At 39.1% G+C, this 72,089-nt stretch overlaps 1 long non-coding RNA gene across 1 annotated transcript; it reads right to left on the bottom strand.

Moving 5' to 3' along the window:
• Window positions 1-16,789: 16,789 nt before the first annotated feature.
• Window positions 16,790-52,355, bottom strand: LOC107316316. The gene is made up of 3 exons (XR_001556284.2): window positions 52,307-52,355; window positions 51,490-51,550; window positions 16,790-18,040 (listed from the first exon to the last, which is right to left on the bottom strand). It is a non-coding gene; the product is annotated as an uncharacterized LOC107316316 (long non-coding RNA).
• Between the last annotated feature and the right edge of the window lie 19,734 nt (window positions 52,356-72,089).

Genomic DNA, 72,089 nt, shown 5'->3' with positions numbered 1-72,089 from the left:
TGGTGGACACCCAGTGCAGCCAGTACTGGATCCAGGCCAATGAGAGCTGTTGAACCCAGGAAGTGCTATGCAGCGGCCAGCTCCCCTGCTCCCCTCCCACTTGCGCCTGGCTCTGGGAACACAACCCAGACCCACCCGAATGGGCTGTGCTCAGGAAAGCGTGCAGCCTGCTCCTGGGCTTCCGCTGACTCTGAAAACCACTTAGCCCTGTTTGTGTTGCCTTGCACCTGCCAGAGCCAGACTGATTGGTGAGCCAGTACAGAAATAAACTGGCTGCATCCTCAGTACTGCTCTCACAAGAGAGATCAGGTGCCTACGGCAAAGAGAGTGCTGTCTAACTAGAATGGTTCATTATACAACATGTCTACCTGTAAAGCAATAGTGAGCCTGCATCTCTGAAAGAAAACACCCAGGTTACATTGACTGATCACAGCCATAACAGTGAGCATCACTCATTTGTTTGAAGTGAGGGTGCCCCAGTACATAATGCAGCTCTCTTCTAGTTCCATTAATATTTGTGAAAAGCAAAGAAAGACACACTGATCTGTCCAAATTAACATCAGCAGTGTTTCCCTGTCTGTGTAGATCAAACACTTCTAAATGACAGTTAACAGTTGACCAACAAAAGGAAATTGATTTTTCTGACATTTATTTGCCTACATCCAATAATGTCATTCCTCGAAACAAGTTCATCAGCGTGCTGAAAACAGACTCTGGCTGTAGCTATTTGAAAGCCTGAATGGCTGAAATGCAGCCTTAAAAAACTAGGGATAAGTTAGATATGTAAATAATCTGCACGAAGGAGAAAGAGACAGGAATAGTCTCTTTCTAGCCCAGCACAGAAGCAAAGAGGCAGTGAATTCAATTAGAATTTTATAATCAAGGGTTATGGCAAGAAATGTCTTGTACAGTTGTTAGCTCAGTTACCTTCCCACATCTTCATTAACACAGTGGATTCTAATTTGCAGCAGCTATAATCTGAGACAATTTTACACATTTAAATAGAGTTAACTCCAAAAAATAAAGTAACTATTGAGACATTTGAACAAAATACTGCACAAGTGCAATTGTTACACAGGTAAAACACCACACCTGAGTAGCATGTATTGGGTAGTCTGAACTCACCTACCACATAAAACAACTGAATTCTAGTACTGTTATCAACCAACCCACCTCTCTAATCAGAATGATTTCCTTTAGGGCAACCAAAATAGAAACGGAATTACACAATTTAAATGTTTAACAATGTCGGTTGTATTCAGGAATCTTTTTCTATTGTATAAAGGAAATCGGGATAGGAAGCATACTGAAAGCCATGGTCCAGGTCCACCTTCAAAAGCCTGCTTGGAGTTATTGGCAGCAGTGCAGATCGAATCAGCTTGTTAGGAAGTCCAATTTGAGAGCTTTCAGTCACCCCAAAGAGAACAAATAAATGGTGCTTCTTATGCATGCTGTTTAATTTCAAGACTAAAATTCTTCAGACATAGCTGTAAGCCAAACTGTCTACATAGCCAGCCGGGGCAACCTCCATCTTGATTTTCCCAGGTCGCTGTTGCTACATCATCCAGTGATTTCTTGTCACAAAAATTAACAAAGCAAATAACTGTAACAACAGATCAAGTGGGTTTCTTTTCACGCAAGCAATCTCCAACTATCTGCAACACTTGACTGTTTAAATAGAAAATTCTAAGCACTCAGTAGAAAAAAAACCCAAATTCTCAGGCTCTACTGCCTCCAAAGATGACAGGTGCTCAAGAAAGCTTATGTTGAACTGAGTATAGAAATAACCATTACACATTATAAGAACTAGGGCTTTTTTTTTTTTTTTTTTTGTTTAAAGGGGAACACATAAATCTGAATTGGCCAGAAAAAAGGAAATATAGTTCCAATGCAAGAATTCCCAGGCTCTTTCTCTGCAAGGCTCATGCTTACAGGCCTGATTTTAGTACACGGAATATCTTTCAGTGTTGTTTCCCTCTGCCATTCTCCTCTGATTCTTAGTAAGCTTATTTTTCCATCTCTTTGGAGAGCTGTCTCAAGTAGCTCTCTCACAGTAGACTGTGAACTTGCTGTGTATGATACAGGTACAAGAGCTAAGCTAACTGTCAATGCTTTTTTTTGTCACAGCTTTTGACTAAATATAGTCCTCAGAAAGCAAATGTTTAACTAACAGGCCAGAAAACACAATATTTCATCTTAAAAGTGTTAGTTATGTGTTTTATACTTGTAGGAAAAAAAAGACCAAATACCATGTAAATGGCTAACTGAATTCACATGAAAGAGTAATTCCACTGATATGGTGCATAGTCATACAGGTAGAAACACAAGGAAGCGATGAATAATTGATCTGTCACTAAGTTTCTTTACTATATAGGCTCTGGTAAACTGAATTACCAACAACTTTAACAGAATCCTGCTCAAAATAAGACATTTTTGACCTTTTGTCAGAAAAGGATGAGAATGGTCAGTAACTCGCAGGATCATACTCTTCTTGCTCCCCCTGCTCTTTCCCTTTAGGAAAACCAGAAACTTAATACTGAAAATGAATCAGAACTTGCAAAAATACATGTGAATTTAAGTAATTACAGGCAGTTTGTTACCCTTGAATGAGGTCTTTGAGTCATCAATTCAGAACACACTAGTGTCTGCAAAATTGTGGACATCAATTTGCATTGCTGTGAATTGATTTATTCCATACTAGTTTGGCTATATTGATTACTCCAATTCCTTCCTAACTGGCTTAACTTCTGATGTCATTTTCAGGTTATGTGCTTACCATACTCTTCTCATCTGATTAAACTGGGGCTATGAATCAATTCTCTCTGCCATGCAACTGAATTTTCAGAGATGTTTTCACTTAGCCTGATATAAGGTTATTTAGCTTATCCCCCTACAAACTGTTTCAGTGACTGCTTACTCATTCCACAGGGCTGCAAACAGGAGTGATATTTTAATTTTACTAATTTTAATATCAAGTCTTGTGGGTAAATCTCATTCAGCATCACAAACGCCTTACATTTCCCAGCATAGAATCTCTCCCTCTTTTAGGCATGCTTCTCAGCTGCATTTTGGAGTGAAGTCCCAGTGAGCTGAGAGCAGTTTCCCCATCCTTGGGCCATTTGTGCAATATGCCCCTCTGGCAGCAGATGGCCAGTCGAGCCCACACAGGTCTGATACGAGGCCACAGCTTAACGAAAGGAAGTTGGAGGGCATAGGGAGGGGGTCAGGAGTTCCCACAGCCCCTAGCTCGCTGCAGAGAGCAAGGATTTCTTATGCTGAGATGTGTTCAGCAGCAATTGGGCAGCAATGAAATTAAAGTCTACAAAATGGAAATATGACAACTAAGAAAGATATGGGTAGTCTTGCTATAAGTTTACAAACAGGGAGATACCAGAGTACAGATGAAGACAAGAATCTGCTCATTTTGGTATATCCTCAACTTATAATTTTTCTGCTTAGCATTTCACAAGGAGAGGACATTTTAGAGGGGAACATTAAAGCAAAACAACAACAACAAAAGACCCGTTCCCCAAGAAGCAAGCTCTACTTGGGATCAATACATGTCTTCAGAGGATCAACGTACCAGTGTGAGTTGCTCTCAGTTCAAGAACTTCAAGACCAGCTCTCCTTTTACCCACAGTCTCAAACATAGGGCTTAAATATTTATTTTTTATGACATTTGAAACACAAAACTTTCCTGTAAGTTTTATAGGTATTCAGTAAAGATGAGGATGGCTGTGCAAAGATGCAAAGAAGAAAATCCTGTTGTTCTTATGTGAAATTTCCATAATCAGGAGACTTTCATGTCAAAGTGATTAGTTACTATATAAATGATACTTTTCCTTTACTTGAGAAAGAGAAGTTAAACAGAAGCTAAAGGTTAGAAAGTAATTTATGCAAATGCATACATTGCTGTTCTTGTCTGTGAATAACTCAATGAATTCTTCCCAACACCTACCTCATTTTGCCATTTCCAAAGCTTGTTTGAGATCATGTTTTCTCTGACTACATCACAACACATTCCAAACGTATGTTTTTTTATATGCTGCTCCCTAAATAGCACTGCTCCTATACAATTAAGCTGTGCATGTTTTAACAAAGCCTTCAGAACTCACAGAAGAATCTGAACAGTCTCTTGTCTTCATTTAACGAAGCCTTCTATTTGACTTCTCCTTTACAATGCCCTTCTGCCTTGCTGTTACTCTAGGGTTTTATGGAGTTCTCTGTGTAGTCATTAAAGAAATGAGCGCTCCACAAATTGTCTTAAGTGAGGTAGGCTACAAAGTCAGAAATAAGAAGGTGAAAGGGTGTTACAAGGTGTTCTTAGCTAGCACATGGTTATACTAAAATCAAAAATCTTGGGCTTTTAGATCTCTAAAACCCTTCTATTCTGGTTGTAGAGATTCTGGATTTTATCATCTTACTAAATGTTGTCACTAACAGCTTATGATCCTATCAACTACTCTCCTTGAACTGATCTAGATTGTGGTGGAATGTTACATAAATGCTGAAAGGCCAGTGAATGCAGCTTCTCAGCTTTAAATACATCACCTACATGAGAACAAAACTACCTCAAATTTATTGACACCAAATCTTAGAAATAATTACTACACAGTATCACAGCTTGATGTTTCTTTATAGGTACGCAGTGCTATATTACTCTCAACAATGCAAGGAAACATATTAATGAACCTGCAATGCAGATATTGTTGAAATTTAATCTAATTCAGTACTACTAAAACAAAGCATTTTCACAAACTACTTCATGCTAATTATGGAGACAGTTGGAATTACGCAAAACAAGAGTTATTAGATAGAAACTGAGAACTGGAGAAAAGAATTGTGCTGTGACAGAACAGAGCTGATGTGGTTTTCACTGCTTTTTTTTTTTTTCCTTTTTTTTTTTTTTAAATTGGGAAAAACTCTCCCACTCCTAAAGCCTCCGACTTCAATGCATTTGTTAGCACAAATTCATACCTGTAGAACTTGCAAAAGACTCTTAAGTCTTTTCACCTGAAACTGCAGTGTCACAGTTTAAAGCTGACAACAGAGCCAGCCCATCTAACCCTAACTGTAGGCTGCAACTTCAGCCTAGGGCCAACCCTGTGGGTTAAGGACCATACTTAAAAGACAACTCTTGCAACTAGCTACCCTTTTCTTTATTTAGCTTTCTGAGCTGGATTCCCATCATATGTCTTAGATACCTCATTCTCAGACCTCTAAACTTAACCCTAGCCCCGAAGCAATTCCCAGGCCAGGAGGGCTCAGCCACGTGCCCTCACATCACTTTGCCCTTTCCCTTAAATCACGCTTGATACATGACTAAGCTCCAGCTTTCTCTTTCTTGGAACTGTCACAGATACTGAGCTATTTTTATGATGGTCTAACTACATCAGTAGACAATGGAAGGGCCAATGATGTTATCTACATGAACTTCAGTGAGTTGTTTGATACAGTTCCCTATAACATCCTTCTTACCAAGTTATAAAGATGACGATTTGATGGGTGGGCTGTTCAAAGGACAAGAAAATGGTTGTGAGACCATATCCAAAGAGTAGTAGCTCAATGTTGGTACAGAGATGGGTGACCAGTGGTGTCCCTCAGAAGCCAAAACTGGAATCAAAGCTCTTGAATATCCTCATCAGTGATATAAATATTAGGAATGAGTGCACCCTCAGGAAGTCTGTGGATGACAGCAAGCTGTGTGGAACAGCTGACACTCGCAGGGGAAGGGGTGCTGTTCAGTAAGGCTTAGACAGGCTGAACAGTGATCCCAAGAGAACCCCATAAGGTTCAACAAATCCAAGTGCAGGGTCTTGTGTCTGAGTCAAGGCAACCTCCACTGTCAGTACAAGCGGCAGGACAAAAGAACAGAGCACAGTCCTGCCAGAAAAAGATTTGGGAATACTGGTGGAAGGTAAGCTGGACATTAAGGGTGATGAGACACAGGAACAGGTTATGCTGCCCAGGGACATTGTGTATACCCTGTCCCTGGAGACATTCTAGGTTACCTGGATGGGGCTCTGAGCACTCTGATCTAGTTGTAGGCATCCCTGTTCACTGCAGGGGAGCTGGACCATACTAACTTTTAGAGATCTTTCAAATCAAACGATTCTATGGTATTTTCACATGTAAGTATTCTGGAAGAAAATCAAGCACAATCGCTGGCTGTACTGTGTTCCTTCTCCCCATATCAATTAACAAAGCTTTTTTTTATCACATTAACCAGTTCTACCCTGAGACCGTTCACAAATACACAGATTAACATTAACTGTGAGTCTGGGGCCACTCAAACCATCCTGAAAACCCCTGCCATCATGGCAAGTGACAGCAATAACCAGATACAGTCAAAGCCCTTCAGGGTAAATGACTGGGAGTTTGGATTTTAGACAACACTATAATGTGAACCTGCTATATATTTCAGAGATGCAGATAAAGAACAGCTGTTTGCTCACCTCAGCTGATGGCCACGTTACTGTTGAGCTGTCATGCGAAAAGCTAGAGGAAGGCTGACCATGAAGCTACTTGAATGCAGCTGCAAGAATATATATTCTACATAACAAAGCAGTGAGAAAGACGATGACCTCCACAAAACAGGTTATCATAGAGCATTAAATCCTCAATATGATTCTGTTCACTCATCATGGGATGCTACTTCAGATGCAGAGCTCTACAATCCAGAGAAAAAATAAGTACGTCTTAAGTCTACTATTTGCTTAAATTATGTCTACATGCTACATGAAAAATAAGCAGAGCTGGAACAAAGGTGTCATATCACTATGTATTTATGATTTGCAACAACCTCTTAATGAGTTGACAGTGTTTTCTCTTGTACCTGCCAGACCTGTGCTGTGCTATAGAGCATGTGAATGTGTTTTTACCATCAGATAGATAATCTTCAAGAGCTTCTTTTGCTTGGTTTGACTAAGGTAATGTTTTGTACATCTCTGTTGGGAATGCTAAGCTAGCAGCTGAACAGAGAGCTAAGAGATCTAGACTTTGGCTTCCTTCCTTTTAATTATTGCCTGACACATAAGGGATTCTGTTATATCTTTCACAGCACAAGGGTCATATAAATAGTCTTCAGTAAAGAAAAAGACATAGAAAGTTTAAGGCTTACAACTTCGTCTAGTTCCATTTTAGCTTAGTCTCAGAGCCAAAAGAAGCAGTGAAACCTGAAATTCTATATTATGTCTCTCAGAAAGTATAGTTTTGATCTTATTCAAATCCTCCATCTTCCACGTCAGAAAGATGTTGTTGAGACTAGCTTTTTCATCAAGGTGAAAATGAAATGTTCTAGCTACTTCCCAAACAGAAATCAAAAGAAATAAGGCAGTGTTTTCCTTGATTTCCCCCCCCCAGAAAGCCATACTGACAAAATCTGATCCATGCAAAGAAATGAATTACAAGTTTTAAAATTCACCTAAAGTGTAAGTATCTGGATTTAAGGATCAACTATCATAGTGTTTGAACATAACCACCATTTATTCTTGTTAGTGATTATATTCATTTGATCAGTCTTACAACGTAGATGCACTACAGACTTTTCTAAGTCACTTGACTCAACTTAGCATGACATTCTACTTAAAAGATCAGCGTTGTGCCTTATCAGCAGATCATGTTTTAAATTTAAACAGGACTACTGGACAGATCTTAAAAGTTCCTATTCATGTAAATAAAGGGATTTCTTAAGCCATGAACTAAAAGAAAATAACCTAAGTCTCATGGTTAAAGACATGCAGAATAGTTTTGATGCTTTGTACTTCAAATAAAAAAAAAACCAAAACACCTGGAATGACATGCTAAGATATTTGGTTCTAGTTCTCATTAAAAACAACCAAATAGATCTTAATGCATGACACTTTTTGCATAAAACATCTGAAAGATTTAGTTGTAGTGTGCATTCTTTTCCTTATTTTTCAAGTCAATGAGAGCTACCATATCCTAGGAACAAGAGCCATGATAAGAATGGAAGTTAACTGGTCTAGCTCTTCAGTAAAACCTTCATATGCTCTGTCCTTGAAATGAATCTATTTTAACAAAAAGCCAGATCTGACTCTGTTTTCCCAAGCTCACCAATAAAACAAACAGAAAGGTTAGGACAACTTCCAGTTTGGTTTCATTATTACTTTAGACTGTGGGAGACTATAAGCACAGGCACAGCTATACAAGCTGTTCCCATCTGCACTGCTGACGAATGGGGATAACAAGCCTAAACATTCACAAATCAGTGAATCCCCCAGACTGATTCCGGAAGGATGGGGTTACGAGACAGATGTCTTTAGACAATGGATGCACAGCTTCCAGCAAGATTTTGAAACACCACCATAGTGGTACTGTACCAATCAAATGGAGGTCTTAAAGCCTTCCCTCATTAGTTTTAAAGGCTGAAGAAATGAACCTTAGTGTAGTCATGCTTGGGATTCTTGTTTTCTAACTGGCTTTGATTAAAACAGGTTCCAAGTGGAATACTGAGATAAAGAGAGGAGAGAGATGGAGTAGCAGCTTGGGTTTTACCCACAGAGTTGTGTAAGGTTTTGGGAACCTCATCTTCAACTGAGCTTCAGTAAGCGGGAGGGGAACCTTCAGCATCTTCTCTGTGGGACTCTAAAGCACCAGGACCTTTTTGGGATGATTTTAATGAGGATTTAACTAAAGCCCTCTTCATTTATTCCATGAACTGCTTTCAAGCAAGTAGTTTGCAGTTTAGAAAGGCAACTTTAAGCTTCTAGCACTTGACTGAGGCACTTACAAAACAGATTTAAGAAAACTGCACACAAGGGGAAACAACTTGCTTCCTTCAACTACAACTAAGTGCAAATTTCCTTTCTCATAAGCAGGAAGGTAACAGGGGAATGCTATTCCCACAGAAATGGCCGTGTTGGTTAAGGACATGGAAATTCAGTGTTCAGGAAAACCTGAACATAGGGAAGGAACTGAGGAACAGCTTGGTCTTGCCAGCAGCTGGAAGTGAGGAACTGGCCTTGAATTGGAGCCCCTATCTGCTGCATGCATCCTCTCCAAAGGAACAAAGAATGGCCTTACAGACATTCAGATGAGGTGAAATAGGGATGAGCACACAAATCGCACTGCAATTTGTGCCACTAGAATAGCAAAGTTAGAAATCTGAAGAAGTCAACTGGTTACCTGCTGAAATTGGCTTGGCAATCACATCAGCCAGATCCTTTAGGAACACAAGATGCATGTCATCCATCCTCATAAACTTGCACACATTCAGTCTCACAAGGCAGCCTCACACTTGCTCCATTCTTACCGTGATAGGGATTTTGCTCCCCCAGCTCTTGCCAACAGGTTCAGGAACCCAAGAGGTGTAGGGAAGCTTAACTGCTAGTGATGGCTGAGGCAAAGAACTCACTGAGCACCCTCATCCTTCTCCATTTTTACTGAAGCCTGTTCTCCCTTTTCAGTTATCAGAGGAAGTGCACTTTCCTTTGCCTGTCTCTTCTACTCAGTTTATCTGTATAAGCCCTTCTCATTCTTTCTCACATCCCTTGCCAAGTTAAGATGAGGAAAACCAAGACACAGATGAAACTTTCCTTCATTTCCCCTCAGTTTGATCAAAAGGCCACATCTTATGCAGAAGAACAAAAGTGCCACTTACAGGCTCAGGATCCTCCACCAGGTAAACCATTCTCATCATCATCAGGACTGTAAAGGGATTAACTTAGTTGCTTAGAAACTCGAGGATGTGAAAACTTTTTTGTGCCACTCAATAACAAAACATGCTGAGTTAAACAAACCACATGAACCATGATAGCCTTGCAGGAAGAAAACCTACTGCATCCATTTGGTCCTGAATGTTACGTGCTGCATGCAGAACTAGGAACTATCATTTCTATTATGGAAAACAAGTGGCTAGTTCTTTGCCAGCAATAGAGAAATAATTCATTATTCTCTTGGGAACTCTTGTAAAAATTTTTGTCATCAGATGCAAGCTGTATTACAAAACTGTTGTTTCTATATCATTACCTGTCATTTTCATTTTAGACCGGAGAATTGGGCATGTGGGAGAAAGATTGCTTCGGCAATTTTTGCTTCATGAGCAAAATATGATAAACACAGAATATTTAAGTATTTACCCTTTTGTAAACAGAAATAAAACCTAATATAAGTATGTTAAAAAGGGCTAAGGAGTCCTAAGCAGCGAGATCTTCATCTATCAAAGACTTAAGAAGTGTAATTATCTAACTGGTTAACTGGTTGAGTGGGGGTAAGGGAGTACCGTGGAAGTAAGAGGCCATGCATTGTGTTGCTGCACATTTGGTATGTATCCTGACACCACTGGGTTTAATACACTACTGGCTAGGGGTTATTAACAATTTACTTGCATAGTGTTTTTGGTTGAGTTTATAGTTTTAATATGCAGTTTAAAAGCTATTTGCTCATACTTCATGTTCTTGGCGTGCTAAGTTAGGAAAGCTCACTGACTGCAATACTTCTGAAACTAAGTGGAATCCTTAGAATTTACATCTTGAAGAATTGTTCCATTTTTTCCCTTAGTTCATAAATAGGTTCATACTACAACCCTAAGTAACCATGGCTTCACTCTAATTAGCCTTCTGCACCCTGAATCCTAAAAAAAAGCCAAAAACTACAGGGATTAAGCAACATCGGAATCTTAGCACTCAAATCTAAGCACTTCTAGGACACTGTTGAACAGAAATCATCACCACCTCAACAAAGAGGCTTACAGCAGCTCTATGCCCAGAGGACTAGTCCTTTTAAAGGCAGCTTAATGGGGATGGGGAGATCAGAAAAAAATAACTATCATGCACAGAAAAAGAGTCTATATTACTCAGCTTTGAGACAGAACATTTTGTACAGGTCTGACTAGGAAAGTCTGATCTAAGCCTCATTCATCACAAAGAGCAGAATTATGTACTTAATTTTACACTGATCCAGCAGAAATTCAAGTAATTGCCTGTATGATGCAAAGGACTGTGGAGAGTCAGGCCTGTCTTCCCTCCAGATGAAATGCAAAATACTAAGTCACCACGCTAAACAACCTCAATACCTGAATAATATCTTGATCTTTGGTCAAATACTTTCCTCCTCAAAGAAAACTGAACACAAAGATGTTCAAATTCCTGCTGCATTAAGAAAACAAATGGATGCGCCACTATCTGGTACGCATCATTACCTGCTCACCTGGTAAGCAAGGCACAAACTGAGCCTAATAGCCCTCCTTTGTCTTCTAAAACAGTCCAGAGTCTTTAACACATTACTTACTGCCCAGAAACCCAACAGACACTTTACTCCTTAACACCTACTGTGCAGCAAAATCATTCACTTTAGAAGAATTAACAGATGGGCAAGGATTTCAAAACAAGTTCTGGGAAAAATCCTGTCTAGGAGAAGGGTGACTCTGAATGTGTAAGGATGGTAATGTGCATGCAGAAAAGTCACTGCACTATTTAAGCTATCTACTATGGTTGTGAGAGTAGCCACTGCTTTGTTCCATTTGATTTCTCCACAAAGTTGAGATCAATGACATTTGGAAGACTATTTCCAAGCAACAACCAAACAAAGGTTTGCACACAGTAGCAAAATTCATCGTAAAAAGAAAGTTCTGTTTACCAAGGAAGATGTCCTATAAGCCAACTTTTTAGCTAACAAATTCATAAGGGAAAAAGAAGAATAAAAAAAAAGATCCCTCCACTGTTACTTAAAAAGCAAGAAAAGTAAGGGTAGTTTGGGGAGCACTTAAATTCATGTTCCTGACTTTCACCATCAGTTTTGCATCCTAATAGCCCAGCATAATACAACAAAAAGTACAGGCACAGAGTTTAAAGATGTAGAGAGCCAAACTATTATACTACAGTCCTGTTATTTACAGGGCTCAGCCCAAATTCCTCAACAAACTGGACACTCATTTTCATTACAAGCACACATCTATGACAAATCTATGACAATTCCTTACCCCTTCTAGTCTTTTTTTTTTACTACATAGATGTTGTTAACAGATTTATCACTATAGTTCCTAAGCATGTGTGATTAATTTGGTAACCAGCAGTACAGGATAATCAAGAAATTCTCTTCATTTCAAATCTGATTATCCAGCAGCCCTCATTTTTTTTTTTCCTCAAGTGTTATCTGCAAAGAAACTTAATAGTAGGAATGAATACAGTCTTGAATTCATCACCCTCACCAACCAGATGGCCTAATTACTGGCACTGAAAGAGCCAAGAAGGAAGAGTCCTTGTACCAGATTCAAAAGACTACCATACAACTTTTTCTTTTAAGCGTGTGTAACCCAAAATATGAAAAGCTGTGTGGAAGAAAATAAATAGATCACTTAAAACTTGTTCTACTGCTTTCTAAGCTTCAACCTATTAAATGAAATTATTTTCCTAAATTACTTACTTTCTATTCCCTTTCTAAAAGCAAGATGCCCACAGATTTTCTCCATTGCAAATTCTGAGCAGGTGACTAATGAAAAGAGGTAGTGTGAAAATCACTGCAGTGCCACTGCCCATCCATGACTCACAGTGGTATGCAGATGTTTATGAACTTCACATACATCAATACCCACAAAGCCTGCAGGTACTCTTCATATTTTATACATCTGAAGAGTCATTATTTTCCCCCAAATTAAATGACAAATGAGGATTTCTGACATCCTTGTTAACAGTCCTACACAGTCCCATCAGACCAGCACATCCATCACTGAGTGACTGAACATTCCATGTTAAGGCCAACACAGCTGCACAATCTTCCACGAGCAGTAGCAAAAAAACATAGCTTACATGGAAGTGCAACAGTAAAAATATTCAAAATTAGTAACTTCATTATTGATCTAAAGGCCTTAATGTCAATGATATTTAAGCTTCCATTCTAGGGCTTGTTAAAGCATAACAGAACCTAATTTAACTCAGTTCAAGTAGGTACTGCTGTCTGAATTTCAGTGACTAACACAGACTAGAACAGGGCAGGCTTCTCTGTCTCTTGTTGATCATTTTGACCTTTCTGACATAGCAGATTTCACCAGGCGTTAGATGGGAAAGGTGGGCTGCTTCTCAACAGGTGCTACAATGCAATTGCTCTCACAATTCCAACTGCCACTTTTAAGTGTAAAGCAAAAACCATTTGTGTTGCTGTTTCTGCATCCCCATTTCTGGATAATATCCTATACGTGTGAGGAAATTGAACTTACACATCAAGTTTTTTGACAGTCTCCCAAAGACAGCAGCAGAGAGGAACACAGACCAAATTGCATTGCAACTGGGAGCTACTAAGATTTCCTGTAAAGCTCGCTGAACATCAAATGCAACAGCTCCCATTAGCTCCAGTGGATTTAGCAGCAGCCCTGAATGAGCACAGGCTCCTTTAGCAACAGCCATTGGTCATGGCATTGTTTGGTTCCCTGGTCAGTGACTGTGTTTCTTTTCGAATACAGCGCAGGGCAGGAGCATTTGCACAGAAATCAAAGGTATTACCTTTGAAATAGAAGCATCCAAAGGAATCGATCATTACAGAATATAACTCAAGAGCATATCTGTTACGCTTCTGAGGTCATCTGCATTTGGATTTATCTCCTAAAGTTCAGCTGAATCTCCCCACGTTAACAAAGATGCTCACAATTTTCACCTTAAGAAACAGTCTGTGGTACAAACCTTTCACTGTGGGGCTTATCCTATTCAGAGAGAGCAGATACTGTTTAAATCTTGCAAAGTTATTAAGTTCATCTGAGCGTTTCAGAGATCTACACAATTATATTCAGAGCAGTTAAATGCTTCCCCTGGAGGGTCCCCGGGGAAGAGGGCTAAAAGCACCACTGATATTCAGCAGCTTTCTGCTCCTCAAATTCAACAGTGCTTTACTCACATTCGCTATTGATTTAACTACTGAGGACAACGAGGGGGGCTGCAAACTGCTGGGCTCAGAGCACAGCAACCAGCAAGCACAGAGGTCAGCCAGAGGCTGCTTATTGGTTGTGTGTCCCAGGACCAAATTAACATCTTCACTAAAGAGATGGGTCCAGGGGCAGGGCACACCCCTGGCAAGTTCAAGGATACACAGATGGGAGTAGCACTCAGGAGGACCCCGTGTTGCTTATGTGTGGGGCTTCCAGGTACTACTATGGTTGCACAACTCTCATTTTCAGCTTAGAAGTTCAGTTGCAAAGAGAAGTGGAAAAAAACCACAGCTCTAAAAATCACAAAGTGCAGTTCTGAAAACAATGTCATAAGGGTGTTTCAGCATTTTTAAGCAGGTCTCAGTATTTTGGATGTCTGACTTGAACACCACTGCTTAACTATAAAACACAAGGAAATCATGCTTCTCTAGAGCCAACTCTGTCATTCCTGTCTGAAAGTATTTAATTAACTACTAACATGGTTTGGGAGAGTAGGTCACATAAGTTAATAATTTTATTTTCAACAAAAAGTGAGATATACAGAGTTCTGATATGCCTAGTATAAAAATAAAAGCTTTCTGAGTAATTAACGTGTGACTTAGTAACCCACCTGCTGGATTAGTACAAGATTCCCTTCAACCTCATGCTCTCAGTTTACAGACTATGAAGAAAGTGGACATGCTTACTGTTAGCTGGCATCACAGATTAAACCCAAGAATGCCTAACCCCCTGTCTCCTCCCCCCAAATCAATGGGGATGCACTGCTAACACTGGAGTTATGGCTGCAGCGTGACACAGCTCCCTAAAGGAAATCCCTCTTTGCTGCTCAAGGTTACTGCAGAACCAAGATCCACACAAATGGAATAGATCCAAAAGGCAGCGGAAAATATACTCAATTTGTTCTTCCATTAAAGAGAAAGAAATAATCATTTTGCCAGATCTTCCTTATAATCAAGCCTAAATGCACTTCCACTCAACTTAGAGAGCTATAAATTATTTATGGTTTGAGCCTATGGTTCACAGTGCAGCGAAAACAGTGCGAAAAATTAGCTGGTTAAAACAAGTTTAAAGAAAGTTAAATATCCTTTGCAGTGCCTAGTAAATTAGAGCAGAAATGAAGTAACTTTGCCATGAAGAAAGGTCTGGGCAAGAACTGAACTACGTCTCCTCACAGCCCAACATGATGACTGCAGAGCCAGGGCACAGAGCAGGACACACCTGGCAGTAAACCAAATCTGGCACCCTAGTGAGCCCGTGGTGTTACAAACCAAAGACAAATATTTTGCCTATAAAACTTGAGGGGAAAAAAGGTACTTCACACTATTATTTCAGCTTGTCCAGAGACATACAGAGAAATACTTTTGAAAAAGTTGACCTCATCCTGCCACCCAAAACTAATATTAAGTAGAACATAAAATAATATGTAATTTGGGCAGAAATTTTACCTCGTTAGATGCTAAACAGACAAAGATTTTCTTACATTAAAAACAAGCTTGATAAGAGGAAAAGCTGGACTTGAGTAATGTCAAGCAGCCTTTTAGCACAGATCTGCTTTGCAAAGAGTGCTCTGAAGTATAACTGTTCTGCAAGACACAAGCATGCAATTCAGAAAGCAATTGTATGCCTAGTCATGGAAAAACCTTGGATGACCTTAAACCACAGCAACTCTTATTTCTAAAATGCTACAACAAGTTCTTTCCTATTTGACAGCTGGTTGACTCAGGTGAGTGTGGGAACATGTCCCAAAATAATCAAGACAGTGGGCTTCTTCCATACCGGGGGAGCAGGGAACGCTTTTCTTATTAGAACAGCTCATGGCATTTTGGTTTGCTCCTTGCAGTTTTTAACCATACCTGCTTGCAGTGGGAGAGGCTCTGGTGTCTGAACCTTACCAGCACTACAACTGAATGTCTTCAAAAGTCGAATTAAAGAAAGTTTATGACAGAGATGCTCATTCTCTTACCCTAGAATTCAAGTCACTTATAAAGGCATGCTTTGCTTTCAAAGCTCCAGCAACTTAAAAATACGATGATCAGCATTTCATAAAGCCCCTTAAAAGAAGCCCACCAAACACCTCTGCCTGTCAGCATCCCAGCAGCTACTGGGCCGACCTCGCTCCAATATTCACCAAGCATCAAACAAACTCAGCACTTGCGCCTGTAGAGAAAGCCTCTGAAAGAGCTTCCTCTTATCAGAGAATCCTTGCGGGAATTCCAGGGTCTAAAGCACATCAGGAACTCACTGACTTAAACCAGTGGTTATACTATTCCCTCCTTGATTTTAGCACAAATCTCAGAATTGAGTCTTTCCCTGCCCTCTACTATATCCCAGTGGATGAGGTCTGTCAGACTGAAGGGTATCCACAGTCAGAAAGGATATACAAAGGATCAGGACTCAGGAGCCAAGTGCTGCTCATGAAGGAAATACAGCTCCAAATTCACAGCTAGAACTAAGGAAAAGTCTTAGTGTCAAAGATTTCTGCTGGTGCCCCTGCGGGAAATAAGCCAAACTAATGAGGAAAAATATTGAAAGATGCTATATTCTTCCAGCTCTCCCACACATACAGTTTTCTCTATTTCAGCCTATTAGTCTTCATTCTGTGTCTCCTGCAGCAGCCTTTGTCAGCACATGTATAATTAATGTTAATAGTCTCATCAACTTCAGAGCATAGTGCAAGACTCATTGAGCAAATGTTGGTTGGGCTTGTTCTGCCCCATGATGAAGCCTTTTCTCTCACATAACAGATCTCATGGAAGAAAAGCTGTGCTCTACTTCTCCAATGCTCCTTAAGATGTGCAAAGAGAATAACTAAGTGCTATGCGTAGAATATCACGGTAAATAAATGAGGCCCGACTGTGTATTAAATGTGAACAGCCAGTGAATATCAAGCGCAATGCTGACTGTAGGCAATGATTGCTTTTACTTTAATTCAATCTACTTAAATCCATGCGTGAGATTATTTCCATTGTGGTAACAACACACGGCGTTGTAACATCATGGCTTTATTACACTGGCATGTGATTAGTTCATAAATTTTAAATGGCAAAAAGCAGTGGGACTGTTAGTTCACCAAGTATCTCTGCACACTCCTCAAGCAACCTCATCCACTGAAAACAGCAGCGTGTAACAGACAAGAGAGGAGAATGTTTTAAACCCATTGTGGAGGGCTTCTGCTGCTAAAAGCAATACAAGCCATTGCAAATGCCCTCAGATAGTTTTCTGCTTGTTACCTGCTCTTCGGGCTGTAATGGACGAGATATGCTGGATGTTCCCATTGGTTTGTAACACTGTTATGAAATGCACCGATTCTGACGCATGTAAAATAACCCTCCTCCCCAAATAATTGCCTAAACACACCTGTTAAGAATCAGTACATTAATACTTGACCAAGAGAAAGCAAAAACCTAATTGTCAAAGTCACTTGAACTTGAAAATGGAAGTCATTTTACTTAAAAACACAACTTTCAAACCATACGCAGCAAGTATACTACCCGCCTATTCATGAAATATAGCTTACATTACACTACAGTCTCTATCCCTTGCACTGAACACATAGCGACATGTAGCCATGTAATATCTCTAGGTACTATAGACTCATCAAAAATGTCAGAAACACTGCTTCTTAAAGAACAATTCATCCTACTGGTGATGCTATTCACATATAGTTGCATTCTTCTGTGTTGACTAGAATTAGAAAAATACTGTAGTGGATTTAACACCCACCTTAGCTCAGACAAAAATGGGAAAGCAATCTAACCAGATGGTTGTGATTGCAGACAAGAGTAAATTCAGCAGAACTGGGAAAAAAGCAGGTGAGCTTTTTTTTCTGGCATTGCACTGTATCATGTCAGGGAGCAGGACACAAACATCAGAGCAGGCATATGCTTCTATCTGCTCCTGACCTTCTGACTTAGGCTCTTTTCACTCTGAAGGTTTATACATGGCAGGAGGAAGGATGAGGCAGACAGGCAGCTGCTGGGCAGGAGCACCATCTGAAAGCATTTCAGTCTCACCACTGGGGGCTCAGACTGACGTTTGGATTGACAGTGTCCCCTAAACAGCAATCCTAACTCCCAGTTCTGCAGTGCACTGCGATTCAATCATGAGCAGTCTGCTGTTCAACTTTAGTACTTGGCTGCTTTGAATTCAGGCTTCTTCCTTCCACTGCAACTCATAAAGCAAAACAGCCCATCACACAACCTTTCTGTGACTGACTTGTCCAGTATGCTTTTGTGGAGTAAACTGGAACTGGCTTGAACAAAAAAGCAAATAAAGGAGGCAGACAAAGAAATACATTGAAACTCACTTCACCTGCTTAGTTTGTAATTAATGAGAAAAAACATCAGCATTAAGGATAAATTACCATTGTAGTCCACAACAGTGAGTATTTACTGTGGATACTTAGAAGAATTTCTTGGAGCGAGTTCACTAATAAATTTTAATAAAGACAAATGTGGTATTTGGGGTTACACAATTAAAAGCAAACATAACATTTAGCAAACTGAAAACCCTTAAGTTTGATGTATAAAAACACTTAGTTGTTTTAGCAGTCATTTGCAATTATTCACCCACGTCTAGATTTACATTCTGTTTGATCCCAATTTTAAGCAGTGCATAACACAAAAAGGTAAATATGAAAACCAGCAAACAATTGGTGAGTTATAAACAAATACTCCTTTATAAATAAACCCAAGCCTTATCCAGATGTCCAGAAATAAAACACTGTCATCTCCTTAAATGGAAGGCAATGCAGAGGTACTTCAAAGTACTCGGTCAGCTGGTTTGATGGGGAATGGGCAAAGAAATAACATAGCTTTCATTTATTAAAGTAGAATAACTGTAAAAGATGATGACCATATCATCAGCTGTTTGTATCTGTTGATTATATAAACACACACACAAATATTTATGTACACATATATACATGTCAGTCTGCCATTTCCTGTTACTACTTCCTACTGTTTGAGAATGGCACACTGCAACCTGGTTAAGTGCTCTGGCAGTCACACTCTGCCTGCAAGCCTCCACAGAAGAGAGCTGAACGTTTCCCAACCACCAGGTAGCAATACACTCACTTCAATACTCATGCCAACACGCACGTCCTAATGACCAAATTTATCTAGATAAACAAGATGCCATAGCAGAACAAACAGAGGAATACTAATTGGGTATATAGGCACATCTCCACCATGAGAAATCTAAGACCTGCTTAACTCAGTACACTTGAACAAATGCTGATCTAAGTTGTGGTTCACATATATTCTTGTAACAGGTTGAACAGAAAGAAAGGACAGTGACAGAACAGACATCAGCAGTTGGGCAGGTTCATAAGAGATGGATAGAAAGAACAGAAAATATAAAGTATTTAACAAGATAATATTGTACCACTACAAACCCACAGAGACACAAACCTCATCTGCAACTTGTTAGAATATGTAAAGGATTGGGCAGCAGACTACAAACCACTGGCATAAACATTGCATCTTTCCCCCCAAAATTAATGTGCTGGTTAGAATGTGCTGCCTCATTTCCATAAGCCCTCCTATACCTGCTCCAGCATGGCAGATACATTCATTTCAAGGAAGAAACTCTTAATTCAGCAATGCTCTAATCTTCAAACCTTTGTGATTATTTTGCATAGAAGGAAAGTGGTTCCAAGTCAGACATCCAGTGGTAGAAGCACAAAACCTGAAAACATAGCTTTGTTTCCTCACCAAAATAAATCAAGGAGTATCAGTGTTTATTAAGAATTCCTCCATAATGTAACACAAATAAAAAGCTTGAAACCCCATATAATAATGCTTCTGTTGTGGATTAAATGCTGTGATTTTTTTTGTGAACTACATATTGCATCTGTGCGGATGATGCTAAGCCTTGCATGTTCTTTTGTGCAAAGCGCATCGCTTTCAGCCTCCCAGATTAATGACACTTATAAATAAATAAGAATCTTCAACTTACTGTTAACAGAAGACCAGCTGGCATCCTACTGCGGAGCTGGAGGTGCTGCATGCACTGACAGAGATTGGTGATAGGTTGCTGACTCATCTTTCATTGACTTTATGGCTGTTTTCAGCATGAGGAGCTCGCAAGCTAGGATGCAGCTATCTGTCCGAGCGTTATCTCGCCCTCATAACAGAAATCAGTAATTAAAGTTTAATATGCAGCATTGAGACTATCTCCATCCCTCAAGGGGCCACTAGAAGGAAATTAGCAAAGAATGATGCAAGTTTGCAAGAAGGATTTGATAGCCAATTCTAATTTCATCAGCTTTGATTAGGAAATTGAAAAGGCACCTCTGGGGATACTGGCCATGTGTTTCCTGCAAGTTTCTCATTTAATTAAACGAGGCACATGGCAGATTTTTAATTCACCCAACATAAACCCTCACAATTGCCATGGATTTGTCCTGCAGAAGCTCCCTGCTCTGTTTTGATAACCCCTACTTCCTAGCACAGAACAGTCACACAAAGCTGAGAGGAAGAAGAACAGACAGACAATTGAAATTATATGCTGATTAGATGCCAAGAGAAGATTGCTCCTTATGTTGTGACATCCCAGCTACTGATTACAGTGAAGGCCTTTGAGCTGAAACAAGAATAAGCTTGTAGCACCTTTGTTTTCTTAATACAAGAGCAAGTTTCCTGAAACATTATTCAAAATGTTTGAAGTGTTGAGAAAGGTTATGGGCTTACAAAAAGCTCCTATGTTTCAAGAATACTTTACCAGCTCCTTTGGGCATCATTATGCTCAGAGACACCCCATTTCTTACATACCTTATTTATGCCATGTACCACTACCAAGCTATCTTGATAGAAACCAAGCAATAGCAGAACATGACTTACGTATCCAGCTAAGATCACTTAGCACTTTTTCCAGTACTATCAGTTCAGCATGTAGCAACTAAACAAAGTATTTTCAGCTCTTAAGGGCAGGACAGATATCCAGAGATTTAATTACAGGAGATTTTCTGATCTAGTGAGAGCAAGAACACTAAGGCTGGTTTAGACGTATGTTCTGCACTTGCATATCTTCTAGCTGAGACTTTCACTGACAACTTTTTGCTGCATGTGGCTTTTAAGTGGCAATTTCAGTAGCAAAACATCCCTACAAGAAACCTAAAGCCAACCTTTCACAATGACATGAAAGGGATGCAGCATGAAGTTATTAGTTTGAATCTTTTTCACAGACACGGCTTTTCCGCAAGCAGGTTCCCATGGCACATTTCTAGACTAACATTCCCCGCTTCTCTGTATTTCAGAATAGGATGAAACCCACTTATTTTCCACTGCATTCTTTTCAAGCATGAAACAATACACACGGTAGAGAAGAAAAAGTTCTAGAAAAAATAAGTGCAAGACAGACTGAAGACAGGACCTGCTGTGCTGCAATTCTTTGGTATGTAAAGGCAGCAGTTTTACACCAAGGAAAACTAACCTCACATTCCCAAGTAGCTCGAGTAGGGAAGTTGTAGGTGTCAGCTGCTAATGTAAGCAAATCAATGTCATTTTGATTAGCGCTATGTGAATTTGAGAAAAATGCCAGGTTAGCAAATTCACATCCCTTGAAGGCAATCCCCACGTGTACAAGTTTATGTAAGCTTAATTGAAGTCCAAGTGCAACTTACTTCATAAACAATTAAAGTACCTTTCATATGGAGCAAATTTAATGATTATAGTCACTAGGGTAAAACTTTCAGAAATCAATTAAAGACGCAGGGACTTATGTCATTCTTTCTTTATAGTTATGGAAAACAAACAACAGCCTAGAGAAATAGCTTCATTTCTATTTGACACATACAACTACTAATGAATGTAGCCGTTCTCATTCTAATGGGGTCACTAATTTTCATTTCAAAGACAAAAGGCTCATGTCAATATTACTAAGATTGAATGTCCCACAGAAGTTGTGGTGGAACAAGAGATGTCTTTACACTCTGCTTTGCTTTTCTTTGCTCTAGTAAGCATTCTATCATCTCAAATACACTCTGGCTGTAGCACAGTTGGATTTGGAGGAAGGGGAAGGGAATGATTAATTTCAGGCTTTTGGGATTTTCTTAGCTGAAGAAAGAGGAAAAAAAACACTAAAAATTGGGTTTAAAAACTTCCACCAACAAAAACATTTCCAAGTTTGAGTAAATTGCTACGAGAAGTTACTTTCATCTGAAAACATGACTCCTTTTTTAACGAGGAAAGTACTGCCTTCCAGAAGCAAAGGACAAGGAAGACATCATGCTGATCTAATTCAATTTACTCAAGCATAGGTATTAACCTGTATATCATCAAATCAGCAACTCTCAATTGCTTACAGTGCTTGCTAAAAGAAGATCCCTTTCTACCCCATACCTGGATTCAATACAGTCCAGAGGCCATGAGGACCACTAGGCTGCCTCACAGAAGACATTTTCTCCTGTTTGGTATGCAGTTGACGTGATTCAAATCCAAGAGCGCTACAGCTCCTGGGCCAAAACAGTCATTTGTTTAAGTAGCGGAAAAACTCAGGAGTGTTTCGGGTTTTTTTTGTGCCTGAGATATGTTGGCTGACATCCTAAATTGTCAAATGTTTAATCAATCTTGATTTCACTTCTCACCTTCAAAGAAATAAATTGCAATTATCAGAATCCAATACCACTTATTTCCTCAATTACCTATCCCATACATCCCTGGCATTATAAGGCATTCCTTTAAGTGCACAAGTTTGTTTCCAGTGGCTGCTGGCATGTTGAGCTAGTGGATGCAAAAATCACTTTGTGTTGAGAAGAAACAGGCAGTGCAAAACCAGTTAATTTGACACAGCCACAAAGGTACAGGATAGAATGTACTGACTTTAAGGTTCCCAGCTATACTGATAATTTGGGGTATGACCCTTAAGAACAGAAAAACCAATTCACTGCACTAAAATTATCAGAAACCCCAACATCAATGGCAAATAAGGAGCCTTGGTAACTGGGCTAATTGTTCACAGCTACCATGAAAAAAGATCATCCCAACACTACCAGCTCACACGGGTGTACTAGAGCTATACAGAGTCATTCTGAGGATACAAGTTGGAGACAATAACGGAAAGGACTAAAACCAAACAGAATACACCATAAAGTGCACTGGGTTTTTGTTGAGCAAGGAGCAGTGCAATTGCTAAGATCACTATCAGAAACAAAATCCAAGTTCATCTCTTCATTATTTTCAATATCTGTATTTTAATTGCCTCAGCTAAGTAAAGTGCAGAGCAATATTTACCAGTAACCATATAAAAAGTGAGTTAGGTAGTACGCAAAGTAGTTATTTGATCTATTCTCTTCCGCCACAGCAGGATAAAGTATAATGTTATCTCCCCTGACTCAGCTAAGTGCCCAGTAAAAAAGAAATACTTCCTGTAGGATAATGCATTCAGTGTACTTTGAGCATTGTAACATCTTTAACAACCTTTACAAATTTAGGGAAAGATTTAATTCACTCAGTGCATGGGGCTACAACAAATGACTGCTCTTTATATACACACCTTTCACGTAACTGAAAGTTTATGCGTATTTCTTTTTATGTCTTTCTGGGAAAAAACAAGCTTGGATTATCATAATTCCGCACAAGTGATGAACTGAATGCTCGCATTTGCTGCTTTTCCTTCAGCTGGGAAGAAGGCAAATTTGCTTTGTTTGCATTGTGCATCTCCATGTATTTTTTCTTTCTTGAGAGACCACTGTTACACTACTAATTTACTGGGATCCTATATGCCACTTTTTGGACATAGGAAATCAACCAACCAACCCAACAACACAATGCAAGAAAACTGACATTTGTTCATCTCATTAGTATCATTCTGAAATCTAATTCCACCCTCTCAAAAACGTGTAGCTTCTCTGAATCTGTTACGATCAACAAGAACACTATAAAAACAAATGCTGATTGTTTTTTTTTAAACATAGGTCACTCCAAATGTACTGCCTCCTACCTATTTCCATGGAAACTATAACAGACATGAAGAGCACAAAAACAGTGGTTGATAGATCAAGTTATCATTTACAAAACACTCTTTTTCAGGACACTCATCACGACTAGCTCAGCATTTTTGCCTGCAACAAACAAACTGCAAGCTGCACTGCTCAAAATCTGTACTAGAGGAGGATGTCACCAATGATGAAATGCACTACTCACCATCTCACTGTGCTCACTTGCATTGTTTTGTCTCAGTAAACACTGAACAAACATCAATGACTATCAGTGGATGCCATAATATCTGCATGGAGGAATTCAATGACACAGCTTTGCTTCAATTTGATTCAGCTCCCTCTAGGAGATATCCTTCTTGGACATCACCTCACCCTCAAGACAGTACAAACCACACTCTCACCGCCCTCCCTTAAACAACCACTCCCTTCCTGCATCAGGTGGGTGCTTCACTACACCCATCCTTCCCACCTCAGCCCTTTGCCTAAACAGCCACATGCTTAAGACACTGTTGTCCACTGACCCCAAATTCACTAATTTCCCTGCTCACCATCAAAACACCTAGCATTTCTGCAGTTGTTAATGTGAATTGATTTCTGCTATGTGCTTGTTTTACATAAATAATTTTTAGAACACGAACCTATAGAATGGCTCATCTCTGTTCTACCAACTCTGCTAATCATTACTCAGATTAATCTGCACTGTGAGCTTTCAAGCTGTTGTAATCATCTCATTCTTCACATTTGGATAAGGGCACCACTGATGGCATTAAAAGGTCAGTAGAGCTTGTAATAGGACGTCTTTCCCATGACTTTTTTTTTTTTTCTTCTAGTGAGACTTATACTGTCACTTAACAGTATTATAAGCGTCTAGGGGGTAGTTTTGTTATTACCTTCAAGGACAGCATAAAGGCAAGAAAAAAAAAACCCACAACCTCCAAATCTATATCCATAAGAGAGCATTAAGGGTACAGCCATATTATTTACACAGCAACGGTATCATTACCCAAACCTATTTCTACTCAAACATTAAAAGAAGCTAGAAAGTATTTTTGCAAAACTGTTTTGCAATGAGCAATGACTATCTGCAGTGTTCAAGATCCAGTTGATAGCAACTGATGATTTAAGAAACAAATTGTTACTTCGCACTAATTTAATCAAAATAAAGAGGGCCTGAACAACTATCACTCGCTGAACAAATAAGTTTAATACATAATTAGTAAAAGGGCTCATGAAAAGAACCATCATTATTTGTTCTGAAATGTTGTTCAAGTTAAGCAAGAGTTTGGACATGAAGTCACCTGAAAACACAAAAGAAACAATGAAAGAAACATAGCTTTATAGGGACTATCAGGCTTTTAAACAATGCCTCTCTTCCTTTTAAGAATGACTGCTCAGAATCTTCTGCTACACCTCATTTCTGCTATAAGCTTCTCATGTCTGACTGCCTTCGTATTGAACTTGAATTCTTGCTTACAGTGTTTCCATGCACACATCAGATGCTCATTAGAAAAAAATACAAACAAACATAAAACGTGGTCCTTCTACAACAAAGCAGAGCCTTCTACAAGCCACATCACAGAAGAGAACATGACCCAATGCCTCTGACCAGCTCTAATACAGCAGCATTAGTCTGTAGGGCCTAATTGCATCCCCCTGCAGTGATACGCGAGCTTTCTGGAAAGCAACTGCCACTGTTGCTACAGGAGACAGGTTAACTTCTGCACAGAAGAGAAAGGAGAAATCACTGCTTAATAAAATGAAATGGTTGTTTGCAGAGTGCAGAAAAGCTTTTTCAGTACAAGCCATGCAATAAAGCCTCATGAGCCTCCTGCTGCTGGGTGCCATTTCGTGGGGATTGCAACATCTGAGGCATTGGGAGGATCTGGCACAGAAGCTGGCAGTGATTGACCATGCTGTGGGTGTTGGGGCTGATGTCACACGTCAGCAAAAGAGTATTCACCAGCTGGAGGTCCACAAATGCCAATTTTAATTATAAACTTTATTTTCAAATGGAGTTCACAGTTTATACAGGATGCATTTGATGCCATCAGACCATCTGAGCACTGCACTGAACAAACTGGTGGCATGTCACGTTCTCAGAGATGTAAGCATTACATGACACTGTTTATTTGTTCAGAAGAGCAGTAATCTCCAGTGCCATCAGTGTATCAAGGATTGCAGTAAACACTGTTCAGATGTACTAACTAAATGCATGATTTCTTCCGTACCTGCCGCCGCTGCAGTGTTCTCCACTTGCCTTAACAATCACCACTGCTTCTATATTCTCACTTAATACAAATTTATACTTAAAATTCTTCAAGCTCATGTGTGTTCACCTAAACGTTGATTTGCATGTTTATTTTACATTTGCCACAAATGGGTTTTGGCTCAGTTTTGTCTACCTTGTCCCCATTGCACTGTCACCAAGACTCGGCAGTCAGAAACAATACACATGAAGTAAAAATTGGCCAGTCAGTTCATGATCCTGCCTGCACTTCCTGGCTTTCATTTGATATGAGCATATCTCATTCTACTACCACTCTAGACAATAACCCTGTGCTGCTTCTGTTTCATTACCGTCCCTCATCTTGTAGTGCAGGGAACTTTTTTCTGAACTACAAAAAGGTCTTAGGGCACATTCCTTCACAACTTACTTAGAGTTTCATTGTCTCTATATAGTTAGTTATACAAAAATGCATAAGTACCTGATTGAAGTGTTAACAGAAACTACACAAATTCCTCCTTGTTATTATAAACTAACATGAAGTCGCATGCAAATCAGCCTATAGGAAGAGAATCCTAGACACAAACCACTGAATAATACTTTAAGCCACTAGAGTCTGCTGTAAAAAAATAATTAGCGAGATGTTAAAAACGAGTGGTACTTTGGAACCATCTCTCCACCAGTTGGCTAGTAAAGTGGTGTTTCTCACCTACAGGTAGTCCTCACGTATTAATTAACTGCTTCTTAAAACGTTCATTTAAATGGATGGAAAAAATTCCAGCAGAGCTGAAGACTAGCCCCGTACAGAATAAAGCTTCTGAGTGACAGACTTAGAACGCGTAATCTGCTTTAAAAATGTAGGGATATACAAATGAAAGGACAGAGACATATCAGATACGTGCTGTCAAAAATCTCTTCTAGAACTCGCTTCACTTAATTCCTTTATAACACACTGACAGGGATGATGTATCATTTAGTACTTTAAAAGATTCTTCAGTAAGCCAGAAAAGTGATGAACAGTTCTTTTGACCCTGGCATCCAGAATAATTATGATTATCTGCACTATTTAGCCTGAAAGGAATCGGACACCGTTCATGGTCTGTTAGCTCAGCTATGATGTTTGATAATCTATATGCACAAGTCATTGAAGGTCACTCAACCCTAGAGTACTTCAAAAGCACTTAGTTAGCCTTTACTGAATAGTAAAGAGCGAGTGCCCCGTTACTATTGCTATGACACCACTGAAAGACTGGAACTGCTGAAGGATGAAAACAATTTCATTATATGTCTGCTGTGGAGAAAGATTTGAATAAACCCAGTTGTTCAGTTGGACTGTAAATATGCAACACCTGCCAGGATGCTGGAGAAATGAAGATAAAGCAGAAGCAACAGTAAGGCAAAGAAAAGAGAGCCAATTCAATGCAACTGCTGAGTAATGTTTTCCCCCTCTTCTCACACAACTAAACAATTGCATCAACTTCTTTAGCTACAACTTGGCCTTGGTTGCTTAACAAGGGCAACATTAGTGGGTCTGCAGAAACGTTTCTGAGAAATAAAACAAAACGCTCACTTAAGGAGCATTTTTTTTTTTTTTTTTTTTTTTGAGAAAAAAACTTCCAGAAAACTCGTACAGACATTTTAGAACTATATGAGTTGTTGAAGTGTTACACACTAAGTGGAGAACCAAAGCACTGGCTCATTTTGTAATACGAACTAAGTTTCAAGACTATGAAGGATCATCTCAGTAGACCTACTTAACAGTCATCTGGAAATATGACAGGACTTAAAGGGAAAGTGGCCACAACAAGGGAGAGCAAAGGCATGCAAGAAGGAAGGCTTTGCAATGAGACAGAGCTGCTCAATTGATCCATACTTGCTGAAAAGGGCAATTCAAGTTCTGGCTCCTTAGGAGAGCAGATCCTCTCATCTTATAGAAATGCTTCTTTCCACTGTTAAATATGTACAGAAAGGAGCACCCTTGTGGCTGCTCACAATCTATGGTGTCAAGAACCATTTTTGCACAGCAGATTCACAAAAACGCAATTCAGAACCAAAATTCGATCACTGCACTTATTTTCTTTGCTGCTGGGATGACAGAGACTTCTAACTAAATCAGAAATCAATAATCTCAGCTTGATACAAATTAACACTAGAGAGCAAACACCCAACCCTCAGCAATGACTGGAGGCTTCCCTGTGTCACAAGTGTGCTTAAGGGGACAAAAAACGTCCATACCATCTCTTCACAAGCACATTTTAATCTTCTAAGACTGTCAACAGACAATTTCTCTATTGTATAGGACGCTTTCACCTGCAGAAAGTGAAAAAATACCAATGTGGAAAATAAGCAGACTGCTTTTGTGAGACATACCAGATTCCTTAGGTATTATTCTTTCTATAGCTGCAGTTCCATATTCAGGAATCATTCTCACGCCACTGCCAACTTTGAACTTTGTCCATCCTTTTAGTCTGCCCAATGCAATGCTGAGTCGAGAGCAAGCCTCTTGGTATACCCTTCATTGCAATTAAGCTCTTTGCTTAGCTGGTTTTAACTACTGAAACCATAGCAGTTGACAAACGAACTGCCAGATAGCTCTTCAGCAGCCCTTGGGTTTGCACAGTAAAAACTTCAGCACAACCATATTATGAACATGTTGAGCACCACTGACAACTCTCAGAAGGCATTTTTTACTTCATTCTGAAACTTAAAAATAAAGTGGTAGGTGCTCCTAGCCTCCTGTAATAACATTACTATAATCTGCCTGTGAATAAATCTTGAGCTGATTAATTTTTTTCCACATTCATTGGCATAATCCTATCTAGGTACTTAACACTTCCTGTGAAATTATTTATTCCTTAAAAACAACCAGTATAGAGATGGAGTATTTAAATCGGACATCAAAAAAATCAATACACAATTATTTTTTATACATCTGTGTTACACTCCAGTCCTCCTCTGGCTTTCTCTATTCATCTTGAATTCATTTTCTTTATGTGATGGGTATAACGCTATTATAGGATTCTGTATCTGAAATATTTTTAAAAAGGAAGTACTGAGTATTTTAATGTATTCTGAGGAAATCAATATCCAGGTAACAGATCAAAGTTGTACACTCTTTTTTTTAGAGCAAAATAAAATAGCGTTTTCCTTAGTCTAGCACAAATAAGTCAACAGAGAGGTAAAGAAAAGTTTGAGGAGCTGTCAGACAACAACGTGGTTGTTTCTTTTCATGGTGTAATTGAAATAATACCTATTTTCTGTTCTATCAAGTGTCTGGGTGATCACCAAGACTAATACTAACAACCCATTAAGACCATAGCACCTGTCCCACAATGGCAACATTCACTATGCCTGTGCACTTAGTAATGGAAGTCTCTTCCACATTGCTGAAGTTCAGAGCCAAATCCTGAAAAAATCCAGCCTACCTTTATATTTATGGTAGTTACCCAGCTTATTAACTTCCTCCATTAAATTATTTCACACCTAGAAGTACTAAAGTACACAGAAGTACTCTTACTGTACCAAATACCTGTTTAATGATAGCAAACCTAACATATACATCCCTTTTCTCTCACATACTGCATAAAGGGACCAGAAAAGATGAGACTCCCAGAAAACAGTGTGTCAGAAAAGAGCAGGCTGTAGTCTTGCTGAAATATAGAACTTTATACAATATATAGTAAATATAGAATATTTACTGTATATATAGAAATATATACAGTCACCAAAAGAGTAAGGTATCAGTGAATCCCAGAACACACTACCATATTGTGTGGGAGCAACAGCACTTAATTTCATGCAAAATTACAACTCCTTAATTACAATACCACCTTTACTCCCTCCCTCCCCCCCCCCAGCATACTTGCTTTTCCTTCAGTGTAGCAGTAACTGCACTGGCAACTCGCAATTGTAAAGCAGGCACCAGTTTAACAATGCAGCGTCCTCGTCCTCACAAGCACATCCTGATGCGACAGGGGCACGAGGTTGCTTTGCTTAACACCAGAATACAGACAAAGTAAGTGACAGAATAGGAGCGTATTTTGGGCTGTTCCCAAAGGCAGCAGTGACACAGACATGTGCAACCAAAACATGTGCTCTTAATGCCTTCGGTACTGGTAAGAACAGGTAGATTCATTGAGGCACTTACAATGCTTTCGGAATCACTTTGTCTCAGGCCTTAAACACATTTCTAAACTTATGCACATTCCTTATGGGAACACCTATCTGCATTCACTCAACTTTACACTTGAACAACGCAAGTCCAGCAAATAATAAGACTATGGATCTGTCATACTAGCTATGGTACACTTCTAATGTCTTCTAATGCCTGCAAACCTAGGAACTTGCAAGTTGCCTCCCTTAAAAACAGAGAATGAAAATAATAATAAGAAATTATACCAAATTTGCCCAATGGAGATTATTCACTTCCTCACTTATTAATAATGAGAGACATCTGGCACATTCAACACATCTGCTTTCTGCTTGCTTTTGATATAAAATACCTTTAACTCATTTCCAGACCCATGAAGTTCCTATTTTCATGCTCTGATGCAACAGCTGCTTCCAGGAAAATAAACACTGTTTGTTTCATTACATGAAAATACCAAGACACACTTCTCAGACTACAAGAATTCCTTCATAATAATGAAGCAATGCTCTCAATCTGCTTTAAGTGTAGTTTTAGTTATTGGCGATATACAGGTACTCTCAGCAATGCCTTTAAATTAATCAGCCTGTAGTGGACAATTGCTGTAATTGACGTAAGATCAACCAACTAGCCTGACTGAACTGTAATCCTTCCCAGACAGGGAGAGTCAAGGAGCTCCCTGAGATGACACGTCAGTGATAACTTAACCCCCATCATTTTAACTGAGGTCACTATTGTATCCTGTAAGCATTATTTTTCTCATACACGCATGAGTCACACATTAGAGACCCTAGAAGCAACCTAAGTGCCAAAAAGCCTCCAGGCAGGAAGACTTATTGCATGAACAGCTAGGTCCCAAGACCCACAGTGCAAAGACTCTTTCCAATCCAGTTGTGCTAAGGGAAAACAATGTCATCACAAAATCCTAGACCAGATTGTGTTGCAAGGGACCTTAAGGACCACCCACCTCCAATCCCTGCCATGGACAGGTTGCCACCCAGCAAATCAGGACTCCCAGGGCCCCACTCAGCCTGGCCTTGAGCACCTGGAGGGAGGGGGACCTAAAGCTTTCTCTGGGCAGCTGTGCAACTGCTGCATCACCCTCTGAATAAATAATTTCAACCCAACCTCTAACCTATATCTCCTCTCTTAGAGTTTAAAGCCATTCACAGGTCAGATAAGCTGCCAGAAGTTTGCATTTACTTTTTATCAAAGCAAAAGGCAGCAAACCCTTAAAACACGCACAGCTTCTGCCCCTTCCTAACTGCTCCCTGACTTATGAAATTTAGGCACTTCTCCACACCGACAGCTGACAAGGTGGACAAGCAGTGCAGCAAAGGAAGCAGGCACATATGCTTGTTCCATGGCAGCCTGTCATCCCTCCTGCTTGCCCTGGGGACAGCAGCACAGACCTGTAATTTCTTTAGACCCTGACAGTTGCAGGAGGTCTGTGCATCCCCTGTTTCCTCTGGCAGAAGTAATAAGACACTTAAAAACAGACAAAAGCTTTGGGGGGGAGGGGAGAAAGTGTTCCATACACTTCTAAGTTGATTAATCAATACTTAATTATTTAGAAGCTCTAAATGGCCATCTTTCACTGGCACTCTTACAAAACGTGTTATTGCCTGTCAATAGAGGCTAGCAAATCACATAGAAAGCATGTAGCAGGGCACTGCTGCGTAGAAGGACTTGACTCCGTTTGCTGCACTTCACCATTCCATTTCATCAAAGGTGTTTGTGCCACACTTAATGAGATAAGGGACAGCACAGGCCTCAGACAGTGCTGTCTGATAACTATAGCAATCTGGGAATAAATACTGCTTTGCAGAAGCCATTTTTTTAAAGCCTTAATAAAGTAATTGTAGGCCTTAGTAGAAATTGGTTAATTGGATCATCCTCATTTTGTTCGGGGAGTAAAAATGTGTATTCCTATGATTAATTCATTAGAGTGCCTTTTTAAAGACATTAATCTGATAGTTCTGAATCAAGACAGTGCAGGGCTCAGAGGTTTTTGTGCTGTCTGCAGAAGCGATGGCTTAAAGCCTACCACAAACTGTTTGCCATGCAGGAGGAATCTCATATATATGCCTGGGAATGCAACAGGAATTGCACGGATTCTGCCTGAGAGCACCACACACACATTGCTTGCTGGAGCTACAGGCAAGTGTAGCAGTTGCTGGTAAGCAGCACTACTCCCAAAGTGATGGAAGCATCTGGGACACCTCCAAAAATGGCTAGTTCCTCCAACTCATTCTCAAACACCCAAGTGGTGTGTGAGCTTTCTCTCCTTACCTGCTTTCTCTTAAGGGTTCAGAGATGGGGGCACAGACCTAGTGCTCTGTTTCTCTCACCAAAAACTCCTTAGAGCTTTCAGGAACACGGCATGAAATACATAGTTGTCATTCGTGTATTGTTGGTAAATACAGCTGAAGAGTCCACAAATGAGAAATTAGCTGCCTACTAACTGTGTGAATGCTTACAGATAAAGGGTACATACCATTTGCACATGTGAGAGTGAGCATGAAACAACACGCACTGAGAGAAAGCAAATCCTACTACCCACCCTGAGGAGGATTTTGCTACTTCTCCCATAAAACAGTCTCTGAATAATTATGTTGTCTCATATCTTCTGAGATCTTTAGATAAAAATAACTCAATTATTATATCAGTTACAACATACTGCTTCTCAGAGACTCAACCTGGATTTTATTTTTACTGCACAAGGTACCGTATGAACATGTGGCCAAAAACCATCTTATCCTTAAGGAAATAACAAATGCAGATATAAGAATTTAGCAACTTAATGAATTCTTTCATCATAGCTATTCAAATTCTGATTCTCTCATGTATTCCAATTAAGGCCAAAGTCTTTAACCCCATAAAAAAGAGAGAAAGTAGGGTTAACTGATTCATTAACCCTTGGGCCAAATTATAAGGGACAGATACCAAGCTACGTTTCTATATAGCTCACAGAGTTGAAAAATGAAGTGTTCTGAAGGTATTTTCTTCTACAGACTTCTGTTGTCCAAGTAAACTTTCCACTGCTCAGTTTATCTGCTTATGAGAATAACCTATAATAATTAAATACATACACATGCTTGAATGATAAATTTTAGTACTAAGTGCATTGGGACTTACCATGACCTTATCAAGTAGGGTTAGCTAGTCATTAATTCAGATAACGTGATTTATTATCATAATCTTTTGCTTCTACTATTGTTGGGCATACCATTTACCCTAATTTGCATATGCAGATCAAGATACAATCACTTCATTAATTTTAATGCTTTGCCTTAATCCCAACAAGATTAACAGTTTGTCCTGAATTTCTATGCAACATATTCACAACTGCCCATTATTGCATTACCCTAATATTAGGGTGGCTGAAATCTAATGAACAAAATGCATTAATTAGGACACATTAGTCATGAGAAAGGGAGCCAGTAAGAAAGTGTGTATCTATACGCAGACACTTACATGGGAGGGAACTAGATTTCCTATATCTAATGCACCTGTTTGTCACACAGACATAGTGGGGACCACCTGTGACCACTACTAACATCAGTGCAGCAGGGACCCTGCACAGCAAGGTCACATAGCACTGTTATTCTGGCTGGGTAGGGCTGGCAGACAGTGCTGCCACCCCCACATGTCCATGGTGAGGCTATTTGTGATACAGCAGCATGAAGTGCTCCAGAAGAAAGCCTTTGTACAGTACTAACTTGTTTCTAGCTAAGTAGAATAAGTAGGAAGCAAGTCAGAGGAGAAAAGCTGCTAACAACAGCTTAGTATGTTCCACATCACAAGTATTTAACTAAACATTATCTATTTGAATGCAAGGCAAATCATTTCATTCACAAAAAGACAAAATGTGCAGCAAACAGACACTGCAACTGCTGCCAGTGACACTCATATTATCTCTATTTGCTAGATTGTTAGAACCACTATAGAGAAGTTGCATAGGATATATAAAATATATAAATACCTGAACAACTACATAATAGATACACAAAACTCACTGCACCATTGTACTGCAGAGGAACTTTGACCTTGAAAATTAGAAGAAGAGAACAAATACTCCAATATTTTCAAAAAGTTACCTGTATTATTTTACTCCAAACAACAAAAAGTTTGTGGCTCCATTTTTGGTTTCAGATACTGGCAAAGGTTAAGAACAAGCAGCTGAAACAGTGTCTGTCTGTGTTTGTATTGGTGCAACTTGAGTTTGGGATTTTCCCCATTTGAGTGGACTCAAAGTATATCAGACATCACAGAATTACAGAATTGTAGGGGTTGGAAGGGACCTCTAGAGATCAAGTCCAACCCCCCTGCCAAAGCAGGTTCTAACAGCATTAAGGAGACTTCCATCAAACGAGTAAACTTCATGTCCCTACTTCTCAGAAACCTAACCAGAGATGCTTTAAGGTAATACATTTAGGTGACCGTGTTTTGTTGGTCTAAAGCTAGACTTATTTTCCCATAGGAAAAGTCTGAGTAATTACAATATTGCTGACCTTTTGCTGTTATTAGCCAGCTGTGATAATCCCAAGGACTTCACAACTTCAGTCAGACCTTCCCTGAGTTCAGAGAACTCCTCCTCATCCTCCTGCTTCTTCCTAAACCATTTCTTAAATTCACCTACTCTATCGAGGCTTCATCACATTCTTCAGCTGAGCGAAGTGAGGGTTTGCAGATTCCTCTGACAAGGAGACAAGGACAACTGTCTCCCACTTGTATCTGAAAACCTGTTATGTTTCATCTTTACATCTCTTATCTGCGTACTTGCTCATCATTCTGCATTAACCCAGAAACTATGAAATCAGCTGTCATGGCTCTTTCACTTTCTTTTTTTTTTTTCTTTTCCAGTGCTGTCTACTCATACCATGCTCACATTCAAGGCATTAAGAAGTGTTGGTGCTTGAAATGAATGGGTCCAACTCCAGGAAGCTGTGCTGTAATAATAGCTGTTCTCTGCACTGCATTCCCCATTACTTTGGAGCCTGATATACCAGCCCTGCCTTATCACAGTTTAGGAGCACTGAACCAGAACAGCTCTGGCACAAGCTAACTAGCCCTGGATGATGAGTAACTACAAATAAACTTCAATTAAAGTTTCAGATGCCAACTCCTCTGTAAATCCTCACCTGGTATTCGCACACCAAGAGCAAAGCACAATAAGTATCTTGCTCAATATATACACCCTCCTTGCTAGCCATCCAGATGATATGGCTGCACCATGGCATCATTCCTACAACCACAGGAAGCAATTAGCATGTGTGTGGCAGGTAAACAGTTGTAGCTGCATCTGTACAACGTGAATACAGTCACTGAGAACTACATTCATCAGTCCCTACGGATTTAAAAGATTGTTCCATATATGAACAATTCTGAAAAGGGAAAACATGTTGACAACACACTGCAGAAGATTGTAACAATTATTTTATTACAATAGCAGCATCTTCAAATGGATGATGTGCAAATAACACATGAATTTCATATCCAATTTGTAGAGCTAAACTACTTGGAGGCCAGTTTGAAAGACACCCTCCTGGGCAGCCTGATCTAATGGTTGGCAACCCTGCCCATAGCAGGGGAGGTGGAACTAGCTGATCTTTGAGATGTGCTTCAACCTAAGTCATAGTTGGATGAATCTATGATTTAGATTTTAAAGCTGGAAATTTCTCTAAAAAGTCTCCCTTAAACCAGGAACAAAAGTTCAATCTCCCTTTTGATCTGCACCAATTCTCTAATTCAAATCAGTTCCCTTCAGTTCTGAAGCATATCTGAGCAAGTACACAGAACATACAAAAAATATATTAGCTTGTCTGCAAGCTTCAACAAGAAATTTACTATGATTTCAAAACACTGAAGGGATTGCCTCTCGAAAGCTGAAAAGAGCAGCAAAAGTGACAGCTTGCAGGGCTCTAGAATGATGGTATGGGAAGTGGACACAGGATCAAGTCACTGTAGCCAGCAATGCTCCCTTGCCCTCACATTCAGTCAACATTGCAGGCTGTCAGGATGCTGCCAATCCCACTTCCCCCAGCAGGGCAGGAGAATTGGGCAGCCAGAGGAGCTGGCCTCAAGCACCTCTTACACCCACGCTCATTCACAGTTTTGGCTCAAGTACATCTGTGGATGGAAATCTCAGGCAAAGAAAGTTAACTGACTCCCACTCACCCTGTAAAAAAATAAGAGGCTCCAACTAGTTTCTTCCACACATACAGGCCAAACTGAAATCCATGAGACTTAGAATAGCAGAACAAAGAAAAAAGCAAGCAGACAGAACTAGACTCTGTACGGGACTCTGAAATGAAGAAAGACCTACAATAGCAAGAAAACTGAGCTATTGCTGTTTAAGGAAAGGAAAATAAACCAACATCCCAAATCATCACCAGCAGTACTCACGAAAATAGGGTGGAAAGACAGCCTACATAGTGATTTCTTCACCAGCTGAACTCAGGTACATAGGTGGAAGATAACTAACTCGACTTGTTCCTACTACTTCCCTTGCTAAATCAAAGCTTAAAACTTGATTAATAACCTAGTTCAGTTCCCCCTCCAGCCCCCTGCCATATCCTATGTGTTCTGTATTAGCAGGAATTAAATTCCAGTCACCAACTGCTACTGTAACTTTACATTAAAAGTAGCTGCAGATGCATAGGAAGACAATAAATACAGTTCTCTAAGTTCTGTATTGTTAGGGCCACACATTTGACAGCAGTAATTAAGACCTCATTTGGGATGAAATCACATTATTTTAATGCTACCATCTTCCCCTCTCTGCAACATGAAGATTTGCACAACTATTTCACTAGCTGCTAATGATAGCTGTTCTTTAGATAAAAAATAATGTACTTACATAACGTATCTAATCTGTACTGGAAAACACTGAGTAAATCATTATCTGATATACAGGACCATTATCACTGTGTGCCATAACAATCAGACTTAATGAGCCTTTCCTCTTGCCTCCTCTCTTGACTGGCACCAGCAATGTTCTTTTGTTTACTGAGTTGCTCTGCACTGATTGCGAGCTGAAATTACAATGCGTTCTCTCCCATACAACACACCATTTGCATCATTTGATGAGAAGCAGAGAAAGGGCATTTCTGTTTGCAAGGCACAAGTGAGCATGTTGGACAGCCCCAGTTTTGGTGCTTCCTCCACAGTGTCCTGGACAGCATCATTATAGGTTTTGGTGTCCTGCCTATTCCAGGATGTTCCAGAGGCTCTAAGTTAAGTACGAGATGCAAAAGCAGTCAGATAGGCTCTGGAGCAAGCCATCAGAGAGGGAAAAAGGGTAACAACACACAAAGCAGATCTCCCTTGAAAAAAAAGCCTGGAGAAAAAGTGCCTTTTTTTAATTGACTAGTTCTGAACTAACAACTGAACTTGATTAAAAGCAAATCATCAAACTGAAAATACTCATACTACTGCTGAAAAGCAAAACCCAGATATCATCAGCAGATTATGTGCCTAGACATGTCCATCTATTTCCCAGCACATCTTCCTGTCAGGAAGACTAAGGGCTGTTCAGAAATTAAAACAAACACAACAACAAACCAACAAACCAACCACTGCAGTTTTGCTCTAAATACCAGGAAATTAATTGTTGTGAATTAATATGCAACATCACATGTCTTGCTGGTCCTGCACACTGGTACTCAGACTCACTGAAGACATAAGTTAAGCACAATTAGTAGGGTGGCTGAATTCCAGAAATACCATATTTCTAGACTCAACTAGAAATAAAGAACTCCGTAAAATAGCTAACTTAGCTATTTTATCCAACATGCTCAGAAATAAGTACACCTTCCATAGAAATTCTATAAGAATTGCATAATTGCAGAAAGCCAATTGTATACATGTCTAGGTCAACCATTTCCAGACCATAGTCACGTGGGGTCTCGCACCCTAAGAGCTCTACATACAAGCAAGTCAGTATCTCAAACACTAATTGAAATATTTTCATTACTATCAATTCAGAGCTTTAAAACACTGCCAGCTGGACATGACTGAGGTCTCACAGGGTCCCTTTAGATGTCTGAGAACTGCATTTCAAGTGAAATACAAAAACCGAAGAAGCTTCACGTTTCACATGAAAAATAGCTTAGCAGTAACCATAAGGTAAATTTCAAGAGATACACAAAGATAAGATACACAATAGAAATCAACTTGAAATACAAAGAAACACAGCATCAGTTATCACCTTAATTTCAAATACCAAGAATGTCTTAATTACAATTACTCCCTAAAAGATATTATGTTAATATTACTAATAATTAATCTAGATTAGCTTCTAGTGCTATGACAGGCCTTAGATTTTATGTAAATAAAAGCAATAAGCCATTTGCACAGAAAAATATCTCTACTTAAACATAAAAACACCTCACAACACACCTGCCACATTGCCAACATCATATCAAAAGTAAAGTGCAGGAAGAAAGGACTACCAGGAGAAGACCACTTCCATTGCTAGAAATTATTAAAGAACACCTGAATTAAGTATTTGATGACTTTAACATATTTGTAATTAAACCACGTGAGGGCTATTTGACTATTGAAGTCCTCTAACACGTTGCAGGCCATACACAAGAGCAAGTTCATAGCAGCATGGGGCTGTTACCCTGAGCTCTTCACTAGGATGTGAAAGCAGGCAGTACTGCAAGAGGGTACCAGCCTGCCCAACGCTTAAGAAAAAACTGATAACATAGCTCTTGAAGTCAGTATGCTCTAAACTACTCAAAGGTCCAGTTTCTAAAGCTAGCTTTTGTTTGAATTGATTCTAACACACATGGGATTCAGTCTTGGCATCTGTTAAATAACAACACCAGCGTGTTTAGTTACTGTGAGCACTTCCTCGACAGACAGTGATTTTTAAGAACGTGGGGATTTCTTCTAGGGCCCTCAGCAGAATGCCAAATCCTGTTACCAATGAGTAAAACGTATGTAATTTGGATAAATTATGTAGATGACTCCATCTGTACCACACTGACTTACATAAACAAGATTTCTAGTTCTCCCTATCCCTGCAGATAAGTCACACAATTTAGTGCAAAGAATACCGAGTAAATGGATTTAATATCCTAAATTATGAGTTCTCTGATCAAATTAGAAGAAGCACTTACTGAGGATTAAATTTAGGGTTCCACGACAAGAGATAGTTTTCTTTTTGGCAGTTCTAAAACAACTTTTTATTTAGATCCAATATAATCTGACTTGCAATGTACAAATGCTTGACATGAACAGACATTCTCCTTCCAACAGTACACAGGAATCCAGTGAAGGTCTTTGGGTTAAGTTTGACTAGATACTAAGGTAGACAAAGTGCAGCCTGCAGCTGTAAGGAGTTCACTATTTGATTGTTATGAAGATAGAAACCAGGTGGATTTCTGCACTGAACTGTGAAAATCTTTGCTGTGAACCAGCCAAGTTTGATATAATCAATGACATTAATTTGTTCTAACACCAACCATGCCTAAGGGCCTTCAGTGCACCTCTGTCCTTCTCCACACTTCTTGGTTACCACACCAGGCTACTCTGCATGCCAGCATATATGCTCACTTTCATGGCTGGCACAATCCTTGTGCAACAGGTAAGAACAAACTGCTCTCCAATAGAAAATTGTTTTAGACCTTAATGTTCCTGGAGTTGCATGGAAATCTTCTCCCCCACAACACTGAGAAGCAAGAGAAATTCAGGGTGGATGAGAATTGAGTTCAGTGGGTTAAATAAGTGCACAAAGTGACTGTGCTTGAAGGTTTCATAGCTTTGCTGCACTGCATGAGGAGTAAACAAGGTATGGAACGTTTTCTGAAACGACTTTGGCTCTACAGCCTATCTATTGCTTCTCCTCTGGGTAATCATGAAGCTCTGCCAGGATGTTATGTTCTTTGATGCAGATCATTTGTCACAATGAGTACTATTAAACCAAAGTTGTATTTTCCCCTTCTGTCTTTTGATTCATAATATGGGATATCATTAATGCTATGAAGCCAGAGTAATGTAAGCCTTTCTATCTAAAGCATTTAGAGCTCTCTATTTAAGACAGCCTGTCAAGAACATCCCATTGCAATCACAAAATATTATACAATACTTTCTTGACTAAATTGTTTAAAAATATCCATCCCCCACCAAGAAAAAAAAGCCAGGAAAAAAAGCCACTCCTTTCCTAACAAACAAATGGAAGTGACCTTCATGGTCCTTCCTTGCTGCTTATGTCTCATATTGACCTTACATCATTCCCCTATGTTTTGTCCACTCCCTGTCTTTATCCAACTCATACACCTACGGTGCTGAGCACTGTAGTGCCTTTCCTTTCCTCTTCTGTTTTTAGCAGTAGAGAAGTAGGTAGAGTGATTAACAGTGTGAAAAACCGCTGTATAGTCATTTACCACTTACACTGACCCAGCTATTATCTAGCTCTCAAATGCAAGCTAAACAAACCTGAACACAGGCTGAGGCACTAAAAGATAGGCCAAGGTCTCTTGATCTCCAAGTCCCCCTTGTTGCCTCACATTTAGTAGAGAAGTCTATTATATATATACTGATAATGTGGCTGAGCTTGCAAGAAAGGTACTTGCATTAAAATTACACCAAGTATCAGGAAAAAAAGCAGAATGAAGACAATTGTGTGATTAAAAACTTGACACCTCGATTACACTCCTCTTACAACATAAAAGATGTCTAACGCAATACGAAAGACTTACATGACTGAGATACCAAGAAAGAAAGAAAACGTGCTTTGAAAAAGATCAATTACTGCAAAACAGTAACGCACAGTTGCCAGTCTTCTATCTTGACTTGTAGTGGATAATGAAATATTAGTAGGCTCGTGCAGCAGATGGGAGTACTCCCAGATGAAGGGGAAAGTTTACAGAGAAGTCTAAGACCAATTCTGCTGAATTCCAAGAACAGCAGAATATGATACATGCATTTCTTTTGCAAGGCAGGGATAAATAACCAGCCACCTCGCCACTTCCAGCTGTCACACTTCCTCTTCTTTGGTCAGCTCTAATCAGAGACCAAGGCTCAAATACTCAACATGTTTAGCAATCAGATAAAAGTCCCAAGAGCAGCATTTTTTGACAGCCATTTGAAAGAGGGATGACTATTGTAAGACAAATACAAGAAAAAAAGAACACAAAATAATCAAGTTACTCGCTTATTTTTTTTATAGAGTCTGCAAAGAAAAGACAAAAAACCCTCTAAAAAAAGAAAAGAAAGGTCACTAGACCAATACTGTTTAAGAAATGGAAATGTCCAATTTCTATTAATGCCAACACAAAGAGACCTAAGGCTCTCAGGCTTTGCAAATGTCACCAATTGTATTATCCAGTTGTTGCATATTATCAGTACGCTAAGGGTACATATTCTTCTAGATGGCTTTATGCTGGTCTGAGTAAGCAAGGCCAATGAAGCACGGGTAACATGTAAAACTATATCATCACAAAAAGCATTCATAACTATCTCTTTTCCTTGATATCTTCATGAAAATATACTTCAAAGAACACTGAAGACAACCATCCAATTGAAATGCAGCTGATACAACAGGAAATGCAACAGGAGTTACACTGCAGACACATGCAAGAAAAAACTTGGAGGCTGAACTACTTGGAGCATCAGGATAATGTACTGCCAGTAACACTCCAACACAGAGACAGGAGCTATTGCATCACAGCAGACCATCAGCATCACCTGAGTGTCATCAGTAGAGACTGCTTCTTCAAAAGCACAGAGGAGTCTCAAACTATGCTGAACCACTTTCTGAGCAGCCATCAGGAAGGGCTGCATGGTGCTCCAGATCAGCGGGGCCAAACAGAGCAAATCATGGACACATACACTCATATTCCCATGTGCTCCAATGCAGAGAGTATGTGTATCTATCTTGTTTGGTGTTGTGTCTTCGAATTACACTTGCTCATCTCCACCTGCACACTTTTTTTTCCCCCAGTCTTTACATCATAGCAACACACTGGGCAGGACACAAGCTGAATATAGTGCTTTGAATTATAAGAACTGCTCATGCTTGATAACAAGAACTGATTTTTATTTCAATCTTCTTGTCCTACTTCAGATTGGTTCAGAAGCTCTCCAATTCTCTAAAGAATATTAGTGAGAGAAACAGCAAAAGTTAAATTTCATAATAAGACATGAAGAAATAAGCACATCTTTTGCTCTTAAATGAAGTAATTTAAAACCTTGGCTGAGTAGCTTAATAGACAAGAGCACTCTAGCTTCAAATGGATTTTAATGGGAGGGTAACCACAAGAATAAAATCAATTAATGAATCCTATAAATAGATATGTGAAAACTCTCAGTTTTTCCTATTCACATATCCTCCCACCCTACCACCCATGGAACTACTCCCAGAATAATGTGATAAAACAGCCTACATAAGAAATAATGCCACTGTTCGGAGTGAGCACCAAGTTTCTAGAAAGTTTAGGCAGGTTTATACAAGCAGAAAAGAAGCGTATTGTTAGCAAAGTTACAATGTATCGTGTGACCATACCCAGACTACCAACATTTTGAAGTACTTGGGCTACTTTAAGTGCATTTGGGATGACAGGAATGTAACACCTCAAATCTTATGCCTTAAAGGAAACCTGACATCACTTACTGAAACGAGCACTTGAAGGTTCACCAAGCTCCATCCTTTAGCATTAATTACCTCTGAAAACCTTGACCCTAAGGAGTCAGTTACAACAAATACCAAAAACAGGGAAAATTTGTATCCCCATACTGTTTACCACCACATGTAGGTGGTGCTCCAGAAGTAATGCCTCCTGTTTATTTCCAATTAAACAACACCTACAAAGAACACAATAGCACTAGTTAATAGAGCATATTCTCGGCCACAAAACACTCTTTCAACATAGTCACCACTACTAGCTGTGCATTTTTGCCAACAACAAACAGGATCCTGAAAGCCACACTCATCAAAATCTGCACCAGGGAGGTGACCCATTGTCACCACTGATGAAAAGCATCACCCACCTCTCACTGTGCTCACATCCACAGCTTGGTCTCCATAAACATTCAGAAAGTGTTGATCAGTGTCAGCAGGTGCTTTTTTTTTCCCCCCCTGCATCAAGAAATTTACTTCCAACACCTGGGCTTCCTACACATTTCCTGACAGAACCATGTCTGCTGTGAAAGGCCCTCTGTTGACTGACACACAGTAAGAAAACATACCAGAATATGGTGCTGTTATTTTTGCTATTGGTATTCCACATAATAACATGTGGAGCATGGAGAAGAACCACATGCCCCAGAGGACATCATGGTCTGAGAAGAAAATACATCACAGAAGTTACACTCTTTCTCTCTCTCACTGCCTGGCAGCGGGTGTGGGTGTGCTTCCAAGCCGTGGCACCTACTGCTCCCCGTCACAGACATAGACTGATCTGGATAACTCTGTGACAGGGTGAGAAAAATCTATCTTTTCTGCTATATTACCAACATAATAAAACGGGAAGCATTACCAACATAGCAGCCCTCACACACTATAGTTGAAGTACATGTGTAATTCCTAGGACTGTTAGAAGTAGAGAGAATGCTTCATGCATGTTCTCCCATTTTGGAGTAAGAACATAACCCTTCCTCCTGAAAGACCATCTGTATCTGCCTTCTACTGTGTAACCAAAATACGTACTCAACAAGTTCTTAAGAGGAGAAGGAATGTTAACATCAGGATACAAATGCCATGTTTGACTGAGACCGTAAGACAAAAGAATGCTGGCATGATTTGCTAGGGAATGATGCCAGTTCAATAACAAGTAATCAACTGTATTCTTCTATATGAACACCATGAAAAAAAAAATCTTACCACCATAATACAGGCTGAAAGATGGATCTGACCTCTTTTTACTGATGTGGTTTTAATTATACAGAGTAATCTGAAAGACAGCCAAAGGCTGTTCCTTGGAATAATTAACCAGTGAGCCACAGCTGTATTTCCCTTTGACAGACAGAGTTGGAAGCATCCATATCCATCTTTAATATCCTGAAGGCTGCAGTGTTAAAACAGAATATGACATAAGAAACAAGAACAGTGTTGAAAGCATGTTCACTGCCAAGTACAGCAGACATTAGACTGTCAAGAAATCTTCATATAAGGCCACCAGATTCCAATAAAGAGTACAAAGCTCATTCATAAAAAGGACGTGTTGGAATTTATAAAAACAGCAAAGCTGTAAGAAGCAAGAACTAAGAGAAAGACACTTCTCTACAATGCTGTGCTTAGACTATTTGTTTCCCTATTAAGTGAGTTTCTCAGCATATATGTGATAAAACTGTAACCATGGAAATAGCCTATGAATGTATATCCTTGGAGGTTCCTGATTGTGTGTCACAGTAGCTTCATTTGTAGCCTTCTAAGAATGCAAACTAGGTTCTCCAATTATTCTTTAATTACTGCTTTACTGCTATATCCCCAGTGAAGCAATTTGAGTACTCTGATATGGAATGGAGTCATGTCACATAGAAACATTCACAGTGATAAACGAGTGAACACTGTGGGACAAACTCATTCAGCTCTGTAGAGAAGAGTGGGACAGTTAACACACACACCAATTATTTTTAGGGGGTTTAGACAGGATTGAGAAAAGGTAGTTTAAGAATTGGCTAACCTTTCTCAATACCAATACTAAACAAGCATATTTGTCCAATGAGTATTAATAGCATTTATAAGGGAGTTTGAATAATGACTTGCTGATATGGCCAATACAATTTTTTCATAAAAAGCTGTGGTGATGAACAGGGATGAGATTTGTTTAAGGTGCTTCTTCAGCACCACTGCTAATATAAGTACCAGTGATGCTATCAGTAATCCCACTCACAGTAGCTCCTGTGAACTGAATTGGTCAGAAAAAAGATTAGACAAAACAGGCAACTGAAGGGTTAATAGGCCAAGCCTAACTTCAGGAAATAAGTCAAGACAAAATATCTTTGAAAGGCTCTTGTGAATTAAACTAACAGCAAGCACTGGGAGATATCTGCGGTTTTTGAAGCCATATCAAAGCACAAAGCAGCAGATTTGGTCAGCAAGCTAGGCCGTCAGGAGAGCGAGCAGTGAAGATCTGAGCAAGTGCTTGATCTTGCTCTTAGTCACACGGTTCAAGAGAAAAGAAAGGATAATCAGCAAGTTCAGTGCTGCAGCACATTTGAATGACCCCCTGTTCACTCAGACGAGTGCCTAATCATTTATTTTCTTCTAGGGACTTAAATATTACTCAAGATATTACTTACCTATATATAATATATATATATATATATATATTATATATGCTATAGGAAACAATGAAAAGAAGAAACCACAAGAAGTAAAGAAGTAAACATTTACAACTCATTAACTTTTAAGTCTGTCTTAAACCACGGCTACCTCAGATTGCCTAGCTAAACTGCTATAAAAAGACAATTCACTCCTTCAGCATCAGTGCAACTAAGCTTGCATTACATCAGATATGAGTGTTCTGTCAAGCAGATCACAAGTACCACAAGAAAAAAATACAGTAACACTGTTTAAATAACCTGAATGTTCTCACAAAAGATTTAATCCCATTGCTCCAGTTAATCACATCACTAAACCATCATCCTGGGTCATGCCCTCAAAAAATAGCTTAGACAGTACACAGTAACATATTCAATAGGATGTAACAGCTCCTCCTTCTCAGTGGCAAGATATTCCACACACCTGTTCTCATCTGCTGAGCAGTACATTCACATATGTGAGATGTGCAGGTAAATTAAGTTGTTGCACATTCACCAGCTATTGCATTTTTAACTAGACTAGATGCACCAGTCCATACTGGAAGTCTCATGACATTCAAAATCCATACCTGAATGGAGCTCATGATCTACTAAAACATGAATTGATCACAAATGAACTAAATCACTACTTACAGATTCTGTATGAAGTACAATATGCATAGATAAAAGTACACTGACATACTGAAGTAAGAAGAGCAAGAGAAAACGTTCAGTTGAGCACAAATATACTGAAGTTACATTGAAAAAAAATAGTAAGCCTTACAAAGCTCAATTATTATTTTTACATTTCATACCACACAATGGCCTGGAGCAGATCTTCTACACGGTTTAACTGGAACTCATCTATTAAATACAAGCTGCCACACCACCCGAGTCCAAGCTTGTGTCTGAAGCTGCATATATACCCAAGACACAGCACCATTAATTACACTAACACCTGTGCTAAGAGCTTCATCTAGATCCAGTGAGACAACTCAGTGTTTCAAAGTACCTTGTACTCCTTACCTGGATTGTGCTGGCCAATGTATTACTGTAGTCTGTTAGAGCTTGTTATTTAGGTCAAAGACAATTATAATTCTGTAGAAAAAAAAACGATGCCAGGTGGGCCATGCTTATTTAGCTGCAGTTCACTGAGTACAGAAAACAGTCTTCATTACTTGCTAGAAAATAACTGTAAGAACAAAAGTGACTTGGAAACTGATAACCATCCATGAGCAGCACCAGCACAGGACAGGTGTACAGTAAAAGAGAAAATGACAAATAAACACAACAGTAAAATACTCAAGGATGCTCATCTCACCACAAAGAACACATGTGCATGTTGTACTTCAGTTTTTACTGGCTGCTTTTAGAAGCATCAGGTTTGCACAGGGAAATGCCACATTGGAATGGAAAAATAACAGAAGTAAGCTCAGAGCCCTCCCCAAGTTGCCAAGTTAATGTCTGTTTCTCAAGCACAGCTGCCTCCTCTTTCTGAATGTAAAGAAACTCATTATATGCCCAATGAAGACAGAAGTGCAACCCACAGTCAGCCATTGCACACTGAGGACAGAACCTGTTTTATTAAGCCCCAACTTAATTGCACTGCATTCTAGTCAGGAACAGAACTGAAGCATCAATTACAAACCCGGCCTTAAAATTCCTGGAGATCCCTTTAAGTAATACAAACCCTAAAACACAGAAGTCATCTTCTTTTTTCCTCCTACTCACCAGTCTTAGGGAGAATCACTTCACTTAGCAATCTACCCCTTAAAGATTAATTATAAAAACTTCTTGACTGTAGATTTGTCTCAGACCAAGAAGAACCATGAGTTCACATGTAATCACCTTAACGGTAATTATATATTTAAGTTGCATCTTCATAGCACTTCAAAAATTTTCCCTAATTATTAATGTGACTTTCTGCTATGCTAAATGCAGCAACTGAAAAGTCTGGTTTCCAGCTGTTCAAGAGATGAAGATCTTATCTACCTGCCTACTTGCTTTTCCCTTCATCCACAGCAACGCCTGGCCAGAGACTCTCAGTTGAAGTTCAAAAATACACCAATCGTATAGAGCAGCTTGCTCTAACAGGGAGAAAATAGTCCTTCTCCAAGCTCATTTGTCTCCTGGGCTTTCAGCAGATGTAAAGTGAGTTGCAGTTCAACATAAATGAGTATGATCATTTGAAACTCCATGGACAAGGCTTTCTTATTTAACAAGCCCGATGTCATTAGGAAGCAGTGGGTTCTTTCCACACATTACCTGCAAAGGTAGTACTTCCACTATTAGTTACAAGCAGAATGCTCCACATCAAAATAATGCTAATGTGGAAGTATGTACTTAAATGGAGCTTCACAATAGCTTAATGCAATTGGAAAACAACAGCATTAATCTCCCTTGAACAAATAGACTCCTCCTGTACACTTAAAAACACAAAAACCCTCGAAGTACTCCTGAAAGAGGACCTGAATGAGGCAGGAAGAAGAAAAAGAAGGAAGAAAGTTTATGGAATAAAACAACCTTCATTTTATACTTTAAACCTCCTGAAGAAGAAACATGCTCGCAGCACAGAGGTCAGTGTGAATCCCCAGGATCTACAACATAAAGTGCTTTGGATTGGGCTTTTAGCAACATTCAGTTTCTGTGTACATAAGAAATTAAGATCTTACTATTCCTGTATTTATGAATTCTAGAGTAACAACACAACACTTATGATTGACATTCCCCTGTAAGAACCTAATAATTGTTAAATCCTGTTTTCTAAATTTCATTCACAGCAGAAAGCTTGTTTTAGAAAAACTGAATGAGCAAGTGAAACAACTATTTTAAGAGCTGGGTTTGAGGTGGAGGACAGCTGGGTATTGTATCAAAACACACATGACCCAAAATGAGTTATTCTGTCCAAAAATTACAGAATCAGAGAGTTAGAGGGTGTGTTAAGATATAGTCCTTACTCCTATGGGCATGCAAGGGAATTCTTATGGAAGGTGTTAATTGAGGCACTAAAGAATACAAAGGTTGGCTGTATAAAGAGATCATGTAATAACGTAACAAAATATGAATACAGTTGTAGATTTCTTCCATGCAGTTAAAGGCAAACCAAGGTTTGAGAGGAGAGGGAAAACAGACAGGAAAAAAATGGAGCCTAACTCATCTAAATAAGAATATGCAACACTTAAGTACTTTCGTGAGGTGCCATTGACACCGGTTCCAAGTAGTCTCTCATGCCAAGCAAGAAACTTTTAAGCCTCAAGACATCATCTTGAAAACAAGCCACAACTGTATTGTTCACTACTGTTAATATCTACAGAAAATATGACTAATTTAAGCTGAAACATACTGTTCCTTTGTCTACTTCTCTCACCTTTGTAACAACCATTTGCCAAATTTGAAATGCATTTATTAATAAAAAAAAGAGGGTTGACCACTTGCAGCTGCTTTTTGTATGCCTCTATAAATGATCAGCAAGTCTGGGATCTCACTTGGAGAGTTCTCGCTTCAAGTTACCATTAATAAAAGCGTTGCTCTTCAAAAGCAAGTCACAGGGGTTCCTCATAAGCAATTTTTAAAAGTGCCATTTTCTTATCCCTACAAATGCAAGTCAAATAAAATTACTCCGCAGCTGCTGGCTTTCTAGCTTTTCTAATTGTATTTGTTCACGGATTTCCTTGGCATTTTCAAGTGGAACTAGAAACAAAAACAAATGAAAACCCAACCCAACAAACACAATGCATACATTGATGAAACCTCCCGAGTGCTTTAATATAATCCAAGGCAATTTCCTCAAAGAAACAAAATGAATGAAATTTGCTTATGGACCCTAAGCTTTGCAAAGCCTTCAACTGGAACAAGAGAAATGTGGCTGGAAGCCAGTCGGCAGCCAAATGTGTTAGATGTGTTCCATTTATTATTAATGTGACAACATTCTATATAGCAGCAACAGTGCAGGGAAGTAAGGGGTTGCCACGGAGATAAGTTACTCAAGAAGCAGCTAAAAATATTCCCTTCTTCCCTTACTGTAATAAATATTGCATTATATGAAGGCTAACAATGATGATATCAAATGTCATCTCAAAAAACTCCAGCTGTGTGCATTATGGCTATCTAATGGATTGCCCAATGGTCACACTGCATTTGTTCACTGTACATGTGCTGAACCTTTCTTTTTTTCTAAGAAACGTTGTTACATGGTTCAATGTTAGAAGACAGCTGTTGGCACTATTAGGACAAAGTACTGCTCTCTATTCTGGGTAAATTCCTTATACCATTGTGACCTTGGGGGACTATATTCACATTATAAGAAGAGATGCAGGTTAAACTAGAAAACAAACATACAAAAATATAATGCTTCTTTTGAAGGAGTCTACAGGGCTTTATCAGGCCTCCTCTCTGAGGCCTATGGTTAAATATCTCATGATACCTGTTGCTATTCCACGTACTTAAGGATTATGAAGCAACCTGAAAGTACTTACTGAGCAGAGTTCATAATTTACATATTTTTCTTGTTTAAATCAAGTTACCTCTTCACCTTAGTCTTTTGTGTGGGCAGCTTTGGATGATATCTTCAAATAATAGGATTGCTCAACTTTGCATTGATTCCAATATCAAGTGAATCAAACAAACTGAGACATAAGAACACTTAAAACAGAATTGTAAATGTCATAGCAATATAATGCTAATTTTCTCTGCTTTCAGACTACTAAAGATGGTATTGATGTTTATCTCTTAGTTTGATCACTTAGTTCAACAAAGGAATTTTTCCTTCTCCAAAATCAGAATATTTTAAGATCACACAGTTGGGAAAACACCTCATCTGTCATTTAAGTCACATACTTGTTCAAGAGAAATACTGAATAGGAAATCACATCTGGGGTCCCAAAAATCACCTCCAGTAGTTCAAGAACATAGCTTCCTGCCAGTAACATAATTATACATAGACAATTCAAATTCCTGACTGAATTGCAGTCCTCCTCACTTGCTTTACATTGATCTTCCATTAACAGCATATTCTCTGCCCCCCCAATTTAGCATATTCAACTGCATCTTAAAACATAAAATAACATATGCCTGCAAAGCCAAGAACCCTTCCCAAAAATAAAGGCAGGCCATAAGTCTCCAATTTGTGTTTTCTTAGTTCCTGCATTAACACCATCTATAGTTATTATTTTTGCTCTTTTTCTTACGTCTACTCCTTTCTTACCCATAATGTCAGAGAAATGATATCTGTAACATCACAAACCCCAAATGGATTAATTCCTTCCACACCCCCTTACCCCCCACCCCCATGAGATTCTATGAGCACAGCTCTCCTGTGACTCTACATCTTCCCTCTGAAGACTGAGCTCCAAGTGGCTCTCAGCCTGCACACCGCAGCACAGGTGGAACAGCAGTGACCTTGGATGACACTTAAGCTGGACATGCCTCCAGATCAGTAAGGCTCCCTGTCAGGTGCTGCACTACACGGCACATGTGCCTTCTCCTAACAGATGCTTCACTTAAAATATATATTATTAGGAGATATATATAATATATATATATATCCTAAACCACATCATTCACACTGATGAGTGCTAACAGAAATCACTCTTAACCATAACCTGATCACACTCAGTTCCACCAAACTTCCACATCCTCTTTCACATGAATTTCATCAAACCTCTTATCAGATAGATAACAGGTCTGGAGAACAGAGTTTGTAAAGGGAGGCAGATGTACAGAACCACAGTTTGACTGGATACATATCCTACAGAGACTTAGGACATAGAGGTGAAATAAGAGAGACTCAAGTATAACAGTATTTATCCTTTAACTCCTATGAATGTTCTTATTGCTAACCCAAAGAACAAGACAGTTGTGAAACACTTCTCCAAAGAGAAAGAATAAGTTATGATTAACAGCAACCCCTCCCCCTCCAACAATGATTAAGTAGACACAGAAGCCAATAACAAATGCTGTATGAAGTTCAGGTGGATAATTAGATAATATTATAACACTGCAGTGATTAATCACTGAAATATACTCTAAAGAAAAATGGTGAATTGTACCTCTTTGGAGATGCCTTTTGGGAATGTTCTGGCTAACCACAAGTTAGGCTTCAAAGGTAAGCTACAAAGATATAAGGTGACTTAATGACTCATCATAGAAATATTAAATTTAATGATCCTTCCCAAACATAAACTGTAAAAACCTTTTGTACAGTTTATATGAACTACAGTATCAAAGCCTTTTTCACCTGAAACCTTTCTTGATTCTAAAGCAAAAGCCCAACTTTAAAGCAGCAATATCACTCAAACATAAAAAAGCTTCAAGCATGGCTTACTTCATATTGTTATATGGGAAGCCATTAATAGAAAAGTCTACAGGACATTATTTGGTCATTAAGTACGTCTATTCACACATACATAGTGAGATGGCAGCCATTTCTCTAGATTCCTAAACAGCTAACTGAAAATATTCTCCTCCATAAACAGGAAATACTTTAAGTCTTGTTTTTTATTGTGTTGGAATATGGCATTCTAGATTAGAGCCTCATTGTACCTACATTGTGATAAGATCCTTTCTCAAGCATTTACACTCACAGAAGAAAACAAGCTCACCTAACTTACAAATGAAGCATTTTAATTGGTTACTACCTCATGTGGTTTTGCTTTGAAGGTCACTATTAAGCCACATACACAAAAACAAGTCATAAAAATACTTAGTTTTGAACACCATAAGGGTGAATCAAGAACATCTTATTTTATGAGGAAATGTTCCACTCACAAAAAAGTAAAACTGCTTCAGACAAGTACTTAAGTCATACCAGACAAATCATACACAAATATGCCAAAAACCAAACACAAAAAGAAAAATCAGACTCACCCAGCTGATGAAGGAACTCTGATAATACAGCATTCTCACACAAAACAGCTGAGGTCTAAAAAAGATTCACCTTCTAGTGGCTGCCCTTTATATGAGCCATGGGGCTCCACTCAGCCCACCCCTTCTTGTCAGCTGGGGAGCACAGGTGCAAACTGTTTGTGCTCCTTTAGCCAGACACAGCCCTTCACCAGGTGCTCCATCACCACTTCAAGCCCTGACCAAACAGCTTCCCTACCAGAAATATATAAAAAATATGCCAGGATGTGTTCTTAGTTTTTCTATTTTCCCTACACGAAGATGTTCTACAAATGTTCAGTATGATTTGAGTAATTAATCAACAAATGTTGTTTTCCATTAAAGCATATTTAATCACCACAAAAATTAGGAACTAACAACCAAAACCGGTATAATTATTTCTAATGTAAATGTGCTAATTTAAACTGAGGAATATTTCTTTAAGAAAAGTGTGTGTTAATTGAGGTCTACTCATGAAAGCAAGCTACTAATTGAGCTGGCATGTGTCAGATAGTCTAGTTCAATTGAAAGAAGGGCAATATTTGCAGTGTGATACTGATTTTAAAAGTTAACATTTTAATGACAAAATGTTCTATCAGACTCATGCCAGTTCAATTACTCAGTCTTCCCATGAGCAGACCCCAATTAACACACTTTTTGAAAGAGGTATCCTTATGGAAGGGTATTTATGGAAGCATAAATGATTACACGAGTCTATTTTGATAATTAGTCTTACTTGATCTGTCTCAGATGTCTTGATTCTGAGCTGCTGTATCATCACAATTTATGTGCTATTTCTTAAGCTTCCCCCCCCCAACTCCAGTCTACTTAATACGGACACTGTATAACACTATCAAAATAGCTCCCAAATCCAACAGCAGCAATTTAACATCTCTGTGTCAGCAGAAGCTCATAGTATATGCAGTACAACATGATATAGAGACCAAACAGGCCCTCTGTTGTGTAAAATTTTCTGTACAATTTTGTGACAAAAATGAGTAAATAAAAGGAAGCAAGGGGTGATCCAAAGCCTGAGATCAATGAGTCTCCCTTGACTTCAGCGAGCATTGGATTAGTTTTCTATGTTATATGTGAGAAGAGGAATAATTACAGCACGTCAGGCACTAGGAGCTAGCAACTTGGTAAATATTGATTTAGCATGGTAACTGCTATAATATTGATCTTAAACACAACTTGAATATAGATTTATCAACCGTTCTGTAGCTCTGCCGATGTGTAATAATGACAGCCTTTGAAGGTTCAGTGAAGTAACAACAACCACAAAGAGTCAAGGAAGAGTCATCTGTACAATTGTTCGCTCAGAAATATCATGATACACCTGTCTGGGGGATCCTGCCACCTCACTGAGCTACTAAAATGTCTCACAAGTTGTTTCTAATTAGCTAGGAGTGATGTCAATCGATAAAGTTGCACAAAGAATTAGGGAATTTTCCCTGTATTTAGAACTGTAACATGAAATTCAAGCTACGGCTTTCCATAGAAGGAATTTATCTTACCTACTAGTAAGTTATAACAACGCTTCTTCCCACTGATCTCCCCAAATCAGTATTCTGCTTTTTGCTTGATACCGCGAAACAGGCAATTCTGAATGCACGAGTTCAGAGTGAAGGCAGCCGTGCCGTCACTAAAACGAGTGATGTGCAATTACAGTGCCCCTGCAGTCCACTACCAGTAATCCTGACTCCAGCATGAGACTTTCATTTCATGGTTGGACTAAACTTCTGTTATTACTACTTGTCAAAAGTAGTTATCACTACGATTCCCTGAGGAGACATTCTTACTGATCTAAAATGTCTTTAGAGAGTGCGACATAATCATCCAGTCTGAAAAAGAACATACAAATCTATTTGCCTTAGGATATTACATGCTTGCTAACTTGTCACTGCTCCATCTAATGGCATTACCTAAAATAGTATGCAGGTGTACTTGCCACCAAGAATGTCTATTAAGGCAAAACCTAAATAAAAACACAATCATGCTTTGGAAAAGTGTTCTGAAGGCTGTCAAAACAACTGTTGTCAGAACAGTTCTGTGAATAACTGCATAAGAAGCACCTTCACTCGCTTCAAAAAAAAAAAACAACCAAACCACAGAAAGTAGAGGGTCTTCTCTGACTTCCAACCTCAACATTTCTTTCTTCTCACAGTTTCTACTGGGGCAAGAGGGTGGGAAGAAAAAGAGCAAAATAACATCAGATTGCATTTGACATGTATATTTACTTCTCCTGAAACTGTTGCTTTGAAAGTACCACCCACATTCCTAGTACTGAGAAATAATACCAAATGCAAAGGGAAAAACAGCATTGTTCACAGCACCATTTTCAGAATGAAGGAGGGGCTCCCCTTCCTGTGGGAAATCTGTTATTCCTCTGACCTCGGTGCAATGGGACAGCCCCAAATGCTTAGCTTTAACTGAGTGACTGCAATGGGACTAAATCATTTGCTAAAGGATCTCAAAGGCTTTGCTGTATGAGAACTTCCCTGATGCAAAGGGCTTAAAGAGAGGCTGTATAAGGGTGGCCCAAGGCAAGATCTGCCTTTGGTGAGGGATGAAGCTTAGGGGGAGGCTGGACTTGATCATCTTTGGAGGTCCATTCCAGCCCTTACAATTCTGTGATTCTGTGACTCCAGGCCAAGGCTCGTTCAGAACGAGGCACGGATGTGCCAGAGTGGAAGAGATCATAGCTGTCTTCAAATCATCAATACTTGCTTTTTGGGTAGTGTCTTCCTTCTCCCTCTGGCATCAATACTAACATTTCTTTAAGCAGTGGTGGTGTTTTTTTTCCTATTTGTGCATTTTTATTTATTTAAACCTCAAGAAGGAGGGACAAGAGGTATGTCATCCTTTTGGCACCAGCAGAGGAACCTGTCAGTGTAGATTTCCCTCACTCTTTTTTTTAATCATCCCAAGTATGCACTGTTACACTTAAAGATACCTGTGAGAACTTGGCAAGAAAAAATATGGTAGTAAGATGGAGCAAGAGAAACGTGCCTTATGTCCTGATGTGTCAGAATCTATCATTCTGATTGAATACGTAACAGTTTGCTCTGTTCTTCTCCCCAAACAGTCACACTGACATCTGCCCACTTGGCTGGTTTTTGTTTTGCTGTTTAGTTTTTCTTTTTCACTACTGTGCTTTCACTACACATAGGCAGAGAAGTTGTTGTGGTACCTCAGAGTTTTAAGTATTTGGGTTCTGACGGTGCAAAACATTTTGTTTTATTCAGAATCCCCTGTTCTCAGTTTGGCTGTGAGTTACCAGCAATCTCACATTCAAATGAAGGAACTTGTGTAGAAAGACTTAACATGATGTGATCTTTTTATTTTTATTTTTTTGTTCTATTTTCAAAGTAAATGCAAAATATTTCTGCATTTCAGTAGAGAATTCAAAAATCAAAAATACATAATCCTCAGTTATATGCTTTGGGGAATCTTTTCAGTGGATTGGCTGTTAAAACTTTTTATGCCCGATCTGGAAAACCAGAACCAATGAAATAACAAATCTCATTTAGCCCCTAAGATACTGGAAAAGGAAATAAGTACACCTTCAAAACATTCCTGGGCCTATTGGAATCAGTAGATTTATGACACACATCGCCTCAGGTCCTCAACTGGTTTGTGAAACAGGTGAGGGGAGAAAAAAAAATAAGTGTTTTGTGTTTTTAAAATGCTTTTTCAGCACAAGCTTTAGTTTCATATTGGGAAAGAATACACACATTAAACACCCTGTCTCACATATTTGAGGTAAGAACAGGAAACAAAAGCAGTCTGGGACTGCCTTAGTCAAACAGGAAGAAACAGATTTGCTAATAATTTGAAGTATGAAAGTAATACATTTTTGTTGTTTTTGTTGATTTAAAGAAAAAAAGGAAAATAAAAGACAATGCATTCGACCCAGTTGAAGAAGTAAAAGCAAAGAGCAAACCACAGTAAAAACAGAACTAAGGAGCCACTGTTTTTGAAGAAGCTGAAAACACTGAGGCAGCAGGGAAAGGAAAACACACTCACCATTTTGATGTGTCAATACATCTCAGGCTCCTAGCTGGAGGCTAGAGGCATCCCAGGGGCCTACCACACAAACACGCTCACGAGGCTTTATTTCAGCAGGAGCTGCTTAAATGATGCAAATATCTCCCTTTTCCCGTATTTTATACGAAGTCCTACAGCAATCATTACACCAGTTCTACTCTTTGCAACACTAGTTTTTCATGAAAACTCAGGTCTGCTAGAATTGTACCGCAATTGTTTAGCATTAACTTGACGGTCAAGCAAAGCCTCTCAGCAAAAGGAGCAAACTCAGGATGGAGGTGCCAGTCAAGCAAGTTATATATAAGAGACTCCTTGCCATGCATACAACTGCAGTTATTAGCACTCAAGATGTACTTCAGCGTACAGAACACATGCATTTGTTTGCTCAATATTTTGCAGAGAATCTCCAGAACTTATAAAGGTGCACCTCACTACAGCCTCCATTCAAGCAGTTCCAGAGGGTGATGAGGTCTCCCCTGAACCTCCTCTTCTCCCATCTCAGTTTCTTCAGCTGCTTCCCATAAAACTCATGCTCTATGCCCTTCTCTGAACACAATCTTCAAGGTCTTGTAGTGATGGGGACAAAACTGAGCACAGAACTCAAGATACAGCCTCACCAGAGCTGGGTGCAGGGGGACTTGAGATGATCTGCTACACTTATCCTCACAGATATGGATCTTTCTCTCATTTAGGAGAGAGTTGTTCACGGGGGAGAAGGGAGGGATGCTCAGGTCCACTACATTTAGCTTTTCCACCAGGGCCCTTGCTTTCAGACCTACTCCTGCTGCTCCTGCTCCATACACAAGGAATCCACACACTCTGGCTGAGGAAAAGGAGGTCAGCCAGTGCTGCCCTGTGCTCAACCTTCTTCAACTTCTCCTTACCATGGGAGATAACGGGCCGTTTCACCACAGCTTCAGAAACCCTAAAACACAAACCCAGGGAAAGCCATATGCTGCAGGTAGTACTGTCCTTACACTAAGGACAAGCAAGTACATTCACAGCCCAGAGTTTCAAGGGAAATTTCACTGGGAGAACTTCCAGACCAGGTAGAAGAACAGTGGGCAACGTGGGGAGGTGGAAAGCCCTCACGTCCCACCTTCACTAGCAGAAAAGCCACACAGTTAGCAGGGCAGGCAGGCTCTCTGCACCCAGACTCTCACCTCTGTCAAAACGAGAGGAGCACAAGGCACGACCCCTTCCCCGCTGTGCTTTCACTGTGCCACGACAGATTGGGCTCTGACAGGTTGGTCAGGAGAACCAGAGGTGTTTTATATTTTCTGCTTAACTGGCAGTCCTTTTTCCAGTCTGAGGTTTGGGAGAGTTTTTCCACTGGTATTTTTATTACGCTTTGGTAGAAAACAGGCTTGAGGCTGACACTCAGCATTACAGTTTCAGTACCACGCACATAAATTTAACTACTTAATTCCACTGAGCATTGGGTAAGTGGGGCAGCACAAACCAGTACATTGCACAGAACATTTATCACAAACTACAGCATACAATTCCCTTTGCCATTTAGGCTTACACATTTTAGAGTATTTAAAATCATGCTGAATTATACCAGAATTCCCATTTCAAAGGACTTCATTAATGTACTGCTTGAATGCTGCCAAACTCATTTTTTTTTCATTCATCCAGACTTGAGGGGAGCTGAGTTCCTGTGAGGCTGCATTACCACATCCCAAATACACTGCAGGGATGTGTGGGTTTCACTAACAAGTTGGCACCTGGGGGACCCAGAAAGGGCTGTGGTCCTGCAGCTGACCTGCCTGCAGCACAGGCATCAACACCATGGAGAGGGTTACCTGGAGCCCTGGCTGCTACTGATGCAGTGGTCACAGATAGGAACCAGCTCTGGCTTTTACCTCTCAGAGCGACTTTGCCACCAGAAGAGCCTGCTTTTATCTTTTAGAGGTGGAGATGTACTTGCTGGCATGCAGCCATCCTCCCCTTGATAAACTCAGTGTGCTTTCACAATTTAAACCAAGCCTCTCCGGGCTGGAAAAAGAAAGAGCAAATTTAGAAAGAAAGCACATATCTTGCAAAACAAGCCTTTCCCCCAGACCTGAAAGGACCTTGACACAGACACACCTATCCCACAGGTCCACAACTTCTTACTGGTTTGGTGATGCCTAAGTTTTTGGATATATAAAACACTTTCAGTGGAATTTCTCAGTTGTGAGAATTACAGATTTAGCATTCTAGGTCTCCTTAAATGGAGACATATGAGACAAAATGAATCCAGACTTCACTCCCTCTCGTGTGGAAATCCTGCCTGTAGTCCTCCAAAGACTGCTTTTCTGAAGAATCTGAGAATCATAGAACATCCTGAATTGGAGGAAGAGACCTTGAACCTCCAAGGTTTAAGAGTAGTATCTATCTCTGGAAGTCAGATGCTGTTAGATACATTTAAAATCCTTCATTTTCCTCATGTGGGAAGAAAAATAAGTAATTAAAAAATAAATACTCCCCCTCAAACTTTAGCTGTACTATAAAGAGATTATTAAAAACACTGCGGATGTGACAAAAATAAAGGAGGTACTTGGGAAATATTTCTGATGCAGAAGAAATGTCCAGGGAGCGTGTCTAATGACGCGATCAGGATTTTTTAGGCCCTTGATACAGGTATTATTAATGCAAGTCTGCTCCCACACCCATGCAAATAGACTGTGAACATCACGTGAAATTTCCAGTCATGTCCCTCATGAAGCCCAGGTGGGTGTGCATGGCTTTCTGAAGCCTGAGGAGACTTCCTTAATGGAGTCCAACAAGATTAGCTGCCTTTACCAACTACACGACTCCATAAAAAAGCAAATAAATCACTAACACTCTCCTAATAGACTTAGCTCTTTCCTGTTCTGAATGAATATTGTTTGGATTAAGCTCTACATTAGCCAGTTCTACTACTGACACCAAGGCACGTTTTTCCTCAACATTTGAACCATTTCCACATTTTTGAAAGTGTTGCCCATTTTCTCCTAGTAAGAACTTTAGAAGGCATTCTGCTGGTGAACTTGCAGCGTATTGCCTGGAACCATTTACACCTGATCATGTCCTCTGTTTGCATCAGTGGAAACAAAAAGGGACCTCAAATTGTCTCACTTCTTATAAGTACCATGAGACATGTCTCCACCAAGGCCTCCATGTTAACGAATTGATTAAATAACATTTGATACACTGCTACTTTATTTGTGACTTGGTCATGCCTACTGAAGTAGCCTTGTTGCATCAAAGGGCTGTGCTTGATTTAGCTTACTCTGGGGTTAGTATTTCAATTTCATATGGTAAGTTTGCATCAGATTTTTCTAAAGAGTTGTTTTTTGTTTATTTCTCTGTAAAAAATCACTTTTGAGTAACATACAAGGTGCTGGGGTTGAAAGCTGAATGAGACTTTCTTGTACATTGGAAGCAGACTAAGAACTACAGGCCGACAACCATCTACTTCTGCCAGTACCTCCTATTTTTATTTTTTTTTTTCTTCTTGCAAAGTGGTGTTCAACTTTACTTTCTCAGTAATGTTTCTCTCAGTTCTCTTTTCCATTCCAGATACTGAACAAGTAGAGAAGCATCTTGGTAGCTCTGAAATTGGGAAGAGCAAGAATCATATTTTTGAATGTGTGAAATTGTCAAAACCTGCTGTTGAGTAAGACCAGGGAAGAGCTAGGAGGCAGAAGTTACACCAAGCACTGTTTTGGGTGGTGTTCTTATGTCGATACAGCTGAGTCAGCTGGTTCGGTACTGCTCTCCAGTGGAGCTCTGGAAACATTCCTTTCCATTTTACTGCTGCAGCACCCTGCTCAGTCTGCTGATTGAAAAATCTGACTTGAATTATGTTGGCTTTTCAGCTCAGTGCTAAGTAACTACACATGGTCTGTCTCTTTGCTAGTGATCAATGATCCCAACAGTTCAGTATGCCCTCTGGAATGGAAGGAATCTAAATAATCCAATTAAAGGGAAGAAAAAAAATAGATCAGCTCTTAGACTATTGAAATAGCCATGCTTCAGGAGCTAGGAATGAGGGAGATGCATGCCGCAAAGGACCCAAGTTGAAGCAATGGCAAAGGATTGTGTCACGCCAAGGCAAGAGAATTGAGATTCCCACTTAGATTAAAAAGAAATGAGAAAAAAAAAAAAATCCAACCAAATGAAGAACAAGTGCTTCCAGACAGGAAGTTAACTGAGAACATAAGCCAGTTCACAGCGTTTTGATATAAGCTCTTGTTTTTTAGAAACTATGGATGATCTTATTTACTTGCAGTTTTTTGCAAATCTGAACACTACATGGTATTTATCCATGCTGGTTATGTCACTGAAATACTCAATTTGCACTGCAGAAAAGCTAGAGCCTCTCCCCGTGCACAGATACACGAGGCAGTCTGCTGTGCAGGTATGAGCCTGCCTTCTATTCCAAGGTTATGCAGTTCTACACATAAGGGCCTCTTCCTTTCCTGCAAGGCCATCTATCTGCAGTGACCCAAATAACTTTGTAGATTTTCAGGAACTAGCTGAAAACAAGGATGACTTTGAATTTATTTTCAAAGACCTTGTGCTACAGAAAAGTTTGGCCTTTCAGATGCGCTCTGTTTGCTCTCACTTAGTAAGCTAATCTACCCCCAGTCTCTGCACTGGCAGTATAAACCCTGCAATTTCACAGGTTTTACTTTTATTTATTTATATTTTCAGAGAGCTTTCACAGACTCTTCTTTAATATTTTCTTGGCCAGTAATGCATTTTTTTTTTCCACTGTGCTTTTGTGTGAGTGGATAAATGACAAAGTAGTAGAAATCAAGACTTTTGATTATGATAAACATAGCTTTTGGTTTTTACTTGTAGTAACTATGGATCCTTATTAATGCGTTCATCTGAAATGAATGAGATACAAAAGCAAAGACCAAAATTTGCCCTAGATTTCTCAAAGAGTTTTTGGGGTAAAGTGTGATATAGGGCCTAACAAGTTGTCAAATAAATACTATTTTAGAAAGGAGTAACACCCCACTGACTATCCACACCTGATTTCAGAAGTTTCATGCTGCACTCAGCTGAATTAGCACAGATGTTTGCAATCTTACTATTTCTTCTTTCATTTAAAGAAGGAAGTCCTCAGAAAGTGAACAACTTGACACAACGGTCACAAATGTTAGAACTGGAAAAGCACCAGGCCCAGAAGGATTTTCCATTGTTTTTTGTTTAATAACATTTCATATTCAGAATTCAGAACTGCTTACTTCCAAACTAGCTTGGGATATACACCTTTCTTTAGGGGAAACTTACTTCAAATATTCCCTGGGCTAAAAGGACCCATTCCAGTGCCCCCTATCAAAACAGTATGAAAATACTGTTAATTAAAGCTTCTTAAAAATTGGATTGATAACACTCTTCTGAATCCACAACCTCTTTTCCGTATATTTGGCTATAGGAAAGACCATTCCTCTTACTTACTTGTTAGGGTTTTTTTCTGCCTTATATTTTCACTTTTGCTAGCCAAAATATAGGAGGGATTTAAGTTTCAAATGATTCTTTTCATGGCTGGTTACTGACTGCATTATTTCAAAGCCATTCATGTCTCTCTGATCCAAAGATGGCATTTTTCTCCCATCGCTGCCACTGGCACTGCCTCTCAATGTGCAGCTCTGGCTAGTTGTGCCAATCAGCTGTATAGGGTAATTGATGAGAATAGAAAAACAAAGCTTTACTTTTGATGTTCTCACATGTAAACGAAAAATCTTGCTCCTAACCTGTAACTACTAATCAACATTATTGAACACAAGTCAGATTGTAAAATAAATTTGGATACTATAGAAATTCTCGGGAAATGGGAACATACTCCATGGGGAATCTATACCAGAATATTTCAGGTTATTAAAAGTATTCATTCTCATTGAAAGAGAGCATGTGCAAAAGTTTACCTCAATCCACTCAATACAAAATTTAGATTGATAAATCAGGTAGTTTGAGTTAGATAGTAGTCAGACTGCCCAACTAATCTGTACTTCTCACCTAGCAAACAAAATAACGTGACAAAATGTGTTTCTCAGAGTTTAGAAGGATGGATTAAAACATTTCTACAGACACACTGCAGTATATCTGTTTGATTTTAAGAAAATTACTGCAATTTTGAAAGCATTTCTCATAGCTAGGCAGTATTTTTGTGAAACACCCGCTGCTTCCTCAGCATTCAGAAATACTGTAACACTAAATACAGTGGCCAGAACTGCAGTACAAACCCTGACAGAGTAGACCATAAGAAAGCAGACGCCTTCCTGGCTGCCGATGGACCATCTGTTCCTAATGAAATACCAAAATCTTGTTTGGATTACTCCCTCCAATGTTCAATGCCTAACAAACAGGACTGATATTTCAACACCGAGCTTCTACTGATTAACAGAGATAGAATAGATGGATTTTGGGACATGATGACACTCAGTATTACCCGCTATAGCTCCTTCATCTTGAGATGGTTCTTCTCACACCACTCTTTAGCTTTAAGGCATGCAATTTATTAATTTGCTAAATTCCTTAAAACTACCATCTAGAGCAAATATACAGCGATATGTAATTACTCCTGCCAAATCTGCAAAACAACATTCCAGTCATAGTAACTAATATTTTAAGTCTTTCCTAAATATTATGTGAATTATAGCGTGCTGTATAGAAACATAACATAGCAGCTATTCCAGAGGATTATTTTGGCTACAGAGATAGAAAAAGATATGAGGGAAAGGAAATAGCTGTTTGTCTTGAAACCTTTTAAGGAGAAGCAGAAATTCTTATGACTTTCTTTAATTACCTTCAACTTTTCATTTAATAAAACAAAAATCAAATATTCAGAAGAATTATTCTTAAAGCACTCGCGTGTATTAAAGTGCCTTTTAATTATTCCCTCAAATTTATTAAAGGCACAGTTGAATTTGTAAGAATCTAACGTTATGATTACAGTAATACTATTAATGACCATTATTATCATCAGCATTGCACTTTAGACCATACACAGTGCACTTGAATATGAATGCCCTGGAATATCTAAATTTTCAGTCTTTTATTGCTGAGAATCCAGAGGGGAAAAAAAGCCACTTCTCTGCTAAAAGAAATGTCAGTCTTGAATCACAGAGTTCTCTCTAATCTCCCATAGGGATGGGTACATGAATGTTTAGGGGAAAAGAAAGCAGAAGAAGAGTGTTCACAGACTGCTAATAATATTCCCTCTCTTGACTATCACCACTCAAGACCAAGAAATAGATGTGAAGAAGAATGGGCTGAGTACATATGCAAGAAAATGGAAGGGATACTGGCAGATGTGGGAGAACAACTAGCACATCTGAAGGACTGTGTGACTCACATGAGGTTTGCCAGATGAGGCGGTAATTTGGAACAACTGACAGGGAAAGTAAGTTTCAGATGCTGGTAAATTGTGCTTGATCTTCCACAGAGAAAAACAACAATTTTTTCTCAGGTGTTATGCATTTTTCAGCAGCTATGATAGATAATATCATATCTGTGTTATTACTGCACCTCAGAGAGTTGTGTTTTGTGTAAGTGCAGAAACAAGGTAATTTAGAAAGCTGTGACCCACACATTAAGAGCAGATCGCTCCTTAGTTGGCTGTTTGGTAGCGGGTGAAGCGTAGTTTGTTGGTGGTGAAAAATGTAAAAATGTGAGCGGCTTGGAAGCTGCATGCCAGCAAGACCACCTCTATCTACTTGTGACAACGCAACAGCAGAGGATATCTCATTCCAGTTCTCTTGGCGTATGGACTGTATCCTGGCAAGTCTTTCTGTGGGAATAATTTCAGCACTGGAATTCATTCCAGTCCTTAGGAAATGTGTTAGCTTTTCAAACCTGCTGAAAATCCCATTCCCTTTGAGTTAGAAACAGCCAGCATAGCCAGTGAGGATGAGGTTTGGGACAGTGATGACATTTGTTTAACAGGAATGGATTAGCAATTCGGAAGGCCTTAGCAAGGTGATTTTCAAGCACATGCTTACTTGAACAACATGCTGCTAAGCATTTGCATTTGCTGCTTTCTCATTAGTTTTGTTTTCTAAATCATGTAGAAGAGTGCTTAAAATGAATCTTGCATGACTCTTATTTCAGACGTGATCATAGAAAATGTTCTACATAAAACGCCTCAGCATTACTGCAGTCATTTCTTTTTTTGCATCAAACAATGCAGTTTCCTTCCTGGTTACTCAGTACCCTCTAAATAGTGTAACTCAGAGATACTTTGCTTGGGTGATAATGTTTTGATTACTTTTTATGTAACAATTCTAGATGAAAACCTCAGTTTCCTCACAATCTTGTAGAGTTAACATCTTTTAGTCTGGAAGGATTATTTGACAATTTTATTTCACAGATTGGATTTAACATTATAGTACTAGGGAAAAGAATGAGGAAAAATATTTCCGCATGCATGGAATATTAAAGGTGTTTAGCGGTCTGAATGCAGCTTGTAGTATGCTGACCAGAATTCAAATATTTTAGATTTCTGCCCACAGAACAACAAAATTTCTAACAACTTTCCATAATGATGGTGTTAAGAGTTCTACTAAGGAGAAAAGAAATCTCAGTATGCCCTGTTTGCAGTATTCTCAGGAAGCAATTAATGCTAATAGCCGTGCAAGCTGAAAGTTGGAACATTATCAATTCCATCCTGGGCTCAAGATCATGGAGGCAAATTTTGAGTTGATTGATAATTTTTAAAGCCATATTCCTTGAAACTGAAATGTCCAAAGGAGTTTAAATATATCATTTGAATGATGAGTACAATCAGGAAAAAGTTATGATCTTCACTTGTAAATATCTGCTGGCAAACAAGTGAGCAACGCATGTGAAAAAAAACAACAACAATGGGGTTTCTATCTTTTTTTCCTTCTTTTTTATTTTTTCCCCTTTCCTGTTTATATACCTTTGCTTGAAGTATGAATTCTAAAGACTGTACCAGTTTATCACCTATTGGTGAGTACTCTGTATATAGCTCCATTAAACACACTTTTCTCCGAAACTCAAGATGTATTTTTCAGAGCTCATCGCAGTTTTATATCTTCCAGGGCACTGATGGTATGGGGAGCTGTCTTCTTCACTGTCACGATGCGTTTCACATCTAAAACCTAATTGCCCAAAGGTACTTACTTTTGGTGCAGGAGTGAATTGACAAGTACTAGCTACAGTGCTAAAACACTATAATCATTAAATATAATGTCAGTAGCAGTTGCTAAGTGGTACAGTTTTTCTCATTACACATATATTGCCCTAAATAATTTACAGTGCCTCTTCACTGCTTCCTTTACCTTAAAAGAGACAGTCATGTACCATGGACTAAGGACTAGTAACTGAGTTCTGAATTGCAGTAATGATTCTACTGAGTTAGGTTTAAAATAGTTAGGGACAAAGCAATGGATCTAGCATTTGGTGTTGATCCTCTGTTCTTCTCAGCTATGTGAAGAGGCATTGGTCAACAACGGGGAGGTCTGAAAGGGGTATTTGCACCCTTTGAACAAGTTCTTGGAAGCAAGCCTGCTATATGAAAATCTGCCCTATCTTTTCAGAGGAGAAAAATGACTAGCAAATAGATAAAGAATAAGCGCTCCCTATGGAGAGTTAAGAAATAGGGAAGGAAAACAAAAAAATCTTTAGAAACTTTGTTCTGCTTACATGTTTTAAACAAGGACGGCCTCAGAAGCCAACTACTTGTGTATTTTTTTCTGTAAAACTATCAGTCATTCTACTTTCCCTTGTGCCAAGTTGTTATTTTCCGTGATTGCCTTCAATCCATCACAAAATCTTATTGTTAGAGCTGCATGAGAAGATCAAATTACATTTAAAAGGTGAGGAGCAGCAATACTCTTTGGCAAGATGAAATGATTTTTAAGCCAAAAGGTGAGATCACGCCTGCATGAGTTTGCAATGGAGAGTTTAGTTTTAATGCTCTAAAAAGGGATTTCAGAATTTTTTTCTTATAAGTGCCACAGAAATTACATTTAAGACTTACTTTACATCTTCATTACATCATTTGGACATTTAAAGGAAGACAAGACAAAATTCTGAGAAACTGATTGCATTTCCAGTGAATAAAAGCAGGAATCAGTCCAAGAACAAATGTCTAAATCATGATGCAGCAGCAAGCCTTTCACAGACAGAAATGTTGGTGTCCAAAGGATACAAACTGGGACCTCTGGCACATTCACACACACACTTGAGGTATGAGCAGACCGAGAGTGCCCATGATCTATATGCATTGCCTTTCTCCCCAGCCTCACATCACACTTCGTACAGCTGTGGTGAGAAGCTCCCATATGGCTCCCAAACAGATGCATAGCATTCTGTAGACTCTTAACTATAAGGATTTTTCCACTGTTTCATGAAACATAATCCACATGAGCAACTTAGAGCTAAGGAAATGTAAATCTATCTCTATCATGTATACTAATTTCCTGTCTAATGGTAGTTTTACAAAAGCAGATCCATAGTGAAATCTCACTGTTCAGCTCATATATCTGCATCACATACTCAATCCTCGTGTCTCATACACTTACACACAACACAGGAAACATGGATTTCAACTTACTGCTTTGCTGACCTTCAAAAAGCCCCTTTCCCATATTGTCCCTTTCTGGAATAAAAAAGCTTAATATCTGGGCAAATGGAACAGAGTTCAACTTATGCTGAAAGATAAAGGTTGTTGGCCTATACCAGCCTCGATTTTAACACAGAAACCCAAAACGTTTTTGATTTTTTTTTTTCCCCAGCAAATAAAATCATTTCAGAATAGTACAACTTGACATCTGTATTATTTTCCTATTTTCAGGAGAGAAAATATCACAGAAGTTAATATTCTCAATCTATTCCATTTAGGTTGATTATTGTTATTCACACTTAGAAATAATAGCGTAATTGTACGCCCAAGTAGTAGAAAAGAGCTGAAAATTCCTGCAACTAAATTTTATATTTAACATTTTGTTCTGTCCAGAAATCTCAAAATGCAGCTTTAATAACTGCACTTGTGCTTTGCCTAAACCGTCAAACAAGCAAACAAACAAAAGCAGCAAGAAAAGTTTCTTATTAACTTCCATAGAAATATTGTTAAAATCAAATTGATTCTGCCTTGGCATAAATAAAAATAATGTAAGTAGGTTTATCTTTGGGGTAAAATTGTTCTTCCTGACAACTGTGACATAAGATTCAATATTTTTTTGTATAAAATACACAAAGTAAAAGGTATCTAAACTGTGTTGGCTGAAAGTGATGAAAAGAAAATATTTTTTCACTAGAATATATTTATTTCAGCAGTGTTAAGGACATTCTGAGAAATTAATATTCACAATCAGTGGGAAAACATCAGCTGAAGTTCTACCTGCCCTGATTAAGAGAACTCAACCCGCAACGCATTTGTGCATACTGATGATTGTTGCTGCCTTTTGTGAAGATACATAAGGAAGTTCTCTTTAGTATTAGGCAAGAAAATGTCTTCTAGAAAAGGAAACTTCCAAATATATATATATTATTTAATAATTCAGGTAGATAGAGCACTACACAGGCCAGAAAACTTGTGGGTAGTTCCAGAGGCTCTCGGTACATCAATAACTGCTATTTTGAGAGGACAACACATTGTAGTACAGTAATAGCCAGCAATCATCTCCAGCACTTTTGAGAATCTGAAATGGATGGCAATCATAATAATGCCCTGGATTGTCTTTATTTTGTAGCTGTACAGCACAGCAGAGACGACAGCAAGTACATATAGTAGCTCTGACATTTCCATTTGATATAACTGGAAAAAGTCAGCATATTCAGAACTAGCAGACTTAAAGAAAAGCAGCTCAGGAGTAATATCAGATTAGCAACTCATAGTTTCAGACGTGATCTTCATAACAAAGAATGGGAATGTAAGTTCTTCAAGGATATTTTTCTTTTTTTGTAAATTCAAGAAAAATTAGTATTTACTGTTGATGTGCCATCTTCACAATTTAAGGATAAGTTTACCTGGATTAATTTACAGGGAATTCCATACATCATCTTTTCCCAATGACTGGTAAAGTAAGTAAGTAATGATAAAATCCTCATTTCTCCTCAGTTTGCACATGAAGCAATATTTTAATAACAAATTTTTAATCACAGTTCTCAACATTGTTCCCTCAGAAATAAAAACAGCTCAGGTTGGAAGGGACCTTAAAGCTTAATCAGTAGGGATATCTCTCATCAGGCTGCCCAGGACCCCATCCAACCTGGCTTTCAGTGCTTCCAGGGAGGGGGCAACCACACCTTCTCTGGGCAGCTGTGTCAGTGCTTCAGCACTCCTTGAGTAAGGCAATTCTTTCAGAGATCTAATCTACACCTAGTCTCATTTAGTTTAGTGGTAATTGGTGAATGGTTGGACCAGATGATCTTTTAGGTGATCAGAATAAATTGCAAGAATTAGAATTATTCTATCTCAGTCATTCAGTTGGTTATTCAGAATATCTGGGGAGCCTGTTTAAAAAAAAAAAAAAACACCACTAAAAAAATCTGCAAATTGTTGCAAAAGAAAAAAAAAAAAAAAGAAAAAGAAATATTACAGCAAGCCAACACAGACAGCATTGTGTCTCTGCTAAATGTTTAAGCCCTTTGTTCACCTTTATTTTATTCCTCTTGTAATTTAATATACAGAATGGGGAAAAAAAATGGTTGTGGTATGCTACCAAGTATGGAGAAAATACCATTTATGCTGAAATCAATAGGAGACTTCCCAGGGCTATTAATGGGGCAAACATTTCACCTATTGAACTACAGGCACCGGCTGACAGATTCCTCAGTCACTTTTCCTTCTGGACCAGAAGTCCAGTGAAACTATTTTCTTATTCAATATGCACCTGCTTATACCTATTTTATGCTTATTCCTCAGTAAGATTTCATCCCCAATGGTTTATTATGGTTTTAAAGTACAGAGTTCAAAGGCATAACTACATGTTATGGAATTATGGCTCCTGAAACCGGCTGCGGCCTTGGCTCTCTGAATACATCATGTATGTATAAAGAGTTTTCAGTGCAATTCATAGTAAATAGCAGTGTCAGAGGGAGTGAGGAGGAATCAACTACAGCGGACATAAAATCTAGCAATAGCTTCAACTGATTCATTATACTTTCACATCACATCTCAAACCGGCTATGCTTCCATTTAGCTTTGGTCGGAGCAGCATTTTTTCACATTCTTGATGGAATCCAGTTTATTACAGCACTTGACCTCTCTTTCCTTCTCAGGAGATGCTTAATTCTTGATATAGGGATGGAAATACTTAGCCACTAGGGACACACAAACCTGACTTCTATTACAAAATGTGATTGATAAAATGAGAACACTGGTTAAATGGGAATTTTGAGGGGACAGGGAGGTGGGCACGTGGAGTTGGATATGGTAAAGCTATTAAAACGATGTCAGGAACAACATGCCCTAAGAAGAGACAGATTGAAAGATCATATGATGAATTATTGTGATCTTGAATGTATTGAGATGCGTGCTTCTGTTGCAGTATGGCTATGAAATACTTAAGCAGCATGCTTTATGTGCCATTCTGAGTAATCTTCTCAATTAGGGTGTTTTTTTTTTCCTGGTTTTCAAAGATTGTATATAATTATATGAAATGCTTCCATTTATTTACTCAAACATATATCTGCAGTGGGATGCTGGGATTTGCTACAGCTCCCAGTCCAGTACTTCATTCGATTCACTAAGTGCCAGATTCTTCCTGCCTCTAACACATAAGTGTGATGGAAAATGGAGATGTGAGCAGAGAAAAGTGAGATACCCAAAGCTGCTTTGTAGGAGATGAGGAGCTCAAGCACAGGAAGAAAAGGCTTTCTTCTGCTCCACAAACACTCAGGTCAATTAAAGTGGTGGTAACTGATGAGAGGCTAAAGCATCAGCAGCAGGAAAAGTAAAAGCTTTGTGCAGGAGTTCGGGCAAAGTGACTATATGAGGTCCTTCCAGCCTGAAAAATCCCATTGTTTTATAATTCCCTGTCTGCTTCTGGAAAGGTGCTGTAATGAACCACTTGTTTTTTGTTTTTTAATTATTATTATTTTGTTTGTTTGTTTGTTTGTTTTTCATGACAACACAGTGCCAACTGCATCAAGGCTACAGCACATGACAGAGAGAGAAAAGCATCTATTCTGCTGCAGTAGAGTAAATCTAGATATAGTTCACACTCAGTGAATGTCTCACTTTTTCAACTGTGTATTCTCCAAAAGATGCCAGATAGGAAAAATATCTTTAATGCTTGCCATTAGCACTGACAGCCCTATAGCTGCATACACCGCCATTGGTTTCAGTAGCTGTATGTTTCAGATTTGGAACCACTGTAGATACTCTATTAAGATATTCCTTTCCTCTGCAAGGAAATAATACCTGCAAGTTGGAAAGAATTTGAAATGTCTGCTCTCTTCATTAGTGCCTACTTGCTTTTGAGGCTGTACAATTACAGAAAAAGATCAATTTCACCTTTATTTTTAGTGATTTCCTGACGAGTTTCTATAAAACCTACATGTACAGGTCAGATCAAGAGGATGTTTTCACCAAGCTGAATATCCACACACAATTTGCCAACATTTCAGTAAAATTGTCATTCAGAAGAGGCTGGGAAAAGGGAAGAAGAGCTGCTCTGAACAAGAATTTGTGCCAACACTAATATCCATGATTCAAAGGAATTCAAAATGAATGATCATATTTCTAAGAACCCTGTGATTCACCCATCGTTCTTTTTGTCATGCAGTCACACACGGAGGCCTTCCGTCTGCTGTTAGTCTCCTTAAGTACATTCATACATTAGCATTCATACACTAAGTCATTCCTAACTGGGTGTGTCTAAGGGTTTGGAGCATAAAACACTCAGGCAAGGCGATGCTTGACATTACTTCTTGTGATTAACAGACAGGGAGGAGATGTAATTTAACATGGATACACAGTTATGAAGTTGCTCCACTGTCTGCCCCTCTGGCTCTTCCTGGTTAGCCTATAACCAGTTGCAGTCCCAAAACAAGACTAGCTACAATTGCACTGGCCTGCTCCAGCTCAACTCCACTGCCAGGGCCACAGCACAGGCACTGCATCAAGCCAGTATTTAGCACTCTGTGCATCACCTGAGGAGAACAGTATGCAACAGCTGGGAAGAATGCTTCCTTGAGAGTGGAAAGAGAGTGAGATGAGAAAGCCGGAAGACATGCTGGATTTAAAAGAAAAGACATGAGACAGTATGAAGACGCTTTTGTATCCAACTGCCTGTCCTGTAGCCAAGTTCAAATTGCAGGAGAGATGAAAGGTAGTGATCTTGAGAGTTGTTGTTTTCACTAAAGGACAAGAGAAAGGCACAGGTAATGTTTAAGGCACATGGAATTATTCCCAGCTCTGGAAGTCAGAGACTGTACCACAGAATAAGCTGTTGACTTTCAAAAAACAAACATATAATACAAGTATAATTTCTTCTCTCATAAATGAAGAGATGTCATTGGAAATGTCCTCATTATGCTCAGAGAAAACCCTTTCCACAGTCTTACATCCAAAATAAATTGAGTATTATTATTACTATTACTGAGGAATTACTAAAAAAAAAAGTAGAAATAAAAACATCTACCTAAATCAGGGAGTCATAACAAAGTGCACTCCCAAACCTTATTGTTCATCACTGCTAGATATGCTGTTTGTTATTTCACTTCTTTGAGTTAATTAGCTGACTAAATCCCTCTGTAAGGG

Source organism: Coturnix japonica, chromosome 7 (assembly GCF_001577835.2).
Source record: "Coturnix japonica isolate 7356 chromosome 7, Coturnix japonica 2.1, whole genome shotgun sequence".
NCBI classification, from domain to species: Eukaryota; Metazoa; Chordata; class Aves; order Galliformes; family Phasianidae; genus Coturnix; species Coturnix japonica.
This window is presented reverse-complemented; position numbering and strand designations above follow the sequence as displayed.